At 39.7% G+C, this 61,083-nt stretch overlaps 1 protein-coding gene across 4 annotated transcripts; it reads right to left on the bottom strand.

Annotated features, from left to right (window-relative positions):
- Positions 1-753: 753 nt before the first annotated feature.
- On the bottom strand, positions 754-51,765 carry LOC133653644 (RNA-binding motif, single-stranded-interacting protein 2-like). 4 transcript variants are annotated; one of them, XM_062053160.1, is made up of 14 exons: positions 51,635-51,765; positions 31,698-31,885; positions 22,724-22,782; positions 16,467-16,558; positions 6,669-6,826; positions 6,482-6,561; positions 5,234-5,343; positions 5,119-5,165; positions 4,962-5,055; positions 4,839-4,889; positions 4,656-4,766; positions 2,666-2,746; positions 2,517-2,602; positions 754-2,430 (listed from the first exon to the last, which is right to left on the bottom strand). In XM_062053160.1, the coding sequence occupies exons 1-13, from the start codon at positions 51,707-51,709 to the stop codon at positions 2,525-2,527; spliced, it is 1,224 nt and encodes a 407-aa protein (XP_061909144.1). In that variant the 5' UTR covers positions 51,710-51,765; the 3' UTR covers positions 754-2,430; positions 2,517-2,524. The 4 variants fall into 4 exon arrangements, with proteins under 4 accessions (XP_061909144.1, XP_061909145.1, XP_061909146.1 ...); XM_062053161.1 differs by having other exon boundaries at positions 4,962-5,034; XM_062053162.1 differs by adding an exon at positions 41,588-41,641 and having other exon boundaries at positions 2,517-2,746; positions 51,635-51,707.
- Positions 51,766-61,083: the final 9,318 nt, after the last annotated feature.

The following is a 61,083-nucleotide window of genomic DNA, read 5'->3' as shown; positions in this document are numbered from 1 at the left end:
AATGTCCTTATTTTTGAAGGAAAAGCACTGTACTTTTCAATGAAGATAACTTTAAACTAGTCTTAACTTTAAAGAAATACACTCTATACATTGCTAATGTGGTAAATGACTATTCTAGCTGCAAATGTCTGGTTTTTGGTGCAATATCTACATAGGTGTATAGAGGCCCATTTCCAGCAACTATCACTCCAGTGTTCTAATGGTACAATGTGTTTGCTCATTGGCCCAGAAGGCTAATTGATGATTAGAAAACCCTTGTGCAATCATGTTCACACATCTGAAAACAGTTTAGCTCGTTACAGAAGCTACAAAACGGACCTTCCTTTGAGCAGATTGAGTTTCTGGAGCATCACAGTTGTGGGGTCAATTAAACGCTCAAAATGGCCAGAAAAAGAGAACTTTCATCTGAAACTCGAGAGTCTATTCTTGTTCTTAGAAATGAAGGCTATTCCACAAAATTGTTTGGGTGACCCCAAACTTTTGAACGGTAGTGTATATATTTATATAGAGAGAGCTTTCAAATATACGCAGGAGCACCTATTCACATGCTATTTGGTATAAACTACAAGTATACAGTAGGCCTATTTGTAAAACTTTTGATTAAAAAGTGTTCTCAAAAGGACGACTCAGTCAAGGTCTGCAGATCAAGGAGATTAGAAAAGTGTCTTCAAACAGATTTGTCTTTGTCTTTGCTTTGCTCCTCCTGCAGGCATCATCTGTATCCTTCTTTTAAAGCACATCAACACACAGGTGAAAACAAACCTCCTTGCTGGAGGCCAACATTTATTTAAAAAAATAAACAAAACCAAAAAAGACAAAGTTAATAGCCGGGCGTGGGACGTGATGAGAGGCATCTTGGCACAGACGCCGGAACATGAAACGAGATGATGGATGCAGATAGAACAGATGTCGTCATATTTGATAAAGGATTTTCCTAAAAGCTGAGCATTAGTTCATTAATCCCAGCGCCACCCAAAACATGGAATCACTGCAGCTTTGTATTTTCTACCCTTCCAGTGAGATCTAAGGCATTGCCGTGAAGGTGAATGTTGCCCCTGAAAACAGCAAAGCGAGAAAGAAAAGACTGCTGATGGCGGATGGAAACTAGGAAATTGGGCGCCGAGTGTGCTGCACTTTGAGAACACCCGTCCTAGCTCAGATCCTCCAATTAAAACCACACGCACATCACTTTTCACGCAGCACACGCTGAATGCTGTCACTCCAGGCCCATCGGGAGGTGTAAATATCTGCACTATATTGCATCTGTCAGGACTCATAAATTAATTGCATAGATCGCCAGACCTTGGACATGATTAACAAACTTTGGACGGAAGATGTAGAAGATTTGGACACAGTACCAGCTGTGAACAGCTTACTAAACTGCTTATATTGCCTGTATAGAACGCTCAATGTGTGAGGATGAGGTCTGTTTGTTTCGAGCATGGAAACCTTATTAAAACATACACAGCTGATTGATGTTCATGACGTTTGTAACAGAAACACACATTAAAGCCTTTTAGGAAGTAAAAAAAAACCAACAACAACAACAAGGTCTGTAAACATACAAAAATGTCACTATCACAACACACTATCAAAAATAAAATCAAGGTTTGTTTGAAAAATAGGATCAATCTGAAAAGCCTCATGAATGAATAAAATCAAATAAACATTTAAATAATAAAAAAGCAGAAGCAAACATTGTGTCTTCTGTAGAACACGTCAGAGCTTTTGACTTCACGTCCACATTGACTGCAGAGCAACACTGAAACTAAAACATGATTCTGGGGAAAGTCAGTCCTTTTTTTCTCCATAACAGGACCAGAAAGTAGAAAACGCACCTTGTGATGTGCCGACTGTTCAAATATGAAACCAAGTGAGACGTTACAGTGGAAAAGAGCAGAAAGTCCACTCGTTTGTGTGTGTCTGTGTTTGTGCGCCATGGTTAGACGTGGACAGCTGGAATGCTTTAAGTCAATCTTGTGGCCAATCAAGCACCATGTTGACGTGATGTTGTTGTGTTGTGTACGTGTGTGATTGTCTGAAGCCTTGTCAAGATTGCTGCATCTTAAAAAGAAACAAGCCCTTCTTGTGTTTGTGTTTCAGACCCGACCATTCTGCCCCATTGCACCCTAAAGAGAAATGTCTTTACCTTTTAAACTGTTTTTTTTTATATATAGTTTTTAAACATTTAGGGCACATAAAGAAAGAAACACACACACAAAAAAAGATATGTACAACAATATGGAACAGGCAAAATAATGTTTTGCGTAGAAGAAAACAAAATAAGTCGTGAATGTTTGTGGGGGTTTTTTTTTTGTTTTTTTTATCCTTCTGTCCATTCAAACCTCAAAGCGTCCACCTTTGCTGGAGTGAAATAGTTTGTGGTGTCCTCTTTCTGTGTAACAGTCCAGATGGAGTCCGGGGAGGGATCTGACACAATGTGACAACACAAACAATGCTTCAGATTCACAGCAGAACACAATATTTGATTATGAATGAAAGAACGTCAAACTCACCGTTGTCGTCACTTGTTATGCTGGTAGGAGTAGTTTGTGTGTTCAGTGGGTGTCTCTACGGCAACAGGCGGCTGGACGGCACTTTCCTGACATTGAGACACTCCATGAGGGGATTTCCTAATGTCTTCACGCAACAAACATGCTCTTACCTCGACGGAGATGTTGGCAGGAGGCACTTGTGTGTAGTGGGGTACATATGTCCCCTGCATAGATGGGTTTGCAGGCATATACTGAAAAATAATTGCAATGATCATTTTAGAAGACATCCATCCATCCATTTTCTACCGCTTGTCCCTTTTGGGATCGCGGGGGGTGCTGGAGCCTATCTCAGCTGCATTCGGGCGGAAGGCGGGGTACACCCTGGTCACATTTTAGAAGACAAGTGTACAAAAATGTTTTGTTTTTTTCACTGGAAACTGCGAACTAACAAACGAAATGAAAGCTGCGAGCAGCGTTTTACGGGCCCTTGCCTCCATTGCACCACAGGGTTCACGTGAGTCGCGCAGCACGCATGACGCTTGCAGTCAGGTCCTTCCCGATGCCCTGACCCATCACCAAAAATTTCGGGACCCCCAAAATATAAAATCTTTCTCCATACCTGACGCGCCTGCTAAATATGGGGACTTGTCGTGCATGATAAGGGCCTCAAAAAGGCGTCAATTTCAATAGGGCCCTTGCGGTGCTCTGCATCGCCCCTGAGGGGCTTGCTCCGCTGCTCAGGCTCTAATAAGATACATTAAAGTACAATAAAATAAAAATGAAATAAAGCCACTTCAGACTGTCATCATCATTTGCAGCAATTAGGGTCAAGACCTGGATTTGTGAAATTTAGTTATTAACGTTTTGTATATTGTGGCAAATCATCAGATCAAAGTTTGGCGCCATGCCATGCCCACTTCCTGTCATTTGCAATTCATCATCCCCCATCACATTAATATTTGTCTCTGATCAGCTAAAGTGCAGTAATGTGAGTTGAATCGGTGATGACATGGGGCAGTTTTTGCTCCAACCACTACGAGTAGGTGGGGACAGGTACTGGCCCATCAGGCACTTCAGGGTGGCATCATCATCATTTCAACCAAATAACATCAAGATCTGAATTCGTGGAGCCGAGTTTTGTGGCGAATCACAGGAGCAATGTTTGGTGCCAGGCCACGCCCCTATCTAATGGCGTTCGTTAAAGTACGACTACTTTTTTTCGCCGCGAAATGTAAGATGGAAACCATGATGGCCGACTTCCTGTTTGTTGTCAGGTATGTGTTCCGGAAACATCTATGTGTGTCCTCTCATGATAGACGTCTCCTGCGGTTATCGTGTCGACACATGAAACTCGTAGGACGGGCTAATGTTTTCTCTTTTTAAAGGAGGCGTTAGAGAGCTAATTTTGAAATGTCCTTTTGGAAAACCCCAAAATATAATTTTTTTTGCCATACGGTGACACGGTTGCAAATTATGGGGACTTTTCAAGCGTCTTTTCCTATCGTTCTCGCCATTTCCGTGTCTTAAATGTGTCATGATTCGTACCCGGATCATGGCATGATTTATGTTTAGTAGTTTCCTATGTTTTAGTCTGTTTCCTGGGTGCACCCTCTTTCCTTTTGTTTACTGTTGGTTTCCACGGGCACTGATTCTCCTCACCTGTCTTAGTTTAGCAATTAGTGTTCCCAACAGGTGTTTTGGTTGATCACTCCCCTTGATCACGAAATGTAAATGGAGTATTGTTGGCGCTTTTTGAATGGTTTTTAATTGTGCTTAATGGGCGGAGTAGAGGACCTCCCATTGGCTCCGCTGTAAGCGGACTTTTATTTACGAGTAAGAATGCATTAAAAAAACAAACATCCGTCATCATGTCTTTTATGACTGTGAACGATTGGCAAAATTCCCAAAAAAGTGCAGTTGCCCTTTAAGACCATTATGTTTGACTTGCAACTTAAAATGAAAATGTGTGAATTTACATGCACACAATTTAATCTGCTTGCAAATCAGCAACAAGGTTGCAAATGGATAATATACCATGAAAGAAAACAACACATCACAAAATCCATCTATTTCTATGATTGCTTCATATTAAGGCAGAACCCTCCTGATAATGATCCAAGGTGTGTGAGCTAGTTCTGTAACATTGTGCATATTACTGACCGTGCCACTGCTGCCTAAGGACAGGTGGCTGAGCTGCTGTGCCAGGGGCCCCATCATCGACGTGGGCTGGATAGACATGGTGTGCTCCATCCCTGGCGTCAAGACTGCTCCCTATTGGAATCCATTCACATGAATGAAACGCAAAGAAAAAGTACACGTAGGTAAGAGATATGCGATACTCACAGTGGGCGGCATGATGTATGACTGGTGGTGCAGCCAGGATGGGTTGTGTATCTGGCATGGCACAAAACAAGATCATGCTATATCTACAAAAGAGATCTGGTAAGACGTGAGAGTGACACGCACCTGGTAGGTGGACACAGGCGAGTGCATGTAAGGAGAGAGCGAGGTGGGCCCCAGCATGCGGTTAGGAGCCATGCTGTAAGGAGAGGAGTAGAACCTACACACATGATAGTTCTTAGTCATCCGTTCTCTTTGGAGTGTGTGTGTTGGTGTTACTGACCCATTCTGTAAGGCTGTGGTGGGGTCGTACGTGAGGGTCATTCCTCCCTGCAGGGAAAATGACTAAGTGTCCATGCAAGACTCACACACTCGACGTCAAAAGAAACAAAACTCACAGTCTCGCCATCTCTGGTCCAGCTTCGGCCATTTTGCAGATATTTTCCTTGACTTTGGCGCTTCTTCTGGCCTCCGTCCGCAAACTTACATAACAAGGGCTCTGGTGGCACTAGAACGGAGCATTACAAGTATGTACAAAATAAACATACTGTGTGAAAGTCCAGACTGCAGTTTTAACACAGAATTTTAATTGACTGGAAATTTGGGCCCGTGTGAGAATTTCATCTTTTTTTCCAGAAATATTTGTAAACAGGAATTGTCTTGTCTGCTTTGTATTGCAATATTATTTCCATTAGTGGGACGTTTGTTCCATGTTTGGTGTTGTTGGACCCCAGGATGCAGACACGACCAGCAAAGTGCAGGTAAAATGTATTCAATGACAAAAACAGTACAGCAGAGAAGTGCACAAAAAAGCAAAACAGTCACAGGAAGCACCTTAAATAAATACAGACCATTTATGTGCTTGTGTTGGTATAGTTCTTCTTGTCTTAGAATTTTGTCAAGCGTTTGCATTTGCTTTAGTGCCTTTGTATTAATGTTCATGTCGCTCTACAACCTTTTGTGGTTACGAATGCACTCACAATAACTATTAAAACTGCACAAAATGAACATCTAGGGATGTGTGCGGCGGAAGAATACGTAGGCGGAGTCATACACAGTTCTTTTCAGGTATTTTTTTCTTTTCAACTTTAACTTTTATTACGTCTTGAGGTAGACTCTTCTGGTGGCAGCGTGTTAAAGAAAAGTAAAGTGAAGTGAAATGAGTAAAACGCACAGTGGAGAAATCAACATTGGTTGCATTTCAAGCCCATTACATGCCGCGACCATCATCAAGGATAAAGATGGTATCTTTAAACATGTGGAAAGATCTTCTACTATTAAATGTACATTGATAACTAAGCAGTGTAGTGGTCTCATTATTGACCCTTCCTCCTACAAATAGGCGTGTCTCTGCTCCAGTGACAAGACAACAGCATTAAAGTAAAGGTTTTGTATTACCATTTTGTTCTATTCCTGTATTTACCGGTAATACCTTTGTTACTGTTTCTTATGTCATTCATATGTTCTGCGTACAGCGTGAGTAACTTAGGTCTTAACTCACTGTAGGTAGAATTCAGATATACGTTCCGACTTACACTCAGAACTTACAGTATATCTTACATCAAGGCCTAGGAACGGAACTTGTTCTTAACCCTCGGACCACAAAAAGTCACTGACGTGGACAGACCAAAACAACAAGCACTCACCTGACACCCCAGGTGGAGTCTTAATATATTTTCCATTAAAATGTTGGATGATGGCCTCACATTTCTCTGTCGACTCCATCCTAAAAGAAAAAAAGAGTAGTGTTGCTTGTTTTGCTCAGTGTTTAGCACACACATGGTGAGCGGGTTATTTTAAGATTGGAAGTGATTGAATATCCAGAGATGGTACCTGGCAAAGCCCACGCCTCGACTGCTTCCATTAGCGTCCCGCAGGATGCGTGTGGAAATGGCCTGACTGAAAGGCTTCAGCATGTTTTCCAGCTCCTGCTCATCCATAGAAAGCGGCAGGTTGGAAATGTACAAATTGGTGGGATCCTGCTCCTGTTGCTGGAAGTAAATTAGGGTCACGATCACATTTCACATCTCAACGTCTTCAATTGAAAAGGAATGTGGACCTCTTAGATCAGGGGTCGGCAACCCGCGGCTACGGAGCCGCATACGGCTCTTTTATCACTCTGATGCGGCTCAGCTGCATACTTGCCGACCCTCCCGATTTTTCCGGGAGACTTCCGGATTTCAATACCTCTCCCGGAAATCTCCCGGGGCAAACATTCTCCGATTATCACCCGGACAACAACATTGAAGGCGTGCCGTGAAGGCACTGCCTTTAGCGTCCTCTACAACCTGTCGTCGCGTCTGCTTTTTCACCATACTATCTGTGTGCCGGCCCAGTCACATGTTGTATGCGGCCTCTGCTTACACACGTAAGTGACTGCAAGGCATACTTGGTCAACAGCCATACAGGTCACACTGAGGGTGGCCGTATAAACAACTTTAACCCTCTTGCTAATATGCGCCACACTGTGAACCCACACCAAACAAGAATGACAAACACATTTCGGGAGAACATCCGCACCGTAACACAACATAAACACAACAGAACAAATACCCAGAATCCCATGCATCCCTAATCTTCCGGGCTACATTATACACCCCCGCTACCACCAAACCCAGCCCACCTCAACCGACGCACGGAAGGGCGGGTTGATGTGTGGGGGGGCAGGTTTGGTGGTAGCGGGGGTGTATAATGTAGCCCGGAAGAGTAAGGGATGCATGGGATTCTGGGTATTTGTTCTGTTGTGTTTATGTTGTGTTACAGTGCGGATGTTCTCCCGAAATGTGTTTGTCATTCTTGTTTGGTGTAGATTCACAGTGTGGCGCATATTAGTAAGAGTGTTAAAGTTGTTTATACGGCGAACCGTTAGTGTGACCTGTATGGCTGTTGACCAAGTATGCCTTGCAGTCACTCATGTGTGTCTGCAGAAGCCGCATAGAACATGTAACTGGGCTGGCACGCTGTTTGTACAGGTTGTAGAGGCAGTGCCATCACGGCACGCCCTTATTATTGTTGTTGGGTGAAAATCAACAGACATTCGTGAGAATAGTTGCCCTGAAATTCGGGAGTCTCCCGGAAAAATCGGGATGGTTGGCAAGTATGACGCTGTCAAGCGGCATTCATATAAAATTTGCGGGCCGCACTAACATTAAATTTTCATATTAAGGTGCGGGCCGGGTGTCTGAGACCCCTGGTTTATACATAGCACAAAGAAAAAAAAACTTTGTATGCAGTGTTATTTCATTTTAAATTTCAAAAGAGTTTTGTGGCTCCCATTATTTTCTTTAATTTGTGAAACGGGTCAAAATGGCTCTTTGAGTGGTAAAGGTTGCCGACCCCTGTCTTAGATGGTGTACGGCGTTACAGAGAAGAGAACACGAGAATAAAGATGGCCATCTGTTGGACTGTAACACCCATCCATTAGTGCATGACAGTAAAGTTGACATATACTCATCATAAACATGAGTTCGTAATTGGCTTCCCAGCATGCCTTGCGACACTCTTTTAAACAGTTGTTGAAGTTATGCGTAATTGTAGGCGTTACTTGTTGTGTAGCACCTTTCCCTGTAGTAGTAGTTGTTCTGTCATCCACCTGTTGTGTTAAGTTTGCTGAGTGATGCTGACAGTTTAAATAAGGGGTCTTCAACAAGGAACCTGCAAACTGATAAAGGGATGGATCGTATAAAAAGTGTACATGCCATGACCCTTCATGACAGTGTTGGACTGGGATTTAATATTTTCATATTTTGGTGTTATTTTTGTTCCAGCAAGCGCTCTTATTTCTATTTTCCATTGTCTGTGTGCTTCACTGAGTGCTGGCTCCGACACCTGTCCTTGGTTGCCAATCAGAGAGCTTCTTTAAATGCCAGCCATATGTACAAAGGACAGGGCTGGATCATTGCATTGCATTGCATTGTGCCTGCTCGACCTGCTTAGCTTTATTTTTGAATACCTCTACAAGTGTAGAGTTTTGTGCACTCCCTATCTGCACTAGTTTTCTTTTGGTCATTAAAATACTTTTACCTGCATTCTGCCTGCATCTTGGGGTCACACTGCAAGCCACTCAGTCAGTTCTAAAAGTTCAATTAGGAATACAATTATCTTTTAAAACAAAGTGGTTGTATAAGTAGCTTGTTAACCTGAGGTGGAGAGTAGGCTTATCTTTAATCTGTTGTGTTTTTTTTATGTTGTTGTTGTTGTTGTTTTGCAAAACAATCATTTTTTTCAGATCCAAACACCTAAACTAGTAATTCTCAAACTGAATCACTTGATTAAAGTACATGTTTTAGTTTCCTATATTAAAATACAGTGTTACTGTTCAAACTGTGTGTAATGTTACAGTGGCAAAAATGTTCAATATACTCATATAAATAAAACCTCTGTCTTGCTTTTAATGAATACTTGGGCCTACCATGCTACTGTATTTTAATGTTGGTCATTATGGTGGTACTTGGAGAGCCAATTGTTTTCTGAGGTGGTACTTGCTGAGAAGAGTTTGAGAACCACTGACTTAAACAAAAAACAGACACTAGCTGAGAATAGACGGGGAAACTGACAGAGCCTTGTGATAGGCACAGCAGCAATAGAGGTTGTAAGTGTGAAGTTTGACTAAACTCTCCTGCCTTGTTGTGTTAAAAGCAATAGTCAACGTGTTTTATGCATCACACGAGATAGCATTATGTGCCTGATTGCACACAGGTACCCGTGTGTATAATGCACTTTGTGCATGTGTGTGTCAAGTCTGATCTTCGTGCAAAAGAAGCTTTTGCCTCGCATGCTCTTTCTTACTCATGGTTATGGCATTGTCAAACGGTGCAGGACTGGCCTCCTTTTAAAGGATGAGGGTAAATGATCCAGGTAATGTAATATCATAGCATAATTGGGGCGGCATGGCGTAGTGGGTAGAGCGCCCGTGCCAGAAACCTGAGGGTTGCAGGTTCGCTCCCCGTCTCTTGACATCCAAATCGCTGCCGTTGTGTCCTTGGGCAGGACACTTCACCCTTGCCCCCAGTGCTGCTCACACTGGTGAATGAATGATGAATGAATGATAGGTGGTGGTCAGAGGGGCTGTAGGCGCAAACTGGCAGCCTCGCTTCCATCAGTCTACCCCAGGGTAGCTGTGGCTACAAATGTAGTTTATAGGGATGTCCAATAGTGGCTTTTTTGCCGATATCCGATATTCCGATATTGTCCAACTCTTAATTACCGATACCGATACATACAGTCGTGGAATTAACACATTATTATGCCTAATTTGGACAACAAGGTATGGTGAAGATAAGGTCCTTTTTAAAAAAATCAATAAAATAAGATGAATAAATTAAAAACATTTTCTTGAATAAAAAAGAATGTAAAACAATATAAAAACAGTTACATAGAAACTAGTAATTAATTAAAATGAGTAAAATTAACTGTTAAAGGTTAGTACTATTAGTGGACCAATAATGTGTGCTTACGGACTGTATCCCTTGCAGACTGTATTGATATATATTGATATATAATGTAGGAACCAGAATATTAATAACAGAAAGAAACAACCCTTTTGTGTGAATGAGTGTGAATGAGTGTAAATGGGGGAGGGAGGTTTTTTGGGTTGGTGCACTAATTGTAAGTGTATCTTGTGTTTTTTATGTTCCATCCATCCATCCATTTTCTACAGCTTATTCCCTTCGGGGTCGCTGGAGCCTATCTCAGCTACAATCGGGCAGAAGGCAGGGTACACCCTGGACAAGTCGCCACCTCATCGCAGGGCTGTTTTTTATGTTGATTTAATGAAAATAATAAAAATTAAAAATAAATAAAAACGATACCGATAATAAAAAAAACGATACCGATAATTTCCGATATGACATTTTAAAGCATTTATCGGACGATAATATCGGCAGGCCGATATTATCGGACATCTCTAGTAGCTTACCACCACCAGGTGTGACTGAATGATGGGTTCCCACTTTTCTGTGAGCGCTTTGAGTATCTAACAATAGAAAAGCGCGATATAAAATCGAATCCATTATTATTATTATTAATTACTTCCCAGTGACTCTCCCTCCATGGATAATCAAATATCCTTTTGTGCTCTCACTTAGTGGAAAACACAGTGAAAATATCTCAAATAATCTGAAGAGGGTGGAAAGTACTAGTGGTAGTTTCCCTACCAAGGGGACTTTATGCTGCTGCTTCTGTGGTAAATCAGAAATGGAACCATGCTGTTTCTTTCACGTGATAGTCCTGACCTTCAGCACAGGCACTAGCACAAGGTCTTGCATTAATAACACAATGATACAGTTAGTCTAAATGTAAACTCTAAATGATAAGAAAAGTAACCACCAAGTTGACCATCAAGGCATGAGGACCCTCCTACCATGGCGTTTAAACCCGTGTAACCACAGTGAATATTCATTATTTCAGGCTGTAAAAAAAACTTGTAAACGCAGAGTGAATGAATTTCCATCCCATTAGTAATGCACGTGTGACGGATGCGACCTGCAGTGAAGGTGATCCCCCCCTCCCCGCGCACCCTGTCCCTACTTCCTCCTCATCATCCCCTCCCCTTGCAAATAGGCAGACATGCACCAAGCCTGTGACAGAGAGTGACGGGAGAGTCACTGCTGATGCTTTCAAGCGCCAATGAGTCAGAGTCATCTGACGCAAACATAGGCCTGCTTGTAAACTCACTGTGAAGGAGTGGGTGAAAATCAAGTTGTTTTGTGAGCGGGAAGCCGTATGAATGTCAGTGATCCAGCTTAACGGCAGATCAGCTTTCCCAGGGTGTGAGACTGATTTATAATCTAGTGGAGGGAAAGCCGGTGGACTTTGGGTGATTGTCTAGTATTCTGTGTGTGCTGACAGGGTGGGTGGCTGGGCACTTGCCCTGCTGACTGGGGAGCTGCTCAGACACTGAGTCAGATGCCACCAGGGAGAACAGGCAGCTCTTTTGTACGGAGAAACGCTCCCCTAGCGCTGCCGCCACTATGAAGCATGACACACACACATGCACAATGCACATCATACACACTTGTACCTGTGTGCATTTATAGAGTGCTGGTTGTGCTCCCACGTATTCTGCAGTGCATTAGAACCCATAAATACCCTCAAGCCAACACCCAAGCAGCACATCTGTTTAAACAAACACATATGCATGAGTAGCACCTTAATTGGCATATTGTTGTGCAGTGTGCCTTGTATAACAACAGTGAAGCGCCTGATGCAGCTCAAAAAAATATACACTATGGGCCTGATCTGCAAAGATCCAAATATCTAAATGGCGTGTGCAAACTATAAAAGTGGGTACACTATTAGTGGGCGTGCTGCAGGTGATTTACTAAGACTGTGTGTACAATTGACAATAAGTGCAAAAGCGGTGCAGACTGCACTATTTAGATGAAGTTTTGGCGTGCTCCAATGGTCCAACCTGTACTGTTTTGTTATGTCGTAAAATATGTAGGACACACCACCTTTTTTGGGCGATATATGCTTTAGAAGTGTGAACAGAACCTATCTTTAGCAAGCCAAAAGTGCGCTTTGGGAGGCACTGGTGTCATGATGGTGCGTCTGGAATGATCTAGAAATGCATGTAAGCATGCATGAAAACATGAGGTTTTTTCATGTAATTTCAATAATGTATCTGCTCTATGAAAAAAAACAAATGCAAAACAAAAAAAACACCATCAGACACTAAAATTAATCATTTGAATTGGTTTTAATCAGTCCTTAAGTCATCAAGCAACTGCAGAACCGTTCTAATGTTGATTATTTACATCGCAAGTGCTAAATGATTATCTTTGGATCTTCTCCTCCTCTCAGTATTGTGGGTGTTCTAATAATCAGCATATATTCTGCATATGCATGAAGACAAACAAGCTAAATGGATTGAGCTCTCTACTTTGCCCATTTAAGAGACGCAATCCTCGCGCACAAGCTTAGCTTTGCTTGCACTATCAAGTTTGCAAGTGTTTTAATACATCCAATTTAGTTTTTCATGCCCTTTATGATCAAAATTAAATTGATTAATCAATCGGGGAATGAGTTAGACTTGGATCTTAATTCTACATCCTTAGGCCAGTTGTTTGCTTTCTACCGTGTCTTGGGCCCTTTTCTACAACACAGTGTACAGACCAAGGTTAATAAATGCATGCTTGGATGAGTATGGTGAGAAAGAACTTAAGATCCCTGACGGGAACTTGAACTGTTTGTGAGCCAGAAAGCCCCCTTTTAGGTCCAACATCAGCAAACTCTGACCTCACAAATGTTTTGATGACTGGACAAAAACTCTCAGGGACATTCTCCAGCATCTTGTGGAAGTTGTTATAGCTGGAAAGGGAAGATCTACTATTTCTGGATGTATCATGGCCATGCCCGCCCACAAATTTTATTCGGGTTTTGTAAAAATAGAGTATAACTATCCATCCATCCATTTTCTACCGCTTATTCCCTTCGGGGTCGCGGGGGCGCTGGAGCCTATCTCAGCTACAATCGGGCGGAAGGCGGGGTACACCCTGGACAAGTCGCCACCTCATCGCAGTAGAGTATAACTAATCAAAACAAACTAAAGCACGTCGACTAAGACAATAACACAATTAACTGACATGTTGGTTAACGTATAAAAACATGACACAATTAATTACAATCTTATTTAATTTTGTCTTGTCAATTGGTGGGACAACTTTGGAATATGTCCAATCACAGCTCTTTAATGGCGTACTTAGAAATAGGGGTGGAGGTTAGTTATTACAAGACAGCCAATCAGATGCTTTTCCTTGTGAGACACGGAAGTTACCACCAAAAACAAAACCAAAATGTGTGGTTTTAACATGTTCCACATCGTAATATGTGTGGAACATTTTATTTTTACTCGTATAATGCCATCAGCAGGTGAGTCAACAATCATGACAACTCAGTTAAATCTATTATTTGCTGCTTCGGTGTTGTGCCAATAATTGAAACCCGCCACGTGAGCGCGCATTTCTCGATAAAAATGCACTGCTGGGGCTTCGTCCGTCCACATCTGATTACTACACTTCAGACAAACACTTATAGTTGTAATTATTGTAATGATATTTGTTTGAAATTATTTAAGCCTTTTATTGTGTCCGAAAAATGAAAGAGTGGGCCATTTCTATGGTATTAATGAGATTGTAAAGGACTGTTGTTGATCCGATGTTGACGTGCTAAAACCTCTTTCTTGTTAAGAAGCTACATACAATATGACTGTTCTTTGTTCATGCACATAATACATCTTAAAGTGTGATATTGACACATCTCATCTGTGCATCTTCTTTAAATCATTTTTTGAATACATACATGGTTTGCAAATTACCTCACAAGTAGAACTTGGGCTGTTCAGATAGAAGATTCCTCCTCGGACGTACTGCAAGTGAAAAAGTGTGTCCCTCAAGGTTCTGTGTTGGGCCCCTTATTATTCACTATTTACATAAATAATCTTGGACAGAATATTCCAAACTCAACTTTCCATTTCTACGCTGATGATACTGTCATATACTGCACAGCACCCACTCTTGCTAAGGCCTTTAAATATCTACAATATGCATTTGACAGAGTAAAAGAACAACTTTGCTATCTTCAACTGGTTTTAAATGCAGAGAAAACAAAGTGTATGTTCTTTACCACACCAAAAACTGTAAGATCAGCACTGTGTGAGAACATTTTAACAAGAAATGGGCAACAAATTATGTTAGTATCTGCTTTTAAATATTTAGGATTTTTAATTGATGACCACTTGAGTTTTAAGGAGCACATTGTAAAAAAACTGAAACTTTTACTGGGATTTTATTATAGAAACAAGTCTTGCTTTTTTTTTTACTGTGAAACAGAAATTGGTGGAAACAACCTTTTTACCTGTTATTGACTACGGAGATGTGTTGTACATGAATGCTACTGCTGGGTGTCTCCACAAGCTGGATAGTGTGTACCACGGGGCACTGAGATTCATCACCAACTGCGCTCCCCTTACTCACGATTGCATGTTATACTCAATGGTTAACTGGACATCGTTATGTGCTCGACGCCTCAATCATTGGTATGTGTTCATCTACAAAACCATTCTGGGTATCACTCCATCTTATCTGTCTTGTCTTTTAACAAATGATAAATGATAAATGGGTTATACTTGTATAGCGCTTTTCTACCTTTAAGGTACTCAAAGCGCTTTGACAGTATTTCCACATTTACCCATTCACACACACATTCACACACTGATGGAGGGAGCTGCCATGCAAGGAGCTAACCAGCAGCCATCAGAGGCAAAGGGTGAAGTGTCTTGCCCAAGGACACAACGGACGTGACTAGGAAGGTAGAAGGTGGGAAGGAAACAAGGAAGTCACAATCTTCGTTCAATGAATGTTCTGCAATTTGTCGTTCCCAAAGTAAGAACTGAACTGGGCAAGAAAGCATTTAGGTTTTCAGCACCGAAGGCTTGGAATAACCTACGTTTGTACAATCGAATATTCAACTTCAAACCCTTGTTACATTGAATGAGTTTAAAGCTTCTGTGAAAGGATTGCAGTCTACCTTGTCTGTATGCACATGTGTCATGTGAGCAAGTTTTAATGTTGTAAATTTGATGTTTTATGTGTTGTTTACTGTTTTTAATGTAACATTGCTGCTGCCCTCTTGGCCAGGTCTCCCTTGGAAAAGAGATCTTTGATCTCAATGGGATTTTTTACCTGGTTAAATAAAAGCTAAATAAAATAAAAAACATCCAAACACTTGATTCATATTTATTATGTGCATAAACAAAGAAAAGTAATATTGTATGTAGCTTTTAAACAAGAAAGAAGTTTTAACACATCAACATCGAATCAACAACAGTCCTTATATGTGTGTATGTGTATGTGTTTGTATATATGTGTTTGTATATATGTGTGCATGTATGTATGTATGTACCCTATTTTTCGGAGTATAAGTCGCTCCGGAGTAAAAGTCGCACCGGCCGAAAATGCATAATAAAGAAGGACAAAAACATATATAAGTCGCACTGGAGTATAAGTCGCATTTTTTGGGGAAATGTATTTGATAAAACCCAACACCAAGAATACACATTTGAAAGGCAATTTAAAATAAATAAAGAATAGTGAACAACAGGCTGAATAAGTGTACGTTATATGACGCATAAATAACCAACTGAGAATGTGCCTGGTATGTTAACGTAACATATTATGGTAAGAGTCATTCAAATAACTATAACATATAGAACATGCTATACGTTTACCAAACAATCTGTCACTCCTAATCGCTAAATCCGATGAAATCTTATACGTCTAGTCTCTTACGTGAATGAGCTAAATAATATTATTTGATATTTTACGGTAATGAGTTAATTTCACACTTAAGTCGCTCCTGGGTATAAGTCGTACCCCCGGCAAAACGATGAAAAAAACTGCGACTTACAGTCCGAAAAATACGGTATGTATGTATATATGTATGTATGTATATGTGTGTGTGTATGTATATATATATATATATATGTGTGTGTGTGTGTGTATATATATATATATATATATATATATATATATATATATATATATACTGTATATATGTGTGTGTGTGTGTCTATCTATCTATATATACTGTATCTTAAAGAAGACAGCATTTATTACATTCTTAAACTTGTACCTTGGCCATCTGAGCTTGCACGCCCGCCGCCTTCAACGCCGTCACTGCCTTCTGAGCTGAGGCTGGATTGTCAAAGTCAACAAAGCCATATCCTTTGGGAACACAGAAATACATATTGTAACTATAAAGTATAATATATTTTAAAGTCTATGAACAATGGAAGTGAAAATTGACAGAGGCAGAGCCGCTCAACCTGGACATTGCGGATGTCCGGAAAACCCTGAGGAGAGTGAACCCCCGGAAAGCACCGGGACCTGATGACATTCCGGGCAAGGTGCTTAAGGGATGTGCAGACCAGCTGGCTGGGGTTCTCACAGACATCTTCAACATCTCGCTGACCCAGGCTGTGGTACCATCATGTTTTAAGACGGCCACAATCATTCCAGTGCCTAAAAAACCCACAATCTCCTCCCTCAATGATTTTAGCCCCGTTGCACTCACCCCCATCATAATGAAGTGCTTCGAGAGGCTGGTAAAGGAATACATTGTCTCCAGACTTCCCCCCACATTCGACCCATACCAGTTTGCTTATCACCCTAACCGCTCCACAGAGGACGTCATCTCCTCTGCACTCCACCTGAGCTTAGAACATCTGGAAGGAAAGGACACACACGTGCGGATGTTGTTTCTGGACTTCAGCTCAGCATTCAACACCATCATCCCGCAGCACTTGGTGAGCAAACTGGCCCCCCTTGGATTCAGTACCCCCTATGCAACTGGCTGCTTGACTTCCTCACAGACAGACCCCAGTCGGTGAGAGTGGGCAACAACACCTCCAGTGCCATCTCCCTGAGCACCGGCTCCCCCCAGGGCTGCGTCCTGAGTCCGCTGCTGTTCACGTTGATGACCCATGACTGCTGCGCCAGGTCCACTACTAACCACATTGTGAAGTATGCGAACGACACGACAGCCTCATCCGTGACAACAACGACATGGACTACAGGGAAGAGGTGAAACATCTGGGTGACTGGTGCAGAACCAACAACCTGGTTCTGAATGTCGACAAGACCAAGGAGATCATCGTTGACTTCAGGAAGCACCAGTCCAGCCACGCTCCACTCTTCATCAACGGCACAGCGGTGGAGATGGTAAGCAGCACCAAGTTCCTGGGGGTGCAGATAACTGACAATATGACCTGGTCCCTACACACCGGAGCTCTTGTAAAAAGAGCTCAGCAGCGCATGCACTTTTTGCGTTGGATGAAAAGAGCACAGCTCCCTCCCCCCGTTCTCAGCACATTCTACAGAGGCACTATAGAGAGCCTACTGACCAACAGCATCTCTGTCTGGACTGGAGCCTGCAATGCCTCAGACTGGAAGTCTCTCCAGAGAGTGGTGAGGACGGCGGAAAAGATCATCAGGACTCCTCTTCCTCCTATCCAGGAGATCGCAAAAAGACGCTGCCTGACCAGGGCTCAGAAAATCTGCAAAGACTCCTCCCACCCCCACCAAGGACTGTTTTCACTGCTGGACTCTAGAAAGAGGTTCCGCAGCCTCCGAAGCAGAACTTCCAGGTTCTGTAACAGCTTCTTCCCTCAAGCCGTAAGACTCTTGAACGCATCATAAATATCCCCTCAACTCCCCCCAAAATGGATTAACTCGCTGGAATAAAAAAGACAATATAACATATATCCATAAACGTGGATGCATATGAAAAAGTGCAATATATTTATCTGTACAGTAACCTATTAATTTATTTATATATGCACCTTATTGCTTTTTTATTCTGCACTACCATGAGCTGATGTATTGATTGATTGATTGAGACTTTTATTAGTAGGTTGCACAGTGAAGTACATATTCCGTACAATTGACCACTAAATGGTAACACCCGAATAAGTTTTTCAACTTGTTTAAGTCGGGGTCCACATTGATGTGGCATAGAAAGAGAATGAGTTATGTAACGAAATGTTGTTCTTATCTGTACTGTAAAGTTCAAATTTGAATGACAATAAAAAGGAAGTCTAAGTCTAAGTCTAAGTATGTCCGTTCTAGACTGGAAATGCTGTTTCTCTGTTGAAAGCACATCAGGGATATGCCTTATTATCCATATCCTTCAAATTTTTTTGCATAATGAGCGTTCACATTATTCATGCAGCATATGTGACCTCTTTGCAACCTGTAAAATCTGCAGCCAGCTCACAAACGTTTTCTGTGCACGTTTATATTAAGAACATGTACAGCTAGCAGTATGTCTCTAAGCTTGTAAAAAAAACACCACAAGGGTCTTGCATGCTACATGTTAGGCCTCAGTATGAGTGCAGTCAAAGTAGTCAAGACACTTAATATTGATTTAATTTTCTCGAATGATCTGCCCAACCAAAACTCAGATCATATAACTTTGGTGTAGGATTTGTTTGGTAGTGCATTAAAACATAATACAATGAATGGCAAACAAATGTTAGGCTAGGACATTACTTCCTAAATAGTGGGCAATCTTGTTCATTTCGATGTCCCGCCCTCTACCGTTTGACCAATTAGAAAGTCTGTGATTGTGTTACATCCAGGTTGCCAGTTATTTTATTTTATTTTATTTATTTTTTTGTCCTGTCCAGCTTCTCAGGCAAATCATATTGTTGATGTATGACCATAACGGCTGTACAAATTTACTTTACAAAAGAGAAGTGTGGGATACTTCTTTTGTTGCCTTATTTGTATTTCACTTTATTCAATGTATTTATATTATCATTTGGTGCAGTCGAGCCGGAGCAGGAGGTGATAGAAAGAGAAGAAAAAGAAGACAGAGGGGGAAATTGTGGGGATAAGAAGGGGCAACAACAACAACAACAACAACAAGGATAGTAAACTTGATAGCAAAGGAGCAGTTAGTGAAATAAATAATAATACAGAAATGACAATGAACATTATTACACTACAAATGGAGCAATACAAATACCAATAGAAATAGCGCTATTGATAATGATTAATAACAATAATCTATTATCAACAATACAATTGTTCAAATGCAACAGTACATATATGTAATGATAACTAGAGATACAAAAGAAAGCAGAAAAATGGAGGGGAAGAAAGAGAAGCCAGCTATATTAACCTTGTAGATTGTTATAGTAATTATAGGTTAAGCTTTGTCAGTGTGCCAAGTGTTACCCAGTTTCCCCTAGGGTGACAACGTTAATATATGTTTGATGAAACGTGATTATATGCATGAGTGTATGTATGTATATGTACTTGTATATGTACAGTATGTGTATATGTATGTTTGTACAGTGAATGTATATGTACAGTATGTATATATGTATGCTTGTACAGTGAATGTATATGTACAGTATGTGTATATGTATGTTTGTACAGTGAATGTATATGTACAGTATGTGTATATGTATGTTTGTACAGTGAATGTATATGTACATGTATGTGTATATGTATGTTTGTACAGTGAATGTGCGTGTGGATGTATGAACAATATATTTGACTCCCACTGTGTGCGGGAGCCAGAGTACGGCCCCAGCCACCCAGAGAGCCCAACCCACAAACAGCAGGTGTGGCGCCCAGGGAACAAGGGACCACCGGCCCCACGCAGTCAGGCCGGCCAGCGACAGGAACCTCAGAGCCCGGCTTACCGTGCTGCTCGGAAGAGCCGGCAGCAGGCCGCAGACAGATGCGCCCGGCAGAGGACAAGGCAAGGGAGAAGCAGGGGACAGCCAGCCCTCAAGCCAGCGAGAGACCACACCCAACACAGGCAGAAAGGCGGGACGCCCCACCCGAGGGGCCCAGAGACTCCCCGCAACCGGACGGTAAGACCGCTACACGGATCACTGCAGCCACACACCACCGCTCACATGTGCGCTCTATTTTTAACGAAGTCTTATTAGTTACACTCATTTAACAATTAATGTAAGCAACAGAATATAAATCAAGGATTTTAAAAGATCAATCGTTGCAGCCCTATCAAAGATAACACATTAACACACTAATAATGTTAACGACCAATGTTGTCACTCCACTATTGACCAGATGACGGGGTTCAGACCCAATATAAGTAAGTCCACACAGGCTGAAATATGGACCAATTTTGGTGGTACAAGAAAATGGCCAGAAAAGGTGCTACAAATAGTGTCGTCTGACCCAACATTTTTTATCTGCAGTGCAAAAACAAATGGGACTAAATCAGTGGTTCTCAAACTTTTTTTGTCATCCCCCACTTTGGACAAGGGGGAGTTTTCAAGCCCCACCTGCCCCCATCGCCCCAACAGAACGCTAATGCCAAGCTTAACATTTTCAAATTTATTGAACATCAAGTAACATCAAGTTGTATACATTCAAACTCAATAACATAAAATAACATCAAGTTCAATAATTAATAAAATAACTGTGCAGCTGTGGTATAACTTGCATCAAGTTCAATATCAAATAAAATAACTTGCATCAAGTTCAATAATAAATCAAAACAAGTGTTATAACTTGCATCAAGTTCAATAATAAATCAAAAAAAGTGTTATAACTTGCATCAAGTTCAATAATAAATCAAAAAAATTGTTATAACTTGCATCAAGTTCAATAATAAATCAAAACAAGTGTTATAACTTGCATCAAGTTCAATAATAAATCAAATAAAAGTGTTATAACTTGCATCAAGTTCAATAATAAATCAAAAAAAGTGTTATAACTTGCATCAAGTTCAATAATAAATCAAATAAAAGTGTTATAACTTGCATCAAGTTCAATAATAAATCAAATAAAAGTGTTATAACTTGCATCAAGTTCAATAATCAAATCAAATAAAAGTGTTATAACTTGCATCAACTTCAATAATAAATCAAATAAAAGTGCTATAACTTGCATCAAGTTCAATAATAAATCAAATAAAAGTGTTAAAACTTGCATCAAGTTCAATAATAAATCAAATAACTTGCATCAAGTTCAATAATAAATAAAAATAAAAGTGCCACTTTGCAATCTTTGCAAAAAAAAAAGGAGGAGCTAATGCATTTGGCAAGACAGGGCAAGTGAACATGAGTTTTACAGTACTCCAGCATTAGTGGCTGCAATGAGTCTGTTTTGCACTGCACAGCTTTTCAAATCGGGGTTGCAGGCTTGACACTGCCCCTGTTAAAACCTCATTGAGTTCGGGGCTGAGCTGCCTTGACACGAGTGCTTCCCGGTGAATGACACAGTGTGTCCAATGCGCGTTTGGCGCAACCCTCTTTATTAGAGGCTGCAGCACGTTTCTTTACCCTGCCATGGTCTGTGCCCCATCAGAGCAAAAGCCCACACAGTTTTCCCATTTAAGGTTGTGTTCTTTGAGGAAACTGTCCATTATATTGAACAGCTCATCAGCATTGGCTCTATTTTTTATGTATTTGCAAAACAGCAAATCCTCGCACAGTGACTCGCCATTCACAAAGCTTCCGCTTAGCCCCGCCCCCATTAGTTACTGTTGCTATGTCTGTCAAACTTGCGCTCCTACCTAGAAATTTAGCCTACAGGAAAAATAAGTAATTTACATTTATTTATATAGCGGATTTCACAGACAGAATCACAAAGTGATTTACAGTGTGTATAGAAAATGAAAGCATAGTAAAAAAAATTATCTAAGAATATAATTGAAAAAAATAAATAAAATTAAAGTGAAATTTCCTCCCGTTCCTCGCGCCCCACCTGTCATGTCTCTATTCCCCACCAGTGGGGCGCGCCCCACACTTTGAGAAACGCTGGACTAAATACACTTATTCGACCATCAACCACAATCTACTTAAACTGAAATATATCATGTAGTTTTTTTTAAATGCTCTTAGGCCATTAAAATGTGATTAACTGCTTACAAATCAACTAATTACATTACATGTTTTAATGCTATGCAATGCGCAAAAATAAATTAATAATAATAATTTTAAAAAAAATTAATAATAATATATATATATATATAAAAAATGTTGTGCCAAGTACTTGAAAAGTTTTCTGGGATAATAGTAACCGTCTCAAAGGCCTTCTTTCTAGTCAGATGACTGCAGACCATAATGCATGATCAGAGATAATAAAGTGCACAAGTTTTGTCTCAGTATTACTCACTTCAAAAACATTCTCTCTGCCTTTTAAAGTAATTCACTACCGAAGTAGGTGATCGAGGGTCGCCATGGCAATGCCAGACAGTATTCTCCCTATTATAAATCGGTGTAAATTAAGATTACCACCTGTGGTTATTAAAAATACCAACTGTCCAATTTCCAGTAGGCTATGACAAAGCCAGGTAATAAGTGTCATGTTTTCTCCATGCCTCAATATGATTTTGATCCTCACCTTTGCACTTGTTGGTAGTCTTGTCCAGTATAGCCTTTGTGGAAACAATTTTCCCATATCTAAAAAACAGAAAACAGGCAGCATTATTATACATTACTTTTTCATGTCCTGCAGCCACAGGGTTTCGATGTTAATTAAATGTAACTGACTTTGTTCAGTGATTACATTTTAAACCTCACCACCTTCAATGCATTTACCAGCTGAAAGTAAATTAAAAACTTCAGGGATGGAAATGGAGGAAGTACACTTTGTGCATATTTATTCATGTTAGCTCCAACATAAATGTCTAACATGACATTGTCCATGCAAGTTTCTATTTTATTAATCTTACATTTGCATTATCACTCCAAGTCTCAATACTACTGCTACAGCGGACAGGACAAATGCATATTGTCTATCAGTCGCCATCTCGCCAGGCATGCAGTGTAACATGATATGTCTCTCCTGGGCTCTCCTGTGCAATGCTGGCTCTCAGCCATATTCTCATTCTGTATTCAGCACCCTCACTTTAGCCAATGTCATCGTCCTTCGTGCCATTCAGCTGCATTGCATACATTGCGTACATTGCACCTCTACATATACAAATAGTCTTAGGGATTTGAATTGCTTTCAAACGTGAAAACACTTTTCAGCTGTGTTCTAAGTTAAGCTTTTTATAGTTAAAAATGGGCGCTGTGTTGTTTAAAATAAAAAACTGCACTTATTGGGGGAATTTTGCCCATCACCCACAATCCTGTAAGACAAGAACACACATTTTTCTCCTATCTTGAGTTCAAATAACTGAAAAACTGTTAGCAAGAGGCGACTCACAACACCAACATGGAGCATCAACTATTTTGCCTATAAAACTCTCTAAAAACATTGAAGAACCGCCAATAACGCTCTATGTACATGCTGTGACATGTATATAACCAAATGATTTATTTTATTGAGGGTCTGGACAGAAGGTGTTGGCGATCAAATATTTTTTGTGGATTTGCCTCCAGTTATTTGATTATGATAAAACAAACATGATTAATAAAATAAAACAGAACATAAGAATGAAACACAATTAACTAAATACAACAATATGAAAACAATGAAACAGTACAAAATTAATAAAATGTAGTAATTCCATTATTATTTTCTACTACATACAATTGTTTAACGTTTTAGGGTAGGTTAGAGGCAAAGGATGTGTTTGTGTGAGCAGCAGAGCACAAGATGGAAGCTGGTGCATTGTTAGCACAGACAGAATAGAAGAAAGTAATTTACTGGATAAAATGTTGACAAACTCTAACAAAAGTATTGATCCCATCAAACTAGTATCGATCCGATACTTATACTTAGCTTGTTCTTGATACTATCGGTATTTGGATTGATACGCCCAGCCCTACTGGACAGCAAGAAATATTGTGTTGTTCTATTTATTGATTTGTCTAAATCATTTGACGCAGTAAACCACAGCTTGTTAATACAAGCCCTATGGATTGTCTAAACATGCAGCTTCCTTGTTCGTACAGACTATCTTCCCAGCAGAACACAATGCATATAGGTGGCTGAATATACCTTTTAAATTCTGGACATTACCAAAGAGGTTCTACAAAGTTCAGAGCTGGAGCCTGTTTTATTTTAAATTGACATAATCTTTTTAATAATTTGTCAAATGCAAGGCATCATTTTTATGCAGACAGCACAATTATGTATTGCTGTTTAAACCTCGCTCACTCAGGCTTCAACGTTTTACAAGCTGCTGTAATCCAGTCTTGCTTATTGGCTCCTAAATGTATTTTAAATACAGATAAAAAGCAAGCTCGTTTTTTTTCGCATTCAAGGGTTCGACCAAAGAACATTCCAAATATTGAAGCATCAAAAGGAAAACCTATAGAGCAAGTTTTGAATTACAACTATTTAAGATTAAGATTAAAGATTAAAGTACCAATGATTGTCACACACACACTAGATGTGGTGAAATTTGTCCTCTGCATTTGACCCATCCCCTTGGGGAGCAGTGGGCAGCAGCGGCGCCGCGCTCGGGAATCATTTTGGTGATTTAACCCCCAACTCCAACCCTTGATGCTGAGTGCCAAGCAGGGAGGTTATGGGTCCCATTTTTATAGTCTTTGGTATGACTCGGCTGGGATTTGAACTCCGACCTACCGATCTCAGGGCGGACACTCTAACCACTATGTATTACACTTAACCAGGAGCTTTCATTTGGAGGCTAAATCAACAACTTGGGACTCTAAACTTAGGGTGAAGTTTGGGTTCTTTTTCAGAAACAAAATATGCTGCACTGTCAAGCTCGGAATGAAATTAGTGACGTTCTTGCCCATAATTGATTATGGAGACATACTTAGTTTGAGTGCTTATTCCAAATATCTCCAGTCCTTGGACACTGTTTTTCACTTGGCACTAAGATTTGTTACTGGCTGTAATCGTCTCACCCACCACTATCAACTTAATTTTAATTACCATCATTGAATGCACGCAGATACACAAACTGGCTGATAATAATTTATAGGGTCTTTTAGGTTTAATCCATTCCTTTTTGTGTACTTTGTCACAAACAACAAACAGTTGATTTGCATTACGTTCCAACATTACTTATGTTTTAACAAGAGTTGTCAAAAATAACGAGTTAATTTGTGATTAATGACAAGGAATCGAATGAATCATGTACAAACACAGAATAAGCACACAATTTATGTTGAACCACAGATGGTTAGCTAAATGCGGACATGGTGCTATGTGCAAAAATGATAAAGAGACTTCAACTGGTGGTAAATTACGATTCAAAACACACCCTGATGGGACTGAAGGTAAAAACAAGGTAATTTGCATATATTGTAGCGAATAATTCTCTTTTCGCTGCACAACAAGTTAAATAGAAAAAAACAAGAACGCTACTAGTACATCAACAGCAAGCAGTGGACAACAAACAATGATGATGGGGCATATTCGTGGCAATGTTTTAAAAAACCCCACCACAGATAAGGTTAGCAACGCTTTGGTAGCAACTGTGAATAATCAAGATTAATGCAAATTTAAAAGTCAGATTAATCTAATCAAAAATAATTATCATTTGACAGACATAACTGTTCCTCATGTACGGACTGAATTTGGGGAAATAACTTTTAGACGATTGTACAGTGTCTGTGATTGTAAAAGGTGTAAATCTTTAACTGTTTTGTTATCGTCCTACAGCTCCCTTTTCATTGCATTTATTGATTTTATTAGCAAAGAGCTAACACAGAGGAACTACTTTTCTGGCGTAGTGCCTTGCTCCTCACAATATAATCCGATAGGACAGGATCTGTACTGACTGAGAGACAAGATCAATCATATGAACTACTACGAATAGACAACCAAATTACATGCAAAGTATTAGCCCATATTTCATCCTAATTTGTACACAGCTCGATCAAATGTGTATATACAGTAACTGTGATATCAAGCACTATGCGCTCTATGTTTCAAAATCTATGTGATGACTTACTCGATGGACTGTTGCCTGCCTAAAAGGTGCTAAGTCTCAAGCATTATATCCTACCTTCTTCCAATTCCGAGCAGTAACGCCACACGTAACACATGTTTCTTGTCCATTTGGCATAGTTTAGCTACCAAGGTTAGTTAATGTACAGTGGTATCTCAACTTACACATATTTTATGAGCTGTCTCTTGGTATTTTTTTATGCTTTAAAGGGGACCTAATATGCAAACCCAACATTTCTTACCTATTAGTACCTGTTTTTGTGTATTTGGGATCTGCATTAGTCCTGAAAATTTTAAATCAAACCATGGAGGCATGGCGGAGATATTTAAAACACAATCTTGCCTTCCTTCAATTTTTGCCCAATTTGTGACATTTTTCCAATTGGTGACGTCCACAGATATTTCCATGTATGGCAAAGTTTTACCCAGAGAGCTTTGTGGTTGTCCGTTATTGTAGTCTGACATTGTAGTCAATAAGTTCCTTATTTTTCTCTATCCTCTTGTTGTGGAGCAAACTGGCTTGTACATGCCCATGCATTCTCCGTTGTTGCCATTTATAATAAAAAAGTAGTGCATAGGTCTAACTTATATCCGTCAGTAGACCCGATATGGAAGTGCTAAAAAACTACAACATCGCTGACGGGGAGAAGACACTGTCAAAGTGGAGCAATGTACATACACTATATTGCCAAAAGTATTTGGCCACCCATCCAAGTGATCAGAATCAGGTGTCCTAATTACTTGGCCTGGCCACAGGTGTATAAAATCAAGCACTTAGGTATGGAGACTGTTTCTACAAACATTTGTGAAAGAATGGTCCGCTCTCAAGAGCTCAGTGATTTCCAGCGTGGAACTGTCATAGGATGCCACCTGTCCAACAAATCCAGTCTTGAAATTTCTTGAAATATTCCAAAGTCAACTGTCGGCTTTATTATAAGAAAATGGAAGAGTTTGGGAACAACAGCAACTCAGACACGAAGTGGAGGGAATTATGGTGTGGGGTTGTTTTTCAGGAGTTCCAGTGAAAGGAACTTTGAATGCTCCAGGATATCAAAACATTTTGGACAATTCCATGCTCCAAACCTTGTGAACAGTTTGGAGCGGGCCTCTTCCAACATGACTGTGCACCAGTGCACAAAGCAAGGCCCATAAAGACATGGATGACAGAGTCTGGTGTGGATGAACTTGACTGGCCTTCACAGAGTCCTGACCTGAACCCGATAGAACACCTTTGGGATGAATTAGAACGGAGACTGAGAGCCAGGCCTTCTCGACCAACATCAGTGTGTGACCTCACCAAACCACTTTTGGAACAATGGTCGAAAATTCCTACAAACACACTACGCAACCTTGTGGACAGCCTTCCCAGAAGAGTTGAAGCTGTAATAGCTGCAAAAGGTGGACCGACGTCATATTGAACCTTATGGGTTAGGAATGGGATGGCACTTCAAGTTTATATGTGAGTCAAGGCAAGTGGCCAAATACTTTTGGCAATATAGTGTACGACCGCCCACAAAATGGCGCATCCTGAAGAGACGGTCAGAAAACAGATTGAAGATGGTCTGTAAAACATAATATATGTGAAAATTTTTACCAAATAACCACCATTACATGTTATGTAGACCACAAAGAAGTGTTTTAAATGTGAAAAATATTCTAATAGTATAACTACTTCAAAAGTGAACAGCATAAGATCTGGCCAAAAACATATGGGGCCCTTAATGTAATAAGAGTTGCATGGATTTCCTCTTACAAATTGACATATGTTTAAATCGAGAAAATATTGTATGCTAGAAAAAAATCAGATGTATTAAAGTGCGCTCATGCACAAATCCAAGCACAGTTTTGTGTTACATCGCAATCAATGTGGAATTGACCGCAGACATTTCGTGACTGGGCACGCCTGGACAACGCCAAGGCTATGCCCCCTTTATAAATACGCAAATCATTTTTAAAGTAGCCATATGCCTGGGATCTGCATGCTCTGCCCAATCACAATTCAATAGGAAGTACTTTTTTCTCGTGATTACAGCGAATGACAGAGGCGTAGGATTGTGAGCCTGTCATTGCTGTGTGGTCTCTGAGAACTGAACACAGGCTGAAATAAAAAATAAATGGTTGGGTAAGGAAGAAGGTGAAAAGAAAGATGGATGTGGCCAAAACATTCTAGAGATTAAGTAGTGTTGAACCTTGTTTGAAAAGATAGTCGCTGCAATGATATGTAAAACCTCAGAAGAGGTGGGTGACTCTGATTTCCTAATATAAATACAATTTGTGGAGCCTGCACACAGCCAGATTAGAGTTGCATGCAAGAATTATGTAATATTTGGTTTGCAATCTTTTTAATATAAACATGACAGTGCTATCAAAAACGATACGACAAACTTTGATTTTTGTTTGATTACTTAATTTAATTTTTCAACACAGGAGAGCTTCTTGCGTTGGCAGCCGTACGTGACACAAAGGTGGGTCAATCTTCCGGTGCCATTAATGTGCCGCGAACACCGGCTGCTGCTGTGCGCTTGAATATATCAGTATATATTATATACTGTATATATAATATGTAAATATTACATATGTTATATTTTATATTGCTACTATGGTACATTTTTAGTCTACTTTATACCTGCATTATCCTTTCCATCCTTTGTATGAGTTACTGTGTGGAACAATTTCGCTTTTGGATCAATAAAGTTTGTCTAAGTTTAAGTCTATGTCCACTGGCTGGTTAAGTGCACTGTGCACATCTGTTTTATTTATTTGAACTCCTGTAAGGCATGACTATTTCATGGCGTCGTAGTCCAAGCTATGCCCAGCAAGTGGACTGACATTGTGTCTTGTTCATGTGCATACCCAGTAACACAAGCAGTTGAGAGCTTTACATTAAGACTAGTATACACAATGCATGCTGCTGCTCTACATTATGAAAAGTGATAAGAGGGGCAGGGGACTCAGCCATGTGTGAGGGAGGGTGGAGTCTGATGTCCATTCATGGTCAACAACCAAAGAGGGACCAGGGCGAGGAGTGTAGCCACAGTAAAGATACCTAGGGAGAATGAACCTCCATCCCCTACTCTCATCTGCCTACATATAGATCTACAGATCCTGCACAAAACCAACTCTACGAGTGGGGGGAGGGGATCTGTCCTCTAATCGTATATGCTCACATTTGCAGTGAAAGTGAGTCTAATGCTATACATGACACATCTCCATGCTGCGACCCACTGTAGTGATAGTAATGAATGCATTTTATTAGAAACACAATACTTTTCCAGCCTCGTCAACGTGAGAGAGTCACATCGGCCCTAATGTGCAGGGCTAAAAGGCAAATTTCATGCTATGATTTTATCGGGCTGTGTAGAAGCAGAAATACGAGAACCACCCCCACGGAACAGAGCAGAACAGAACAGACCGCTACCTGACCCACAAACTCGGAACACAATTCACTCCACCCCTTCTAAATCCCCCCCCCCCCCTTCATGCCATTGCCTTGTTTGTCTTTCCCTTTCCCCTGGGCTCGCCGTTTCCTGTAGGGTTGGGCAGCCTCATGTGAGCCATATCTTTTAGACAGCTGTAAAATAGCAAGCCTCTCCCTCCCTTACTTGCTCAAGCTCCCTCCCTCCCCTTTCCCTCCTTTTCTCTCACTCTTCTCCTCTGTCACATTTTCTTTGCTCTGCTGGTTCTCATCACCAGGCTCCAGTCCTCAATTAAGCTGGCAAGGATCATTCATCCCCGCCATACTTGTTTTAATGACTTCCACTGGCAGTCTAACAAACATGTCCAATTGATTGGTGCATACTGCTGTTTGATGTCAGACCAATTTTTAAAGACCATCGTGGGGTATTATACAGACCTTAAGCAGACAGTATCAAACGACTCATACAATGTAATGCCCTGAAAGGGGTCCTATTTTGCAAAACCAACTTTCCTTACCTGTTGGTACCTGTTTTAAGACCTAATCTACTAAAATCTAAATACCAACCGCTAAACAGTGTGTGCAAACTATAATATGGTATGTACTATTGGTGACGTGTTGTGTTTGATCTACTAAGACTGCATGTGCAATTGAAAAGTGGTGCAGACCATCCATCCATTAATCCATTTTCTACAGCTTGTTCACACTCACATTCACACACTAGGGCCAATTTAGTGTTGCCAATCTACCTATCCCCAGGTGCATGTCCGCCCTATTTAAATAGAGGTTTTTGCCTGTACTCCCGGCATTACACTTTTTCCCCTCCACATTCATATTATTACGCTCTCCAACCTGTGTGTGATGTTGAACTAGCAGCACACATCTAAAATCAGTAACACCTTTTCTGCTATATAAAATCGCAATCTACAGACAACAAACTATTTTTAGTGCATTTGACACTCTGCTGGAAGGCAGTAGTACATTACACCACTGCAGCATATTCCTGCATCTGTAATGTTCCAAATGCCAGAAAATGCACGTTGAAAAAAAAAACCACCAGCAGACACCAAAACCCATACAATCAATTTGTTTTAATCAGCCCCTTAAATCATCCAGCAGCTATACAATTATAAAATTATATTGCTGAATAGATTGCTGATTTTGTTTTATTTCTGACAGTAAAAATATGTTGACACGCACACGTGAGCGCAAGATTATCTGTTTAGTAGATGAGATGTGCTTAGGTACACCAAGCCCTTAGTGTATTTGGGATCCCCATAAGTCAAAAAAAAATGTGGAATTGAACCATGGAAGCATGGAGGAGATATTTATAAAACAATTTTGCCTTCTTCCAAACGAGCTGTTTAGAATTTGAGACATTAATGACGTATTTTGCCTTAGCTACGTCAGCAGATATCTCCACATATGGTAGAGGTTTACCTGCAGAGCTTTGCGCAAGTCCGCCATTTTTATTCAGTTATAGTACAAAGTTGTAGTCAATAAGTTCCTTCTTTTTATCTTTCCTCTTGTTATGGGGAAGCCTAGCTCGTACATGCACATGCATCCTCCGCTGTTGCCATTTCTAATAAAAATTAGCCTAAAGTTCTGTCTTATATCTGTAAGTAGACTCTATCTGGAAGCGCTAAAAACTAAAACATGGATGACAGGGAGAAGACGCAATCGAAGTGGAGGCACGTAAATAAGACCGTCCACAAAACGGAGCAAAGAGACAGTCAGAAAGCGGCTTGAAGAGGGTTTGTAAAACATAATCTATGCAAAATGTTGACCAAAGAACCACCATTACATGTTATGTAGACCACAAGGAAGTGTTTTAAATGTAGAAAAAAAATCTAAATATGACCCCTTTAACATACTTGTTGGAAAATCTGTGCACAGAAGAACTGAATGAAATTATTTCCTTCATCATTCACCTGTTAGAAAGTAATCCTTCAAACAGGATTTTCCATCAGCCATCGCTCACTTCTCTGTTCCCAATATCCTTAGCCCCTTTAATCTGCTTCATGTGTGTCCACAGAGAGATTTATAGTGCGTGCGCTCTGAGAAAGAGTTTATTGGGTGACTTACGGCTGACAGAGTTTGACCAGATCCTGGTCTGTGGTTCCTGGGTGAAGGCCACGGATATACAGGTTGGTTTTGCTCAACTGCTCCCCGCCGTTATTTCCGCTGCTGCTGCCATTGCTGATGGTGCTGGTGTGGTTGCTGTTGGGGCTTGGAGGAGCCATCTGATGATTGGAGGGCGACACATACGTCTGCTGCAAGACACATTAAGGCTCCTGTTATATTTGGAAGTGTATGGTCCTTCTCTTATGCACTATGGTACTTCCCTTCAAGTGTTTACAAGAAGAAGTTTGTAACAACATGCAAATATGCATACAAGGTACAGTATTAGGTAATCACAAAATCTTTCACTGCACTTTCAAAATGAAAGTTGATCAAAGTAAAATTAGTGTGCAGTTGTTAGGTGAATGCATACATTTGAGTCAAACTTTATTAAAAACTAATAGATTCGTCAAATTGAGAGATCCAGATTAGGGGTTGCACAGACAAGTAGACTAATCTTTTTTTTTGTTTTTACATCGACTGATTTTGGCACTTCACAGCATTTCCTTTTGCATTTGTGTACCCCCAGCACAGCAGGAGTGCCGACACTACATGTCCCCGTGAAAAGTAGCTCTTTTGCGCAAGACCATTGTTATGTTGGATAAATTAAACAGTCAGAAAATCCAACTGGAGAAGGAGAAGAGGGCTGGACTAGCTTGGATTTGTCTTTTTTTTCCTGACTTTTGTGATTTTTAACATGGTTAAGTAACAAAATATTAAACACAGAGCTTTTTTTCCTGAAAATCAACCGGCTAGTATTGTACTTCCTGTCACACTATCCCTTTATCAAAGCAAAATTGTTGCAACTTTGCGCTGACATTCGGTAAAAATAGAAGCCTTATTATTTTCTTCTAAGTAGGGATGTTCCGATGAGGGTTTTATGCTGCCGAATCCGATACTAATCATCCATGAGTGAGATCGGCTGATACTAATACCGATACCAATCACATGTATTAATTGTACATTTTTCAATCTGTTTATGGTGGTGCTATTGACAGTTTAACAATATCAACAAAATATTTAAACTGGTTCCGTATTCTCTTTCTTGGTGTGTAATATGTTCAACCTTGTCCTCCAGTGACATTAAAGCTACTTGATACAAAAAAATGCAGTTTATTTGACATAATATAGGTGATTATTATTAGCTTAAAGTAGTGGCTGCAAACTGTGCATGAAGACACATAATTAGCTGCTCGCCGATTGTCAGCTGGGGAACTAAAAATAAATACTGTGTCAGCCAGAGGAGATCAGTGTTCGTAATTGGCAATAAAATGGCGATGACTTACTTTTTCAAAAAAATCGGCCAATGCTGATCGGTAGCTGATTGTTTGGCACATCCTTACTTTAAAGAGCTCCAAAGCATGAAGAATGAGACGATAAGACATTCAGTGCAGCTGGTGAAAGTTGACACAAGGTATAAAGTGGAAAGCGCAGTTGGATTAGTAGTCGTACCTGGGCGGGCCGCGATGGACGCGCACTCAGTGGAATTTAGGGTAAGGTAAGGTGTATGTTAAGCATACTTGCCAACCTTGAAACCTCCAAATTCGGGAGATTTGGGGGGGGGGGGGCCAGGGGGCAGGGGTATTTGGGGGAGTATATTTATAGCTAAAATTCACTTAAATTCAATTATTTCTTATATATATATATATATATATATATATATATATATATATATATATATATATATATATATATATATATAAATAAAATAAATAGTTATTCGGGAGAATGGTTGTCCCGGGAGATTTTCGGGAGAGGCATTGAAATTCGGGAGTCTCCCGAAAAATTCAGGAGGGTTGGCAAGTATGATGTTAAGTTCATGTTAAAGCTGATTTAAGGCTTGTTGTTGATATTCCTGCTACTGTTTGTAATTCATGTAAATGACTTGTCTGTTGTCAGTGAATACACATTGTGGCAAAACATTACCTCTTTCTATGTTTTTTTAAATATCATCAATGACTAGTCGACGTTGACTTGACAATCATCAGTGACTAGTTGACTTTAAAAAATCCAAAGTCGTGCAACCCCTAATCAAGATATCATTATGAGCAGATGTTTAAGCAAATTGTAACCTCAGATGAACAAAAATTAAGCCAATCAGTGTATGCCCACTATTCGCAGGGTTACTGTACATTCCAAGACCATCCGTGTATAGCAAATAAACGCAAGTAATTGAGACGCCCATAAATATGTCTATTTTTCACACTCTAATAAAGCCTGGACTATGATGCTGCATCTCAGTGCCATTGTACCCTACAGCAGGGGTCCCCAACCTTTTTTGCAACACAGACCAGTTTAATGTAGGCGTTATTTTCACGGACCGGCTTTCCACGTGTGGCAGATAAATACAGCAAAAATAAATGCATGAAAAATACAACTCACTCTAATGCTGAATTAGTGGGAGCCCTGGCCTGTTTCTTTGCGATGAGATCCCCAGCAGGAAGTCAGCCTTTGGCTACACTCTATCACATTTATATTTTATATGTTCATTAATGTGCATTGTATCATGTCAAAAAGTTATAACAAATATAACAAATGGCAACTTCCTATGAGGAGTTTTAATTGTTTATCTATAAACAAGCTTATTGGTGTGTTTAGTGGGACAGGCGAAAGTTAAGTCGGAGAAAATGCAGTCATTTATAAATAATTTAATGTTTCTGTGCGGCCCGTTAGCAAATGCGTCATGGACCGGTACCGGGGGACCCCTGCCCATGGAGTGATTGGTGTCTTATCAAGGCATGAGAGTGCAGCATGCTTGATCAAATACTTCTATGTATGTATGTATGTATGTATGTATGTATGCTACATATACAAACAGTATATGTGCCTTGGAATAAATGCTGTTGTGAATTGGCGCTTTATAACTAAATATAAATCATAATCCTAGTTTATACAATGAAATGATGTTGTGTGCTCCCTAAATGATTACATTGTTTTAATGTAAATCAAGGATCTAATGTGCTATGGGAAAATTAGTGATCTTTTATCAGCAATACCTGCCCTATTTATGTTTGTAATGAAAACATGAATTGAATACTGTATGTTCATTTGAAACAGATGTTGCTCTGGTTAAAGATGCCTTAAATTTTGCTACTGTAATGCCAGTTTAGGATCAAAAACAACATTGTTTTGTTCTTGGTTCTGCAAACGGTGTCAATTTTAAACTAATTTGAAGCCTTGAGTATCAAAAGCTTTTGGAAGAAATATACCCTGTAAAACTTAATGGGAATGACTCGTATGGCAATTTACAAAAAGTAAACGTCAATTTAAGTATAAAAACAAACATGTATGTAATTCAAATTGGCTGGAGTTGTATTCTGTTCTTACACAAGTTTTCATATTAAAGCAGTTTTTGCTGTGAATTATTTGAAAGGGTTCCGATGTTTGCAGTGAGCTGATTGGTATAGTTACAGTATGTTTAAATATTTTAATACAATTCATCATGGGGTTGCAAAGTATGTTTGTAGATAGATAAATTAAAAATGAGTAATTTTACATGCACCTATAAAACGAATAACCACAACTACAATTCTTTTGAGCATTCGATACAATAGTAGTGATATAAAAGAATACCACTGCAAGGTTTGGCCTTGGTCCTGCCTCTGTGTCAGGACCGGGGTAGGAGGAACTGTTTGATTAGCCAGGGTCAGCAAGGCTGGTCCCTGGGAACAATGGGATGGCTTGTTGGACACTACAAGGACCAGCAGCTTATTAACAGAGAAAGGCTTGTCAACAGACAGCCAAGCTAATTATGTCTGTCTATTGGTCTCTGCTGAAGAATTCTGATAAATGACTCAAATTTATCAGAATTAAAACGATTAGGATGCTCCTCCATGTATACAAAAGGAGAGTATAACGAGTCTGTAACTTAGAGAGGATTGTGCAAATACCGAACTGCAAAAATAATGGAACTGTGAGTAAGAAAACACATAATTACTATCACACACACGCACAAACAGAGGGGGAGGTAGCCACACATCACTAATGTATTAATAACTAAATAACTAAAAAGCATTTAAAAAGTAGAAGACTAAAATAATGTTTACTATTCGTGTATAAAATCTAGATAATGTTGATTTCTGTCTTGAAGAAAAAACAACTTTCATGACACTTTGGCATATAATCTATAAAGACAAGTAACATGACAATTACCTTATTTTCATTCAATAAAATGTGTTGTTTAAAGGTTAAAGCAGCAGTAACCAATTAATGCCTGCAACATCACTTTCTAATATAAAGCAAATCAATAATGAGCATGAAAGCTTCCTCAAATGGACGACAAAAACAAATTATGTAAAATATAGGTATGGATGCTACTGTTAAATACAAAGCCGTCTTACTTCACAACTGATTTCATATCAATTTTCCCTCGACAAAGAGCAGAAAAATAATTCCATGTTTTGCGGCTAGTGAGGGCAAGGATTAAGCGATGAAAAAAAGCTTAGCAAAACCATCATTTAATCAATCAAAATGTGTCAAAACAACTGTAAACAGAAGTATGTTTAGGAATGTAACGTAACAAATCCTTACACAACCACAGAAGCCTGATTAAACTGGGTGGGCTGTATGTACATTTTACACAGCAACTGTCGAATTTTCCCTATAACGGGATAACTTAAAAGTTTATTCTAAATCTGTTGAGCTAAGGAAGAAGAAAAGCTGGGCACGGATCCAAACATGTTTGTTTGTACAGTGTGAGGGGCAATGTTTGCTTGTTAAAGCCTTAACATTTTGCCTGCTTTATGTTTCTGCATTGAGGCGAGGGTGTATACCACGCCAGTTGATTCCTCCCCTTTCAAACCCACTTGCATAGCTCCTTGTTCAGAAGGCTTATATAGCCCATCTTTGCAATTGCCTTCTGCTCTGATTTACAATCGATATTTGCAATGAAAGTGACGGTTGTAACGAATCGATTAATTCCAGCTCCAATAAAGCTCTTGGTTTGTTCACTGCCGACAAAGGAAGCTAACAAGCTAAATAGTTTGACAAGTACCATGACTTAGGTAGAGGTGTGTGCGCACAGAGAAGTGACGAACGTACCAGGATGTGCAAAATTCTGAATTGAGTTGAGTAAGGGTGCACAATAAATATGAGGAATTATGATGTCGTACCAATAAAGCTGATAATGTTGGTAAAATAGCTCTGATTATCGATTTAAAAAACAACAAAAAAACTCTCCAATGAAGTGAGATTACCTATATGAATGGCGCTGAACGACTTTACCATCTTTGAAAATTCTGGCTTTTGTCAGGACAAATCTACAGGTACAGTTTGTCAAATGAACCTTTGTTTAAATCTTTCTTACCTCCTGGTGTGCACAAACTACAGTTAAATCTAGATTTAAAAAATAACATATATTAATAAGTTATTTGTATTGTACTTGAGAAGCAGGAAGTTATCGGTTTGAGTTTGTTGTACCTTCTTTACACATGTAATTTGAATTACACCAAATATTTTTTATCAACAATTAAGAATAAACAAGTCTTCTGAAAAACAGATAATTTTATTTTGATGTAGTATAACAGTCAGGTTTTCTATTTTGATTTCTTCCTGTCCAGGGCTCTTATTTTTGTTTCACTTTTTGTTTTGGGTTAGTCTTGCAGTGTCTTTACCTCTGCATCTGAGCACAGTTCTCTTCACCTCTTTCTGGTTGGTAGATAGGAGGCTCGCTTGTCCATGATTACCAATCTGGAGGATTTATTTGCCAGCGACGACTTAGGCTGGTTTGTTGTTGAATGTTCGTGATGTGATGGGCATATGCACACACACCCGCACCCACACCCACACCCACACCCCAAACCTTTGCCACCTCTTCCCCCCATGTGGTATGACGGACAACGGAGCAGCGTTCTCGTGGCTGGCAGCTTCGAGACGGATGCCTGCCCCCTCCCCTCCTGTTGCAAGTCTTGTGGTTTTTATGTGAAATGTTATGTGTGCTTATTGGCTATCAAGTTTTTTTCTCGCCCCTAGTCTGTGCCCCCTCCACCAATAGGAGCCCAATCTGAGATTGACTTTTTTTACTCATCTTTCCCCAGTGTGTACCTTTTCCCCCACCTTTTACAGGGTGCCGTTAAGTGGTGAACCATCACCATTCCTCTACTGTCTGACTGTACAATGTTTGTTTGTCTAAACTTGGACAGGTTTGTGGTGAAAATTACCTTTCGTTGTACTTGTGCAATGACAATAAAGAGCATACCATGCATACCATACCATGTGCCTCGGTGGTTTTCCCTTGCCTTATTTTGAAGTTGATCTACAGCTGTAGCCACATTAGTGCTTTCTGATTTTTCCCTAATAAAAGGACCTTTCATCTGCATGTCGCCTCTGCATCTTGAGGTCTTGCCAACAGTCGCAATGCGCCTTTGTAACAATAACTTTTAAATGATGGGAAATGGTGGAAAAATACTTCATTTCGCACAATGCTCTATCGAAGTATTAAATAAGGGGGGAACTTGTTTGAGTTCAGTGTTTGTAAAGTACATTCTTCCTGTTACTTGATTATAACAAATTTCTCGAAGTTGCAATGAATTTGATTGCATTGCCAGTAGGTCCAGTTAAAATTCCAATTGAACTTTGTGTGGTGTGGCGCCAATCTATTCATCAAATATCTTAAAATGGTAGAAATATAATTAGAATTTTCGTCGACTTAAGTTTACCTCATGTTGGGAAATTATCTAAACTTTATTTTGCCATTTTGTTTAACCTAACACAAGCCAGGCAGGGATAAGCAAAGGGCCAGATATTTCCTAAAGGCCATATACTGTATAGCTAACCCTGTATCTCATATTCATATTGTTAATAGTACAGTGTTTCCCACACATTCATTTATTTGTGGCGGCCAGCCACGAAAGAATGACGTCCGCCACAAATTAATTTTTTTTTTTTTTTTTTGGTCCTGTCCAGCTTCTCAGGCAAATCATATAGTTGATGTAGATGCCCATATCGGCTGTTCAGATTTACTTTACAAAAGAGAAGTGTAAGATACTTCTCTTGTTGCCTTATTTGTATTTGACTTTATTAAATGTATTTATATTATCATTTGGTGCAACCGGGCCAGAGCAGGAGGGGATAGAAAGAGAGAAAAAAGAACTTTATGTTGCTGGTAAATAATATGGTTGTAGTAGTAGGCTAAAGTTAAATTATTTAGTATGCACTAATTAAAGGGGCAGAGCTTTAAGAGACATTTTAGCTTTTATATTTTATAAGATATATTTTTTGTAAGAACCACAATTAATAAATATATTTCAGTGAATAACTTATTGTTCAAATCTGTATATAAATATGTACATAAAGTGTTGTAATTATATTGTAAAATGGATGGATGGACGTTTAAAACAAAACTGTTATTATTAATTAGTAAGTATACATTTTTTGAGCCTTTTTAGAGAAAATCATATCATTGTAGTAAATTATGCAAATTACTTGATGATGTCATGGTGACCACGCCCATAACCACGCCCACCGCCACGCCCCCCACCGCCACAGGTATCTTGGCAGTTTATGGGAAACACTGTAGTAACATCCTTACAGGCAGATCAGACATAAGATGCAACACCAGCTATTTTGATTCTGTTTTCAAAATTGTTAATTGGTAATTTGGTCCTTTTTTATTTTGACCAGCCTGTGAAAATCACAAATCCCATTTTTGTCAGCCCGTCACTGCAATCTCCCTCTCGCTTCTTTAGCATCAATGATGTGATGTTTGTTTTCCCACAATCACAGCTCCTTCCTGTGCTTTCTCTCGCGTTCACACTGACTATCAGGAGTGATGCACCTGCACAGGCCCGCCAAGATACAATCTATCGTCTGCCTAGTGACGCCTGTCTAATAGGGATCTGCTTGTTAGTGCTAATCCCTCTCATGTGCTTTGCAGTCAGACACTAGTGTCTCATTAAAAGTGCTCTCCTTGTGAGACAAGGACATCAGTGAGTCACATCCAAACCGACGACCAAGGCGAGTATGAGATGTAAGGTAAAACTGAAATTGTCCTGAGTGTGAGTTGAGTGAGTCATTGTTTATTTGTGTATGTGTGAGACCAAAGCCTGACCCACGTTTTCTACCCCCCACATATCACTTCACTCTATCTTCACCGGCATTGCATTGTCATCTCAAAGCATTCCTTGCATTCTGTCACAATACACAAATGTTGGTGTTTCCGTTCCTGTGCTGTTTGCAGCTTTTTTGGGGGTGAGCGTGTTGGCTTTAAGATTAGGGATAAAGCTGTCAACCGTAAATTCCTGGAGGCGTTTTTAGCGAGTACAAGAGACCTCTCTTTGCACACACACACACACACTAAAAACTGTCATATAAAATGATATAGGGGTAAAAATGCAGGCCAAGCTTGCCATTCCCATAACAGTAAAGGGACAAGCACTGTGTTTCATACTTACATTCCTACACATTAAATGGCCTACAGAGACAAAGAATGTGCATGCAGAGACTAAAAAGGTGATTTGGAAGACCATAAGTACGACAGGATGTAAGAGCATGATCACATCCATGGCCAAACCTTTAGTGTACCGGTAACTAACAATAAGTATATTTGGACCATCTTAATCCAGAAAGTTAAGTTTTAGTTCCAATGGAAACATCAATTCATCTGCCACAGTTTAAAGTCCATTTGCACAGTCTAATGAGATCCAGGATAAGAGCTGAAAAGTCTACCTCGTGCTTGGGAGACATAATAAAGGTTAAGGTTAAAAAACCAAACGTGACGCTGTCACTTGACACTTGGCGTATTTAGAGAAGAAAAGATTGGAGCCACATAATGTCTTTACATCTGCGGGGCACAGATTAAGCATTAATTGGTGAAAAACAAAGTTGGATTTATTTGTGTTGTAAATCAGTGGTCCCCAACCTTTTTGTAGCTGGGGACCGGTCAACGCTTGAAAATTTGTCCCACGGACCGTGGAATTTTAATTTTTTTTTTTCATAAAGAAATACAATCAAGTGTGCTTGCGGACTGTATCCCTGCAGACTGTATCGATCTATATTGATATATAATGTATATATTGTGTTTTTTATGTTGATTTAATTTTAAAAAAAAATATATATTTCTTGCGCGGCCCGGTACCAATCTTACCAGTCCGCGGCCCGGTGGTTGGGGACCACTGTTGTAAATAACGCTGTTATTCGGGACGCTGTTTTTTAGCTACCTTGTTATTAGCTATTTTTCTGTCACGCACATGTAACTAGTAGGGGTGTGCCGAAACATTGATTATTTCATGCAATCCGATGCAGCATGTGACGATTAATATTAATTAACGAATGTTCAAAAATCGATTATTTTCCATGACAGCAAGATCTTATAAACATAAACGCAGGAAGTTTAAAGGGACAGACTGTGCTGTATTGTAGTGTCTAGTTGTCTCCCGTTACGTTAAGGATGACGAGGAGATGGTCGATCAACAATCGCTTTGCTGCAAAACAGGCCACCGTCAGTTGTAACCACTAGGGATGGGTATCATGCCGCATTGCGTAAATCGATTAAAATTTGGTTCTAAATCAATTTGATCTGCACTTAAATATTGAAAATGTATCAAATCTGTTACAAAATACAAATGTACTTACTTTTTTCTCTTTTCCATAACCAATGAACACATATTAAACTGGAATTGCAAGAGAAAGTGTACTTGTATCACAACATTACATTATTACAAATTGCATTAAGGCATTATTCTTCAAGTGCATGATAACAAATATGTAAGTTATTCTTCTGGGACTCTTGTTTTGTTACTATAGTCAGACAGGATGTAACAGCGATTATATTGTGAAGACCAGAAGTGTGCGCTTGGTTTTTGTAGCGCACTTGACTACAGTGCTGCGTGCAGAGATAACGATGTAAACAAAAGTACCTCCCTAGTCCAGCTGCCGCCCTTTCTTCAGTGGTGATCTTACAGTAGAAGACCCTGAGTTACAAATACAATCAATAATAATATTAACAGTTTCAGTCAGATGTTTACATTACATGATGATAAAGTACAATGTATGGTTTACTTTAAGCACAAGCTGCTTGAAGCCGGCAAGTGCGGTCGTATATCTTTGCCGACAAAAGTTGTGATGGATTCTATTACTGTATACTTTCATGGTTCACTGAGAATCGTATGATATTGTTATGCTGGTAAATCCCTCACTTTTTTTTGTTTTGCCCTGTACGGCTTATTTTTGGCAGCTAATGTTATCATAGTCAATGTAACACGGTTGGTGCTTCCCACAAAATGTTACAGAGCGGCATGGATGCAATTGATATTATACCTAGTGAATTAATGTTGCAAAATGTAAAGGACATCGATCCATAATCGAATGAATTGATTATTTTACCCAGCCCTGGTAACAATGCCGTAGCAACCACAGCAACAACACTTATGTCTTTTATATCTGAACTCAATAGTCCTCTCTCACTCACGTCAACACACACACACACACACACACACACACACACACACACACACACACACACACGCACACACACACACACACACACACACACACACACACACACACACACACACTGGGCTTTAAAAGAGTCGGACGTCACAAACTCCAACACTACACGTAACTGACAGTTCTCTACAGTGTTAAATCTACAAAACTCTGTAGAAAAAGCTTGTGGTATTGGGTAAGATAAGTTACTTGCAAAGGGTTTTGATTGAAGTATGTATCCTTTATTTCTGAATCATTGTTTGGTATTAAACTTGTAAATTGCTTTACCTTTTGTAAAAAAAAATGTTTTTTTAAAAGTACACATCAACGCATTCAGTCAATTCAGATTTGGTTTGAAGAGAATACAAAAGTTATTTTAACCAATATCTGTGAAAACAGAGATTTTAAACTACCGTATTTTTCGGAGTATAAGTCGCACCGGAGTAGAAGTCGCACCTGCCGAAAATGCATAATAAAGGAAAAAAACGTATATAAGTCGCACTGGAGTATAAGTCGCATTTTTGGGGGACATTTATTTGATAAAACCCAACACCAAGAATAGACATTTGAAAGGCAATTTAAAATACATAAAGAATAGTGAAGAACAGGCTGAATAAGTGTACGTTATATGACGCATAAATAACCAACTGAGAACGTGCCTGGTATGTTAACGTAACATATTATGGTAAGAGTCATTCAAATAACTATAACATATAGAACATGCTATATGTTTACCAAACAATCTGTCACTCGTAATTGCTAAATCCGATGAAATCTTATACGTCTAGTCTCTTACGTCCATCCATCCATCCATTTTGTACCGCTTATTCCCTTCGGGGTCGCGGGGGGCGCTGGAGCCTATCTCAGCTACAATCGGGCGGAAGGCAGGGTACACCCTGGACAAGTCGCCACCTCATCGCAGGGCCAACACAGATAGACAGACAACATTCACACTCACATTCACACACTAGGGCCAATTTAGTGTTGCAAATCAACCTATCCCCAGGTGCATATCTTTGGAGGTGGGAGGAAGCCGGAGTACCCGGAGGGAACCCACGCGAGTGAGCTAAATAATATTATTTGATATTTTACGGTAATGTGTTAATAATTTCACACATAAGTCGCTCCTGAGTATAAGTCGCACCCCCGGCCAAACTATGAAAAAAACTGCGACTTATAGTCCGAAAAATACGGTAAGTATTTAGTCTAAGGACACTTTAGAAAGACAAAAGAAAGGCACTCTTTGAGTACCGTAATAAGAGCAGCTTTTTTGTGGGAATTGTGCTAGCTCGATCTGTCTGATATTTTATAAATGTTTTGTCTTGGTCTGTTTATGGTTGTCATGTGTTTTGTTCCCCATGTGCTTGTCTGTATCCTGAGTTGCACCTGTTCTTTGCCATGACCTTAGTTTCCTCAAATCAGCTCTCTCCTTCCTCTTGTGTCTAGTCCAGGTGTATTGAGTTGCCTAATTAGTCTGTCTATTTACCGGTAGTTCTCAGTTTGCAAATGTCCTATATGTGGTGAGTTGCGCACCAAGCTAGTGCTAGCTTTTGTGCTTATAGCCTTTCTTTTTTGTTTTGTGTGTGTCAAACAGTTTTACTTTCAACTTTATGTTTTGTATTTTGGGATCGTAAGTAATCTTTTTTTTTAACCGGATGAAAAAAAAGATGCATTGATATTGGTTATTATTGTTTAATAATCGAATCATAGCACCCAAATCGTAAGTGAATTGAAGTTAATTTGTTGGCTTAGCCTCCATTGTGCTTTCCGTCTCTGCAAGAATTTTTTTTTAAGTAACGTAAAAACGCTCCTGCTAAGTAACAGTGTTTCTGCAGTTACATTACCAGACGTTAAAATTACGATATAAACAATAGATATTTATATTGTACTATATCCATTTTTATGATGTACTATATACACTACCGTTCAAAAGTTTGGGGTCACCCAAACAATTTTGTGGAATAGCCTTCATTTCTAAGAACAAGAATAGACTGTCGAGTTTCAGATGAAAGTTCTCTTTTTCTGGCCATTTTGAGCGTTTAATTGACCCCACAAATGTGATGCTCCAGAAACTCAATCTGCTCAAAGGAAGGTCAGTTTTGTAGCTTCTGTAACGAGCTAAACTGTTTTCAGATGTGTGAACATGATTGCACAAGGGTTTTCTAATCATCAATTAGCCTTCTGAGCCAATGAGCAAACACATTGTACCATTAGAACACTGGAAATGGGCCTCTATACAACTATGTAGATATTGCACCAAAAACCAGACATTTGCAGCTAGAATAGTCATTTACCACATTAGCAATGTATAGAGTGATTTTCTTTAAAGTTCAATCAATCAATCAATCAATGTTTATTTATATAGCCCTAAATCACTAGTGTCTCAAAGGGCTGTACAAGCCACAACGACATCCTCGGTGTCGAGTGGGTCTGATATAATATTGTGAAAGTCCAACACATCAGCGAAAGTCCAGTCCATGGTGGGGCCAGCGGGAACCATCCCGAGTGGAGACGGGTCAGCAGCGTAGAGATGTCCCCATCTGATGGACAGGCTAGCGGTCCACCCCGGAGCAGAGTAGAAAAGAAAAGAAAAGAAACGGCAGATCAACTGGTCTAAAAAGGGAGTCTATTTAAAGGCTAGAGTATACAAATGAGTTTTAAGATGAGACTTAAATGCTTCTACTGAGGTAGCATCTCTAACTTTTACCGGGAGGGCATTCCATAGTATTGGAGCCCGAATAGAAAACGCTCTATAGCCCGCAGACTTTTTTTGGGCTCTGGGAATCACTAATAAGCCGGAGTTCTTTGAACGCAGATTTCTTGCCGGGACATATGGTACAATACAATCGTCAAGATAGGCAGGAGCTTGACCGTGTAGTATTTTATACGTAAGTAGTAAAACCTTAAAGTCGCATCTTAGGTGCACAGGAAGCCAGTGCAAGTGAGCCAGTATAGGCGTAATATGATCAAACTTTCTTGTTTTTGTCAAAAGTCTAGCAGCCGCATTTTGTACCAACTGTAATCTTTTAATGCTAGACATAGGGAGGCCCGAAAATAATACGTTACAGTAATCGAGACGAGATGTAACGAACGCATGGATAATGATCTCAGCATCGCTTGTGGACAAAATGGAACGAATTTTAGCGATATTACGGAGATGAAAGAAGGCCGTTTTAGTAACACTCTTAATGTGTGACTCAAACGAGAGAGTTGGGTCGAAGATAATACCCAGATTCTTTACCAAGTCGCCTTGTTTAATTGTTTGGTTGTCAAATGTTAAGGTGGTATTATTAAATAGATGTTGGTGTTGAGCAGGACCGATAATCAGCATTTCCGTTTTCTTAGCGTTGAGTTGCAAAAAGTTAGCGGACATCCATTGTTTAATTTCATTAAGACACGCCTCCAGCTGACTACAATCCGGCGTGTTGGTCAGCTTTAGGGGCATGTAGAGTTGGGTGTCATCAGCATAACAGTGAAAGCTAACACCGTATTTGCGTATAATGTCACCTAGCGGCAGCATGTAAATACTAAAGAGTGCAGGGCCAAGAACTGAACCCTGGGGAACTCCGCACGTTACCTTAACATAGTCCGAGGTCACATTGTTATGGGAGACACACTGCATCCTGTCAGTAAGATAAGAGTTAAACCAAGACAAGGCTAAGTCTGACATACCAATACGCGTTTTGATACGCTCTAATAAAATATTATGATCAACAGTATCGAAAGCGGCGCTAAGATCAAGAAGCAGCAACATAGATGAAGCATCAGAATCCATCGTCAGCAATAGATCATTAGTCATTTTTGCGAGGGCTGTCTCCGTAGAGTGATTTGCCCTGAAACCGGATTGAAAAGGTTCACAGAGATTGTTAGTCACTAAGTGTTCATTTAGCTGCTGTGCGACAATTTTTTCGAGAATTTTCGAGATAAACGGTAGGTGGGACACCGGCCGGTAGTTCACCATGAGGTCAGGATCGAGGTTAGGTCTTTTGAGTAGAGGATGAATAACCGCTTTTTTGAATGCTAGAGGAACAGTACCAGAGGAAAGTGATAGGTTTATAATATTTAACACTGATGGACCTAATAAAACAAAAAGCTCCTTGATAAGTTTCCCAGGAATTGGGTCAAGTAAACATGTTGTTTGTTTTGTCCCATTTACACATTTTAACAATTCCTCCAATGTTATTTCATCAAAGAGAGAGAAACTATTTTGGAGGGCAATGTCCGTCGTATATACAGTCATATTTGTGTTAATAGAACCCAGTTGTGGCTGGGATGCATTGTCTTTAATCTCTTTTCTGATGAGTTCAATTTTCTTATTAAAGAAATTCATAAAGTCATCTGCTGAGTGGGTGGAGCTACTGGGAGGAGTCCCTTGTTGGGTTAGCGATGCTACTGTACTAAACAAAAATTTAGGATCATTTTTGTTGAGGTGGATGAGATTTGAGTAATATTTAGCTTTAGCTGAGGTAAGCATGCGTTTATAAGTTATTAAACTATCACTCCATGCTTGATGGAAAACCTCAAGTTTAGTCGCACGCCATTTGCGTTCCAGCTTTCTACATGATAATTTCTGGGCTTTAGTTTCTTCTGTAAACCATGGGGTACGCCTTTTAGGGGCCCTTTTTAGCTTTAGCGGTGCTACAATATCAATGGTGTCGCGCAGGGCGTCGTTAAAGTTGTTAGTGAGGTTATCAATAGAGCCCACATAATTTGGGAAAGGTGCCATTACTGAAGGCAGTAGGTCAGTAAGAGTCGTCGTTGTGGCAGTATTAATGTTGCGGCTGCTATAGTAGTTATTATTATTATTATTAGTTTGTTGACAATGAGTCCGAACTTCGAATTTTATAAGGTAATGATCGGACATTACTTTAGTGTACGGGAGTATCGTAACTTTAGAGGTGGTGACACCCCTGACAAGCACTAGATCTATCGTATTACCGTTGCGATGCGTGGGTTCATTTATTATTTGTGTAAGACCACAGCTATCAATTATAGTCTGGAGCGCCACGCATGGAGGGTCCGATGGGGTATTCATATGGATGTTAAAGTCTCCCATTATGATTATATTGTCGGCGTGCGTCACTAGATCAGCAACGAACTCTGAAAATTCATTGATAAAGTCCGAATAGGGCCCAGGGGGGCGGTAGATGACAGCCAGGTGGAGAGGCAGCGGTGTGACAAACCTCATAGTGAGCACCTCAAACGAGTTATATTTATTATTTAGGTCCGAGGTAAGGCTAAAGTTTTTGTTGTATATTAGTGCAACACCCCCACCCCTTTTAATGGGGCGGGCAATATGCGTTCCCGCATAGCCAGGAGGAGACGCCTCACCCAGCGCAAAAAATTCGTCTGGTTTGAGCCAGGTCTCGGCTAAACCAACGACATCAAGATTGTTGTCTCTGATGACTTCATTAACTAATAACGTTTTGGAAGACAATGACCTTATGTTTAAAAAGCCCATATTATAGGTAGTGGGCTGTTTTGAGGAGTTTTTGTTGAAAGTATCCGTAGTAGCAATATTAATAATGTTACGTTTATTATGCATAGTGCACTTTAAATAATTTCGACCATATCTAGGAATTGATATGACAGGAATTTTTAGATTGTTTGCCACCTCAGTAAAATGCATGTCCACCTCTGACGCAGAAAAAACATTATGTGAGTTGTATATTATTCTAGAAGAATTGCTATGTGTGCAGGGATTATCCAGCCTGGCGCTGGCTAGTTCTAGCTTAACAGACTCCTTATTAGCGCTTCTTTGTGGATTAGCATTTAGCTTTTTCGTTAGCCCCGCTAACAACAAAGCATTTAGCTTTGTTGTTAGCCCCGCCCGACACCCCCGCTTCTGCTTCCGAGCGCACCGCTTACGTCTCTTTCGCTGACCGTCTCCGCTGGTAGTCGACGCCGCTGCTTCAAAGGCCACTGCTGGATGTAGCTCGCGAAGAATTCCCAAGCTAGCGAGCAGGTCCATCGTACACGCATCTATCAGCCCAAAATGGCCCGATCTCTCCACATCCAGAATTGTAAGTCGGTCGTAAGTGATCACGGAGTGAACACGCTGTGAGCCAGCCATGAAATTGACTGAATTGAGGGGTATTTTTGCCCTCACTTCCAGGAGCGCTCGCACGAAGCCGCTGCTCTGAAGCGCAGCCATCTTGATTAGTTAAGACTAGTTTAAAGTTATCTTCATTGAAAAGTACAGTGCTTTTCCTTAAAAAATAAGGACATTTCAATGTGACCCCAAACTTTTGAACGGTAGTGTACATATTGTAACTAGTTCTATTTTTTTTTGTGCAGTATTAATAATTCATAGGAGTGCATTTTTTACTACGAAACGTCGTAAAACGAGGTCCACCTGTAGTTATTATCCTCAATTCTAAGAACCATAGTAACCATGAACAAGAGGGTCAAAAAAACTGAATATTATTTTCATTGGGGCAATATTTTAGATATACACCACCGTTCAAAAGTTTGGGGTCACATTGAAATGTCCTTATTTTTTAAGGAAAAGCACTGTACTTTTCAATGAAGATAACTTTAAACTAGTCTTAACTTTAAAGAAATACACTCTATGCATTGCTAATGTGGTAAATGACTATTGTAACTGCAAATGTCTGGTTTTAGGTGCAATATCTACATAGGTGTATAGAGGCCCATTTCCAGCAAGTATCACTCCAGTGTTCTAATGGTACAATGTGTTTGCTCATTGGCTCAGAAGGCTAATTGATGATTAGAAAACCCTTGTGCAATCATGTTCACACATCTGAAACAGTTTAGCTCGTTACAGAAGCTACAAAACGTACCTTCCTTTGAGTAGATTGAGTTTCTGGAGCATCACATTTGTGGGGTCAATTAAACGCTCAAAATGGCCAGAAAAAGAGAACTTTCATCTGAAACTTGACAGTCTATTCTTGTTCTTAGAAATGAAGGCTATTCCACAAAATTGTTTGGGTGACCCCAAACTTTTGAACGGTAGTGTAGATCTCTACATTGTACTAACTCAATGTTTTTTAACCAAAGGACTTGTTGGGCCGTCAGCGCCGTAAGTCTGGCGCTTAGGTCATACGAGAAAAATAATTATAATGGATTAGATTTATATTTTTTTCTAGACACTCAAAACGCTTCACAGAGAACTGACAACCAATCTAGTTTCTTAAGCGCAAAAATTATGACAGTTCAATTAATGAACATATTCATTATTATTTAGTTTCTGTATTTCAGCACAACAATGATGTATGTAAATGTATTTTTCGTTAGTTATTTATGAATCCCTTTTTATGCAGTACATTTGGTTAGTATTTTTTTTTCCTAATCAGCCTGACCTAAGGCTAAGGTTTATGTGTTAATTAAATAACAATATTTGTGATTAACACATGGTTTCATATCATTTGACAAGGTTGTAAACTGTAAGTAGGTTAGATATAATTATTGAAAGTGATTAAAATCAAGAGTAAGATTACTAATTCAGTGTTAATATTTGAGTGGGCCTCAGCCCCTCTGTAGTGGAAAAGTTGAGCCCCAAAGTCAATAAAGTTAAGAACCCCTGTAGTAAGTAACAGTAAAATATATTGGGAAGAACTGTCAAACATGGTAATAGTTTGTTATAGGGATGCAGCTATCAATTATTTTAGTTATTGAGTATTTATCGAGCAATTGAAAAAAACACACTTAATAGGCTCAATGCAATTTTGAGGGAAAATTATTTGGATAAACCATGCAGTAACCTTCATTCTTTTTTCAAATAAATTTACATTATCAACATCAAAATTATTCTAATAAATATTTTATTTAAATAATCTTTGTTTTTCACAGCCACACAGATCATGACACCCACACACCACCATGTTCATGTGCGCTCTTTGCAGGGGCCGCATATTTAAAGTTCCAGGTAGGCTGTGCGTTCTAGATTTTAGAATGTTTTATTAGTTGCACTCAAACAATTAATCGAACCAACAGAATTAAAATTGAAGCTTTTTTCGTATTATTTCAATCGATTAATTGTTGCAGCCCTGGTTTGTTGAACTACATTAGCAATGACAAGCAGAATTGATCACGTTTTAGTGTCAGTAGAACAATATTTCAAACAGTTCATAACAATGCATTCAGCGCTTGTCTGCTGTTTCATTCCACAATGAACAAAAGTCCTACCTCTTTAGCCAAAAAAAGCTTTAAAGGCATGATGAAGAAGATCATTCTGCAAGCGACTTAATCTTTTGATCGGTTTTGAACATCAAAAACTTGGCTTCCAGTGTTTCAAATGTTAGTGACTCCAGTTGTATCAAAAACAGCCAAGTAGCTCCAATAGTTCTCTTTTAAACAGTATTCCTGCATACTGAAGAGAACAGAACATGTGTGAACTTGACTACAGTTGTGGACTGGACTTCGAAGAAATCAGCGTATGCGAAAGGCACAGAGGGAGAGAGAGAGGACATTAATAGAAAGCAGAGGAAAAGGGGGAGAAATCTTTTAATCCTTTTCTCGTCTCCACCCTCTCGTCGCAGTCAAAGATACAAACCAGGAGTTAGCACTTGAAGCTGGCTTTACAAGGCCTGCCTCTGTGCCACTTTGGCGTTTCGACAATGTCAAATGTGTCAACACGAAGTGGTGCATGTCTTCATTCAAAGACGACGTTTGCAGAACCTCACTTTTGAAATAAAACACAAATCCAGGATTCCTGGAATTCCGAGCCATTAAATGTGAGCAATCTGTATCTTAGCCAGCCGTGAGGCAGGAATGGAAATATAACAGACTGGGTCAGCATTGTTCAAAAGCCTTAAGAGTGTATGCACATATTAAACGGATCTACCAATCATATACATATATGCCTTCTTCAAGTCCAAACATACCACAATGGAAGGAGATCCAGTAAAAATGCAACCTTTGAATATAGATTACAATGTCAACCATGAATTTGAGCAATCGATTGTGTTCCATCTCTCATCGAGTTGCACTGCAATCAAGCATGCCCATATATTACATTATTGAAAACGACTAATGTTTACAAGTTTAGTCTCTTAAAGAGCTCTCTCTCTCTCTCTGGGTCATTATTAGTGGAATTGAAGGGGTGGGGCATATGACGCTAGGCGCAAAAGAGCAGAGAAAAAACTTTGCCAACTTGCGATAAATTCAATGAAAACATCCCCCAAGTGAAATGTTTCCAATGTATTGAATATAAATGGAAGATGATCCTTGTGGGATTGCCGTTGAGCTCCACAAGTAAATGAAGGGGGAAAAAGCGACCACAACCAAGCAGAACCAAACAGCTCCATGTTAGTTCGTAAACCAATATTAATAATAATTCAATAAAATTATGAAGAGAAGCAGCGTGAGAATTTCACCGCTCGCCTGTGGTCCACTTCTCTCAAGGACACTGCAGCTTAAAGCGGCCCCGAACTGGCGCCGAGCTCGGAACAAACAAGCGCTTCGAGAGATGATTTATTATCCTTCTTATCGAATGTTCGAGAGCAACTAAAGTTTACCTTCTTGACGCTTTTGCCCTGGTAGCTGTTGTACGCGTTTACTCCTCCGGTCCTTGGCGGCACAGAGAGCAGCATTTTGACGCGGCGCCGAGTGCGGAGGGGAGGGGGGGGGGGTCCAGGCAGGCGGGCGGGCAGCTGACGTCAGCCGGGGAAAGTGAGTGATTGGAGTCGCCTCTTTTGCCGGCGGTCGGAGGGTCTCCTTCTACATGCACGGATGGGATCTCTCTAGGTCGGGGGTCGGCAACCCGCGGCTCTAGAGCCGCATGCGGCTCTTTAGCGCCGCCCTAGTGGCTCTCTGGAGATTTTTCAAAAATGTATGAAGAATGGAAAGAATGGAAAAAGATGAGGGGAAAAAAATCTATTTTTTTGTTTTAGTATGGTTTCTGTAGGAGGACAAACATGACACAAACCTCCCTAATTGTTATAAATCACATTGTTTATATTAAACATGCTTCACTGATTCGAGTATTTGGCGAGCGCTGTTTTGTCCTACTCATTTTGGCGGTCCTTGAACTCACCGTATAGTTTGTATACATCGGGGGTCGGCAACACGCGGCTCTTTAGCGCCGCCCTAGTGGCTCTCTGGAGATTTTTTAAAAATGTATGAAGAATGGAAAAAGATGAGGGGAAAAAAATATATATATTTTTGTTTTAGTATGGTTTCTGTAGGAGGACAAACATGACACAAACCTCCCTAATTTTTATAAATCACACTGTTTATATTAAACATGCTTCACTGATTCGAGTATTTGGCGAGCGCTGTTTTGTCCTACTAATTTTGGCGGTCCTTGAACTCACCGTATAGTTTGTATACATGTATAACTTTCTCCGACTTCCTAGGACGTGTTTTATGCCACTTCTTTTTCTGTCGCATTTTATCCACCACGCTTTTAACGTTGTGCGTGAGTGCACAAAGGTGAGTTTTGTTGATGTTATTGACTTGTGTGGAGTGCTAATCAGACATATTTGGTCACTGCATGACTGCAAGCTAATCGATGCTAACATGCTATATAGGCTAGCGATATGTACATATTGCATCATTATGCCTCATTTGTAGCTATATTTGAGCTCATTTTGTTGCCTTTAAGTCCTCTTAATTAAATCTCATGACACATGTAATATGGCTTTTAATTTTTTGCGGCTCCAGACAGATTTGTTTTTGTATTTTTGGTCCAATATGGCTCTTTCAACATTTTGGGTTGCCGACCCCTGCTCTAGGTGGTGCGTGCGCAGGAAGGAGACCCTAGGAAACATAGCCCTCCCCCCTCCCCCCACATAGTCATTACTTTATGATGCAAGTGAAAATGATAACGTTTACTATACCGTATCGTAAGGAATTGATTTTGTATCACTTTAACTGCCGTCATAGCTCGGTATCCGTTCCAAAAGATCCATTGAAAAACCGAAGCGGTTTTTGAAATAGGAACAAATCCAATTAAACCCGTCCCTGACACCCACAATTAGGGATACGTACTATTCACATTGATTTGAACCAATACGGTGCCAGTTTCCTGTGCCTGGGAATCGATGTGAACAGTACCATAATCTTCTGTACATGTGTGTGGTAATACAATAATTGTTAAGTATTTAATAATGGCTGTCAAATTATTATAATATATAATCGCAATTGATGGCAGTTTGTTCAGAGTTTACTCAAACATTAATTGCGATTAATTGCAGATAGATATCATTTTTTTTATCATTAATAAGTGTAGACAGATCATTTTCAAGTTTTTATTACTATGACTGGAGAATTAGTTTGCTTTAATAAAATATTTTTTAACATTATACTTTTCTAAACAGCTCACAAAATGTACATAAACACGTTTTTAATCACAATTTTTTTTTTAAATTACACAGTGCGTCAGTGTCTTGCCAGATTTTGTAGGAATACAGAATTTGTAGTCCTGCTATAGGAGCACTTGCATTCAGAGGAGGAGCTACACCATTTTTAGATACCAGGATGTGCGATACCATTTACTTTCCAATCTGATACAGAGTAAAATTCAGGCTGGTATCGGCGATACCGATCCCATACCGATACTTTGTACAAATATACTTAATATATGTCTGCTGGATTTAAAAAAGTTGTGTATTTCAAGTAATAGTCTGTCTCATAGCATAAATAAAAGAAGACATAGTTTAAAAAAAAATTCTAACTGAAGTATATTGATGTAGTAGTGTCAATAACAATATAGCCAAGCTAATACAGCAGAACAAACTGAGAAAAATGGAAATAAGTAAAATAATAAAAGCAGAAATACTAAAAAAATGTAAAGTATTTCACAATTTGGTTAACATGTTAACATGAAAATACAGAACATGTAAATAACACTCAACAAAAGCATCCAACATTGACACATTGCCTCATTCACAAGTTTAGTTACTTTTTTACACTGTGTTCCTATTAATTATACGTATTATCTCAAATAATTTAAGTATCAAAAGTATTTATATTTTGACTTGAGATATTTATACTGTTCGATGAACAGTATACATTTCTGGTATTGGCGGTATTGATATTTCAGTATCAAGATCTACCGGTGCAATGGACGTCGAGTGGATCTAGTTAATAGTGTGAGAGTCCAGTCTATAGTCAGGAGATCATCTTGAGTGGAGACAAGTCAGCAGCGCAGAGACGTCCCCAACTGATGCACAGATGAGTGGTCCACCGTGGGTCCCGACTTTGAACAGCTAGCGCGTCATCTGTGGTCACCTGATAACCTCTCCATGCAGGAGAGGGGGGCAGAGCAGAAAAAAGACTGCAGATCAGCTGGTCTAAAAGGGGGGTCTATTTTTAAAGGCTAGCGTATACAAATTAGTTTTAAGATGGGACTTAAATGCTTCTACTGAGGTAGCATCTCTAACTGTTACCGGGAGGGCATTCCTGAGTACTGGAGCCCGAATAGAAAATGCTCTAAAGCACGCAGACTTTTTTTGGGCTCTGGGAATCACTAATAAGCCAGAGTTCTTAGAACGCAGATTTCTTGCCGGGACATACAGTATGGTACAATACAATCAGCAAGATAACATTTTCGACGCTACGGAATGGACCATAATTAAAAAAGGAGTCAGGATGCATAGGGGTTAATAGCACATTTAACAAAATAGCGCCGTTAAAGGAACTTTTGGTTAAGTCGTTATTGTTGGCTTAACTTTGACAGCCCTGTTAATAATACAATCTAACTTTTTTATGAGCTGAATATGACAACAGTGCTGTCAAATTGTTATATATATTCTTCTTATTACAGTCTCATTTGCAAGTATTACTATAATTTCCGGTCTATAAACCATTACTTTTACCCAAGCTTTAAACCCTGCACTTCATACAATGCTGCAGGTTGTGTATGGATTTTTCCAGGTTCACAAGCCTCACATGCCGCCAATAAATGTATCTTGGTTACATAATACCAATGAAATTGTCAAACGGGTAATAGTGGACCAATGAAATTATTCACATTAAATAAAACACACTCACACAATCATTCAGTCAGCCATTTAGCACGTTATGGACTCACCCTTATCATGGCCACAACACTCCAAAATATGCACACGACGCGAAAGACAATTGACCTGACCATCGAAAAAGCAAAGAGCCGCCGCACGGAATGGAAATCCACTACCACTAAGAGGCCTCGAAAGCCCAGAGGAGGACAAGACAGCGCTCTCCAGTATGTTCCTGTGTGTAGTGTTACAGACACTGTCTTTTGTTAAATTTATGAATGAACACATGCATTTTTTAAAAATTGTTCATGTTTCAAAGTTTACAACTGTGCCTTGTGTGTGTGGCCAATACATGTACAAAATAAAATTTGTCTAAAAATGAGGTAAATGCGGCTTATGAATAGGTGGATCCTAAAACCCGGAAATTACGATATATAGTGGACTTTACATACAGTTGCAATTCCAAGACATTAAATGGCAGTAATGTATAGACTACGTTTGTTGTTGCCTAGCTAAGATGTGGTCTTTGCTATGGAGCTGAATGTGCCAGTCTAGTCTTATGTTGCGTCCTACAACGTGTTTATACTGTAAGTATTGTACTTACTACTCACTTGCTGTTTAATTGTAACGTGCATTTGAGTTGTAGTTTTCATTACTAAATTCGTAGGTGTTGAAATCGTCATGTTAAATCTTTGATGCTAATAAGTAGCATGTATATGGAAAATTCAATATAAATTAGTATTGAGCGAGTCAGGGCTAAATTGGGGTTCAAAGCAATATTTTATTTGGAGTTAGTTTTTAGTGCTTCCATATCGATATAAGTTAGAACTATTTGCTTGTTTGTATTAAAAATGGCAAAAGAGGAAGGTACATGTGCAAGCTAGTCTATCCATCCATTTTCTACCGCTTATTCCCTTCGGGATCGCGGTGGGCGCTGGAGCCTATCTCAGCTACAATCGGGCGGAAGGCGGGGTACACCCTGGACAATTCGCCACCTCATCGCAGGGCCAACACAGATAGACAGACAACATACACACTCACATTCACACACTAGGGCCAATTTTAGTGTTGCCAATCAACCTATCCCCGGGTGCATGTCTTTGCAGGTGGGAGGAAGCCGGGGTACCCAGAGGGAACCCACGCAGTCACGGGGATAACATGCAAACTCCGCACAGAAAGATCCCGAGCCCGGGATTGAACTCAGGACCTTCGTATTGTGAGGCAGACGCACTAACCCCTGTTCCACCGTGCTGCCCATGCTGGATGTCATGTCATCCAAAGGTGCATGAACAGTTAAGAAAGATCAGCCAATGATACATTTAAACAGAAACACAAGTCACAGCTGGAAGACTAATGTATGTGGGTTTAGTTCATGAAATTAGTTTTTGTTTGGTCACCACAAGGTTCAAATGCATTGTTACTTGCATTACTGTGATTGCAACACCTTTGTTGTACATGTATTTTGCATTTCAGCAAAAAAGAAAAACAATCAACTTAGTTACTGAAACCCATTACTTCCAACACTAACACCATTGTTTTCACATTTTTCCAAGGCAAAGGATCACAGAGTCAATAAAAAAAATAAAAAAAAAATCCTACTATAATAGTATTCTCACTTATTGCAAGAGACTGTTGCATCCTAATGAGAGCTATGCTGCTGCCTGTACTGACCAACTAAACAGCGTTTAGCCCAATATGGAGCTTTTTTGAGTCTCATATTATTGTCAACACGTGTGGAAAATCCAATTTCCTTATGATTCATGCACATACGTAGATCCGAAATGGTTTTGCTTCTTTTACTGTAACTGACTCATTCTTCAGCCACTGACAGCATATACGGTATATATTACTTTGCCATGAGATCATAAACTGCACATCTGAATTGCAAAAAGGTCATTAAACCCCTTAGGCTGGCCAGTGGTGGGTCGTGTTTGGTAAATAAATATAACCATTAGGGTGTGTTGAGTCGACTGGGGGATAGACTTTGAGATACACTTTGAGGAACACTGTTTTACATTTATGTTTTTGGAAACCTTTTGTACCTCAAAACCATTTGAGAGCCATTCTAACTCAAGTTTGTGCTTGTTTATTATACCCCACATTAAATGTTACAATTTTACTGCTGTTATAGTCACTTTTGCACCATGTATAATCCAAAAAATATTACAAACAAGGCACACACTTTGTAGTTTTTGTGGAAAAAGCCACTGATTTCAGTGCTTGAAAACAGAATACTTCACCATACTATGTAACTTATGTCCTTCCAAAACAACTAATATTGTGGAAATGAATACATTTGGAATAGACGAATAGATGTGGTACATTGAATGTTTCTGTCTTGCCTCATGCATTTAGTAAGTAAACAAATGCAAGCAGTCACAAAAGTGTGTGTGTGTGAGTGTCGCCAACTTGGCGAAGTAATTTGAGCGTATCACTGCATACTGAAGCAAAATTAGTCTAGGGCCAGCTATGAATGGTAAAATAATCACTAAATGGCGGACATTTCTCTTTGAAAATAGGGAAAAGCTGCTGCTGATGTGTTTGACGGAACAGCAACTGGAAGGAGATAGCGTAGAACTCCACTCTTCAAGGCAAATGTTGTACATTATTATTACATCAAATTACAGAAGTACTGTAGTTGTTTGTAGTACATTTTATAGTATTCTTTTTATACAATATTTCCTATATAACTTTTTTTTCTTTTTTCAGAAGGCATGTTTCATGTAAAATTGTGCTGTTTTGGGGGTCCAAGCACTAATTATATAGATTTCAATTAGTTTCAATGTAAGACTTTGACTTGAGATACATGTGATTTGAGTAAAGAGCTCCGTCACAGAACCAATTCAAGCTTTTAAGTTGAGGTACTAGCGGACTAATATCTAATAACACAGATATTTGTCTTTAAATACATGTATAATATTTTTTAATTTTATTAAAAAAAAAATGGCATGCACTTAAAGAGCTTATCTGCTTGTCACAATTAAAAAACATTCCCAAACCTTTTTCTTGAAGGCCAAGAAGCAGGTGCAGAGAATGTATTATTTATCATTCTTTAGACTGAGACCCTGACGGCCAAAGGAAGCAACAGCATTTTAAAAATGCATTTTTTAAAGTAGTGGAAGCATAATAAACTGGGTGATGACACTGAAAAACTTCCAATGAAAAATATACATATAAAAAAACACACACACAATGTGATCATGGAGGGATCCAGGCTGTAAATATTTTTTAATCTAAAACCGGCCTTGACACTGGTGCCATAGTCGTAACTGTGTGCGAGTGAAGTCATGTGAGGATGATATATCAAGATGAACCATTAAATCAGTGCTGTCATGGTGTTGTATATCATCCTGGCCTTATAATTTCTTATCATGGATGCTATCAGAGTTAAATTGACTATTTACAAATTTCCACAATTACCTTTCAATCTACTTGGAAATAAATACATGCTCATCTCAGATCACATGGCTGTATTGTATATAAAAAGACGTGTGTATAGTATGAGCGTAAGTTGCTTGGCAACTAACTCCTATGACCCTTTTGCCTTGTCTTGCGTACCATGACTGATAAGCCCTCCAGTGAATAAACACATGCAACTGTTCATTCAGCCATCCACAGCATTCTTTTTTACATTTGCATTATGCATCTGCAACTCTGAACCTTTGCAAAGAGAAGTGGAAGGACAGTCCTGCATGTTCATCTACACGCACAGGGATTCCATCTAGATTTCATCATGACCGTCTAGAAAGACGGGCGAGGCTCAGCAGAATTGATCATCTCTGTCTCTCTCTCTCTCTGTCGTCCTCTACCATTGCATGCATCCTCAATGCATCCTCAATGTCAAAACTTGATGCAATGCATTTGCATAAAAACAATATTATTCTGCAGGGCAATTATTCTCCACAGACGAATATTGACACTTTTTCAACAGCACCATTTGCAGACCGCAATGAGGTCACTCAAACGTGTTCACTCACCCCTGTTACTCTCGCCCTGTTTCAATCTATGCTATGTTTTGATACAAGCATTTAGCCAGATGGGCCTAGAGCTCCGCAACAGCTTAAGGACATTTTGGGAAGGGGTTCACAGTCTACAGAAGGCCTGAGCGAGCCAACACATATATGTAGAGAATTTACTAGCAGTGAATAGCAGCACTTAACCCTTTTTACTGCAGTTGACATTGCAAAACCTTACATACTTTCATAGTTCAATTGCATTTAGGTTTTAGTGAGGCTACTTAACAATATTGTGCTATAGACTATTTAAAAGTTGGAAAAATTTGACTTAATGCTATATCCAAGTAACAAACAAACGTGCGCATGTGTGATTGTATACTAAAATACACCAAGATTTAAAAATAAACAACACATCTATAGAGGGCCTAAGACCTGTGCAAGGTGCTATAGAGTCAAAGTATTGTTCAACTCAAGATCAAGATGTGGTCAAACAGCATCAACATAACACGCATAGGCAGTCGACTGAGGCCCCGAGATTTCCGGGGGCCCCGAAACATCTCATAGAAAACGATTAATGAGGTTTTCTTCTATGTTATTTATTTTTTTGTTTGTTTTGATTTGGGAAAATTAGAAAATTACATTTACACAGCATTTTTTCTCTATTTTGGACTGGTAGTAGTCGATCCACAGCGATCGTTCTGCCACACAATACCTCAATGCTAACGAGGGGAAATTAAACTTCAACGACTTTGACAGTAGGATTGCTTGTTTGCATTAAAACAGTTGTTTTTCTTACTACAATAGGGCAAAACTATCCTTGCCCAGGCACACCCTCTTGGTTTTGAAGTATAAATATTTGGAGTTTTGGCACCAGCCGCTGACCAATCTAAGTCTATGAGCATGAACTGATGAAGCTGACTCAGATGAGAGGCGAAACGTCTCCTACAACAAACCAAATAGTCCAGTTGCGATCGATTGAATGCCCTGAGATGACTCAAAGTGCTTTTACATTGATGAACCCATTATTGGGAGCATTACTGGGAGAAAGGTGGGTAAAGTGTCTTGCTCAAGGACACAACGGCATTGACAAGTATGGCGAAAGCTGGATTCGGACCGGAAACCGTCAAGTTTTTGGTCGGCCGCCATGCCAGCCACAGTGTCCATTTGAAAACACTTCATCTGTCATGATCGTTGGACTTGATTAAAATAAAGACAGACTTGTTGGAGCGATTTATGGGAAGTTTTTATAAAGATGAAGCGGAGTTACCCAAGTGGAGTGGAGAAGAGAAGACTTAAACTTCCTTTTTATTGTCATTCAAATTTGAACTTTACAGTACAGATAAGAACGAAATTGTGTTGCATTAGCTCGTTGTAGTGCAGGATAAAAGAGCAATAAGGTGCAGATATAAATAAATAAAGTACCAATGATTGTCACACACACACTAGGTGTGGCGAAATTATTCTCTGCATTTGACCCATCACCCTTGATCACCCCCTGGGAGGTGAGGGGAGCAGTGAGCAGCAGCGGTGGCCGTGCCCGGGAATCATTTTTGGTGATTTAACCCCCAATTCCAACCCTTTATGCTGAGTGCCAAGCAGGGAGGTAACGGGTCCCATTTTTATCGTCTTTGGTATGACTCGGCCGGGGGTTTTGAACTCACAACCTACTGATCTCAGGGCGGACACTCTAACCACTAGGCCATTGAGTAGGTGTAGATATAGATTACTGTACAGATATGTATATTGCACTTTTGTGTTATATTGTTTTTATATTCCAGTGAGTTAATCCGTTTTTGGGGGGAATTGAGGGGATTATTATGATGCATTCAAGAGTCTTATGGCCTGAGGGAAGAAGCTGTTACAGAACCTGGAGGTTCTGCTACTGAGGCTGCGGAACCTCTTTCTAGAGTCCAGCAGTGAAAACAGTCCTTGGTGGGGGTGGGATGAGTCTCTGCAGATTTTCTGAGCCCTGGTCAGGCAGCGTCTTTTTGCGATCTCCTGGATAGGAGGAAGAGGAGTCCTGATGATCTTTTCCACTGTCCTCACCAC

Source organism: Entelurus aequoreus, linkage group LG07 (genome assembly GCF_033978785.1).
Source record: "Entelurus aequoreus isolate RoL-2023_Sb linkage group LG07, RoL_Eaeq_v1.1, whole genome shotgun sequence".
Taxonomy (NCBI): domain Eukaryota; kingdom Metazoa; phylum Chordata; class Actinopteri; order Syngnathiformes; family Syngnathidae; genus Entelurus; species Entelurus aequoreus.
This window is presented reverse-complemented; position numbering and strand designations above follow the sequence as displayed.

What these genes read in the sequence shown, in the direction of transcription:
- LOC133653644 (XM_062053159.1), bottom strand. Translation starts at nt 51,709, where the DNA reads ATGCTGCTCTCTGTGCCGCCAAGGACCGGAGGAGTAAACGCGTACAAC. An exon ending in AGGGCAAAAGCGTCAAGAAG is followed by an intron (nt 31,886 to 51,634) that starts GTAAACTTTAGT and finishes TGTGTCTTGCAG; the next exon opens with CAGACGTATGTGTCGCCCTC. An exon ending in CTGGTCAAACTCTGTCAGCC is followed by an intron (nt 22,783 to 31,697) that starts GTAAGTCACCCA and finishes TCTGTTTTTTAG; the next exon opens with ATATGGGAAAATTGTTTCCA.